The sequence below is a fragment of the Lepisosteus oculatus genome, chromosome 25, assembly GCF_040954835.1.
Source record: "Lepisosteus oculatus isolate fLepOcu1 chromosome 25, fLepOcu1.hap2, whole genome shotgun sequence".
Lineage (NCBI taxonomy): Eukaryota > Metazoa > Chordata > Actinopteri > Semionotiformes > Lepisosteidae > Lepisosteus > Lepisosteus oculatus.
Genome location: NC_090720.1, coordinates 15,547,631 through 15,619,719, shown reverse-complemented (window position 1 = coordinate 15,619,719; position 72,089 = coordinate 15,547,631). Strand labels below are relative to the sequence as shown.

Below are 72,089 nucleotides of genomic sequence, written 5' to 3'. Positions count from 1 at the left end.
CTTTTTTTAAAAAAAGTCCTGACTCTCTCTGACCGATTGGGAAATCTCTGCTCCCTGCGAGAATCGCCCGAGATGACGGAGTAAACGTGAGTTTCTGAATTCCTCTGGCCCGGGGAAGACACCGGTGTATGTAATGGGTTGTTTGCTGTAAGCCCAGAATTTGGTCTGGCAGGGATTCCGCGGTATTGTGTACAGGCGTTCGAAGCTGGTGTATGCCTTAATTGCGCGTGGAGTTTCTGAACGGGTTTTGGACCCTTACCGTGAAGTTCAGGACTGGTGTGGGCCTTAATTCCGCCCGGAGTTCTGAAGGTCAGAACTGGTTTGGGCCTTAATTGCGCCCGGAGTTCTGAGGCTCAGGATCGGTGTGGGCCTTAATTGCGCCTGGGGTTCTAGAGCAAGAGGTGCATTAAATGCACGTAGTTCAGGACTGGTGTGGGCCTTAATTCCGCCCGGAGTTCTGAAGGTCAGAACTGGTTTGGGCCTTAATTGCGCCCGGAGTTCTGAGGCTCAGGATCGGTGTGGGCCTTAATTGCGCCTGGGGTTCTAGAGCAAGAGGTGCATTAAATGCACGTAGTTCAGGACTGGTGTGGGCCTTAATTGCGCCCGGAATTCTGAAGGTCAGAACTGGTTTGGGCCTTAATTGCGCCCGGGGTTCTGTGGCTCAGGATCGGTGTGGGCCTTAATTGCGCCCGGGGCTCTGGAGCTGAGTGATGCATTAAATGCACGTAATTCAGGACTGGTGTGGGCCTTAATTGCGCCCGGAGTTCTGAAGGTCAGAACTGGTTTGGGCCTTAATTGCGCCCAGAGTTCTGTGGCTCGGGATCGGTGTGGGCCTTATTTGCGCTCGGGGTTCTGGAGCTGAGTGGTACATTAAATGCACGTATAATCCAGGATTGGTGTGGGCCTTAATTTCGAGGTCTCGTTTCTTACCTGTGAACAGTGTGGTGTAAGTCCTCTAAAGTCTCTGAGAGGCATTTAGATCTGGAGGTAACAGACGCCCTTGGCTGAATGAGTGCAGGAATGCACAGGTTTTTCAAGTGAACGCATCCCCTTACTGTAAGAGACCGAACATGTGTGCTAACTGATGTGAAAATCAGTGGTGGAAGGGTCCGTTTATATATCGTAAAAGTGTAAGTTGACGAAAAAAAGGAGAAAAATATGCGAAAAGTTGAGTTTGTCAGGGGGAGTCTGGGGCGAAGACGCCTGTAAAGAAAGCATATGAGTATTGATTGGCAAAAGCACAAGCATGTAGCTCCCACCCTGGTGCACGGCCGGCACCAGTGGTGGCAGATACATGAAAAAAAAAGAAAGAAATTGGGATGTGACTTATAAGTGTGCTTGCAGGGAAAACAAAAACCCGGAAGAAAAGATACTTTACTCGCTACGAAAGAGTATAGAAAAAAAGCTAAAAGAGGCAGTACAGGAGAATGAGAAACTAAAGAAGGAATTAACTCCTGGTCACGCTGCACTGGTTAATGTGCTACAGCCGGCGATTAAGTTATATCCTGCTCTCCCACAGGGGAACAAACAGGCAGGAAACGAAAATAATTGGGATCAATTCCCACAGTGGCCATATGGAGAAGGGGGGTCTGATTGGGATAACACTTGGTATGAGTGTGATAAAGACGGATCAGGGTCTCCCCTGTTAGAGGGAGGGCGCCCGCAGATCTGTACTCTCACTCGAAGTGGGAAAGGACTTGATATAGCAGGGGCTGGCGCCGTTGATGACAGCGCCACTCTAACATTGTCTCGCACCCCGTCGAGGGGGTCTGCACTCGCAGCTACCTTCCCTGATTCCCCCATACGATCAAATCCAAAACCGGAAGATATTGACCGGTGGGCTAAAGTACCACACCCGAAATTAGAAATGCAGCGAACGTGTAGTGCGCTTCAGGAATTAAAAGGATTAATGTAGAAGTAAAACAAGAATACAGCACATTGTAGTACGAAGAGAAAAATATATTCTCGATGTGTATGTGTGTTTTATGAATTTGTGTGCCGGCATGTATGTGTGTAACTGTGAGTTTTGGTATACTAAATGACGGTGTGAGTCTGTTTAGCCAGCGGGACTGGCTAGAGACGTAACTAAAGAGACTTGACGAAAATCAACTTAAGGAGATTGGAAAATATAAGAGCGTCTGAAACGTATAAGTACAGTACAGGTGGACGTAAAAGTAGTTAAACAGTTTTTGTATTTTTATACAATTAGTTGCAATAGTGGAAACAATGTGGTTTTATTCGAATGTCTCGAAACCAGACATGCTGAAACGCTGTAGGTTTAGAATCGAGACTGGGGAGAATAACGTCTTGTGAGAAAATCTGTTTACCTAACGATTAGATCCTGTAAATCCCTTGTAGCCTCCCTAAGTCTGTCCCAGTCCAGTGGATAAAAATGTACTGTTAATGGAGTGTTGGTTTCTCTGTTAGGGGATACTGGAGCACTACTGTCCTGCTTGTTTCACTCCTCTGTTCAACAGTGTACTATAGATTAATGTATATGGGAAGACGGCAGGAGGCCACAGGAGTATTGGGGCAGCAAGTTTTACTTGCTGAGTACCAGATTTTAATGGGTGGTTTTATCCCAGATCTATTGGGTTGGATTATTATGCATTACAAAGAATGACTATCCAGAACAGGGTATCACGTGGCTTCAACTGACTGTGATCACTCAGTATGTTGATGGTATTCTGAGTGCTTCCCCTGACGAGGAAACCCATAAGTCTGAGTTGCTTCAGCTTTAGAGTGTCTAATAGAAGCAGTTATGATAAGGCCCTTTTGTGTCTAGCATTGTGAAATTTTAACAGGGCCTGGGTGCAATGTTTTTACGGGGTGCACAACTCTTAACAGATCTGCTTAAGGGGGGAGTGCAGTACAAGGACAAGATTGCCTTGGTTCCAGCAGCAAAAGCCGCCTGTAATAATTTGAAACAAGCTCTCTTACAGGTGCTGAGACTGGGGTTTCCTCAGAGGGATCAACCATTCTTTGTATGTAAGTGTGGAAAAAGGGTTCTGGGCAGCTGTGCTGACGCAGGAGCATGGAGGTAGGCACTATTATACCATTAGATGCTGTAGCCAAAAAGTGGGGGACTGTGAAAATTTAAGGAAATGTAATACTGTTTACTGATGGGTCCTCTCTGATGCATGAGGGAGACCAGAGAACAGGCTGAGCTGTTGCAACAGAATTCAAGGTGCTAACAATTGGAAAAATGCCCCTCCACTGCCTCAGCGCAGCAAGCCAGTTAAGAGCACTGATGGGAGATTGTAAAAAGAAAGATGTTAAAGGGTTACTGTATATGTATATAATGTATGTATTTGTTGCATGTAGGCCACAATTCTGGATGGCTATGGAGAAATAGGATTCTCTCACAATGGCAGGGACTCCAGTTGAGAATACTGGGCTTGTCTCTGAACTGATTTGTAGTTTTACAGCTGCTGACAGAAGCAGCTTGAGTAAGGTGTAAATAACACAATAAATAAAGAATTCCAGTAACTCAAGGTAACAACCATGCAGATGCAGATACCAGACGAGCGGCACTGGGAAAGCGGGAGTCTGAGACCCCTGTGAAACCTCTATTGGGGAAAAGGGAGAATTCAGGTTGAGGCCTTTAATAGATGTTTAATAGTGGTTAGAACAAATGTGTAAAGAATGTGGGGTTGTATGATGATGGGATGTGGGCTGGCACATACCCAAGTGTATGACAAAGATGATCCCGTGGTAAGGACTGTCCTGCCCCTTGGATACTGATCTAGGGGCAAACTACACTGGGAAGGTGTGCCAGCCTCACTAGGGGTAAGTTGGAAGTCACATTGCCCCCATCACCCACAGTCTGAAAGACCAACTAAGGAAATATCAACTGAAGGAACACTGTGGGTAGATGCTCTACCTGCAGTCCTGTGCGGTTTGCGGGCTGGAGGAAACAGAACTGTGAGACTGATCCCATTTGAGATCATCACGGGCAGCCAAAGAAACTCCCTGGAGGCCAAGTTTGGCTAACGCAGTGATGAATTAACTAACTCTCTATTAAAGTATTGTAGGTTTGTTAACTGAAGCGGTGCACAGGGGTCGTGAAAAGGTGCCGGATGCTTGGGGACCTCCAGCAGAGGGGAGACACGACCGGATACCTGGCGAGTTGGTGTAGGTGAAGACGAGATACCCTGCCAGACGTTGCAATCCTGCTGGGAGGGACCATATCAAGTGCCACCAACTACTGACTGTGCCATCTGAGTGACAGGATGAGATCGCTGGATCCGCGCATCGCACTTTCACCGACCCACAGCACCAGAGACTGAGTGAACAGAAAGAAGGATGTTGTTACCGTTTCTGTGTCTGATGCTTCCTAAGACCAACAGTGTGCTTGTTAGGCCTGTAATCGGAGTTGGGTCAATATTGCTGTTCCAAGATCCTGACGATAGATCTCCACATGGCTGAGGTCTGCGTTTGGGTCCTGGGGTAGGACTTTATGTATTTGTAGGATTAGGATTGTTTTATGTGTATAATTGTAACTATCACTTGTACAAAACATGTATCACATCTTGCTATAACCGTGGAACGTACAATGTCATGGCAATACATACCTGTTCGCCAAGAAAGGAAAGATCTGCCCTGACATTGTATGTATAAAAATAGGCTACACTGACGTATGCCATATTTTATAAAGGGGGAATGAAGAAAGATGTGAAGACGGGGGTTTGAATTTAATCCTTTCTGTAGGGGGTTTAGACTTCTAAGTCACAAGCTGGGGTTTATGGCAGGAAAGTGGGTTAACTGATAAGGATTGCAGATGCAAGCTAGGAACACCCCTGGGTGTAATCTTAAACTGACCATTTGTCCAGAACATCGTAAACTGGCCAAATACCATGAACCCCCCTCTTTACCATCAGACCGAGTGACGTCAGAAACGGAGAAGAAAACACTATATAACCCAAAAGTTTGTACCAGTACGTTGAACAATACTTCGGTTTTGTTGTTTCTTGCAGGAAACAAGACTTCGGCTTTATTGTTCCTTGCATGCAATAAACTCATCTGTTTTACTTCATCTCGGGATCAAGAACCTTATTTCTTCTGTTACAACAGCAACCTACAGCAAACGTTCTGTTTTTGCTACTTAAAGGGATTTTTAACAGTATAGAAAATGGTGCGTGCAATGGCAACAAAGAAATTAAGTTAAAAAACAAAATATGTGCTTGACTGTTCTGTAATTCTTTACTGCATGTTTTCTAATGAAATTTCTTTGCTGCAGAAAGAAATGATTCACCTGGTTTATTAACTGCAATATTTTTAGCCTACTGTTTTCACAGAAAAGCTCGCAATCCATGCTGCTGATAACATCAAACTTAAGAGTAGACCCAAGCATTTCGCACAAAATGGTGGTTGCCAAGAAGAAAGCAACGTTACAGTAGATGTTCACTCATTTCAGCCCTTTTGGAGTGATAATTATAAATTTGTTGAACATAAAGACTGCACTGTTTTCTCTCTAAGTTTTTTGAGAGAGTCTTTTCTTGCACAATCCGTGTCCACTGACATTTTCAGAAAAAACACTTCAAAGATGGGATGGACAAGGCTGAGTCTATCAAAGCAGCATCTTGAGCTGTGCTGCCCAAAACACATATATGGCACAAAAACAGGGCAAGATGTAGCGAAGATGCTTATTAATCATTTTGAGAAAAGCGTAAAAATTACACGAAGGAAATATTTTGTGTGACGACTGATAATGGCCCTGCTATGGTAGGAAAACTGGAGGCAATTTAAAATGTATTGATTATAAATGTTTCTATTTTTTCAAAGCACTGGGTTTTAAGCCTTTAGGTAGATACACATTTGCTGTCTTCCAGGGACAGTCCTGCATGTTTGATAGATACTTTGATAGTCTGATAGATTCTTTGGATCTAAGGTACTTTTTGGAAGATCTTCCTGAAATTTAACCTCAGTTGTTTAAAATGTTAATATTGGGTTTAACTTAAAGCTTTAACAACCTGGACGAGCAACAGCTTCTCCACAATTTGATGAAGAAGTATGCATCTGACTTAAACATTACCTTTTGTAGTTATTTTAACTTTTATTATTAGGAAAATAAATAACTTCTACAATGTTAATAAATTAAACACATAGAAAATAATTTGTAATGTGAAAAAAGGGAATAGTCATTTGGGTTTGAGACCAATAGAATGGAACCCTGACTTTAACCCCCATAGATTAGGAATGGTTATTGAGGGCCTTAAGTTTATACTGTCAGCTAGCAAATTTTTATTCTATATTAATAAAATATTAGAAAATATAGAGGAATATAAGAGGTAACGGTAAGATCCAAAAGGAAAAGAGAGGTTGGCATTCCCATGGCATTCATGTTCCTGGAGAGAGTCACCAAACACTGGTTAAAGCTGGACAGACTTAGTGTTCAAATGTGGAAGGACTCTATGAATGAAATTTCAAGGAGAAAATTACCCACATAAAAATCAACAACACATACAGTATATATTTATGAGGCAAAATGAGAAAGGCTGTTTTTTAAGTCTCTCAGTAATTATATATTTACAAAGAAGCCACAGATAAGAACTTGTATAAAATTCAATCAAAACAGTTTTCGAAACAGTATTACTTTTTTGATGCATGTGAAAAAGGGAATGGTGTGTGTCTCAACATATCTACATTAAATCACCTGTATTTACTTACTCCAGTTTTGTTAATTTACAGTTAGGATTCCTCAGAGATGCAGACAGCAGTTTCACTCCTGAATCTCCCAGTTTATTGCATCTCAGGCCCACTTCTCTGACTGAGTGTTGAGACTGAAGAGCAGATGCCAGATCTTCACAACAGCTCCCTGTTAGTCCAGAGTCCTTCATCCTGCAGACAAAAAGACACGAGCACAGCAAAGCATCCTCATCTTTCTTTCCAAGTCTTCTCTATAACACGCGGATCTCAATAATATACAACATCATGTTATTAACCATCTCAGAGTGTCCATAGATGAGGATGATGAAGATAACAGCTGTGAAGAAAGATATGAGATGTAAAAATGGGTTAACTGATTTCTTGCTGCACAAACACTTCTTTTGGTACAAACCATTCCATGCTTAAGCACTTTTGAGTTATAGCAGGGATGGGAGTTAACTGATAAGAGATTCCAAGTGCGAGATAGAGACTCCTTAACTATGGGAAGATAAGACCGGCCATTCAAACTGTTCAAGGTCTTGAGAATGTCTAACACAGGTAACCATGGTACCATGGTAACAATTTGCGTCAGATACGGCTGAAGTTTTCTATATAAACTGAGCTTTGTGTAATTTTGAACAATTTCCGATTGTTCCTTGCATGCAATAAAACTCACTTGTTCAGGTCATCTTGGAGTCAAGAACTTATTTGTTTGTTACAACAGCTGCTTCAAAATTTTGGGTTCCAGAAGGAAGAAGAAAGATTAGAAAAAACTGTCAAGAAGTGGAAAAGAGGGAGAGAGATGGAGCTACAATGATTAGAAAAGGGAAACAGAACAATAGAAACTGACTTTTAAAAATTGCTTCACATTTTATTGTGTCTTGTTATAGTTATAAATTTGGTTGATTTTCTTAAAATTGTTTAATTAATACAAAATGTAAATTACCAACACTGGAGTAAGTGAACTGGAGATTTATTGTAGATATGCTGAGGAAAACAACATTCCCTTTTGAAGAAACTAAACATTTGAATAAAATGAACAATTTCATTTATTAAGATTATTTACATATTTACAGAAACATTTAGATTTTTTTAAATTCTTCGACAGACTATCTTTAAAATAAAATGCTTGTTTTTGTTTCTCAGTTGCCTATACATCTCCCAGTTAGTGGGATCCTTAGTTTGGTGAAACACAGCCTAGTCCTCATGTTTTCCAAACTGTGTCTGTCATTTGTAAATTTCATACATATAGTCCCATGCCCCTTGGACTTTTGGTATTAACTGAAAACTTTCCTGGTTAACATTAAGTGTATATCAAATGAAAGCCTCAACATTAATATTTTTGTACTGTCAAATTATTATTTTTGAGGTGCTTTAGGGGTCTTAACTTTCCGGAAACAATTACAGATAGATTGTAATTATAAATGATGAGTTTCTTCTTTCAAAATTTGAAAGTTGTTGAAGTGATGCAGGAAATGCTCATTAAAGCATGTGTCAGCATTGACGCAGTAATTAATGTATCACTCGAATAAGTCAGGGACAAAACCAGTATTAGAAGCAAAGAAGCATTCTTCTACCCAGCTGACAAAGCTATTTGCATATTTCACCATTACCATATGGTACCCATGGTTACTCCACTAACATGCTCAGCTGACAAAGCTATTTGCATATTTCACCATTACCATATGGTGCCCATGGTTACTCCACTAACATGCTCGTAATTGAAAGAGAAGGCACTTATCCTGCAAGACGTACAAGAGTATGGCGGGTTGGCTCAAGCACTATGCGTTTGCTCACTGTGCACTTAAGGGTTAAAACCGGCTTTTTGGGTGGGGGAATGATGTGACTACCATGGTGAAAAGAAAACACTCCAGGTCCTGAAAATGAAAATCGTCAAAAAGTTGAGCGTGGTTAGTGTCCTTAATATAAGAAGAAAGCTATTTAACTGTTGGTCTTACAAGGCTGTCAAGAAAGGCTGAGATGTGAGTTGCATGCTGATCTCAGCATGCAACTGATTTGGCGTTCCGGAGTGTCGGGTTTGTGGATTTTCAAAAAAAGGCAAAAACCTTACCTATAACTTTGTTACAATCTATGGTAGAGTCATAAAATCTATAACAATTGCCATTTCCCTTGTACTGCACTTCTCAAGGCTTCATTCAGACAATGGGTTTCATTTCAGGTGTTTGCTGAAAGTAGAATGAGAGATATGTTTCAATGAAGAAACAGAGCATGAAAAGACAAAGTGAAATAGGGAATGGGAGATAAAGAAACTAAAAAAGTTCATGGTGAAACCATGAAAACCATTACCTTTCTCTTCCACCAAGTTTGTACAATGCCATAGGACCTTGTTTGGATACGTTTTGGAGACTGAAGTAATTTGAACTTTGTTACAGAGAGCTTGCTGTCCTACTTTCATCCATCTATTTTCTAACTTCTTTATACAATATTTCCATATTGCAGGGGCGCCAGAACCTATCCCAGCAAGCTTTGGGCACAAAGCAGGTGACACCGTGGACACCGTGGACACCAGTCCATCACTGAGCACATGCAAACCCAAGAAAATCTACAAACTCTATGCAGATACCTCCCAGGGACTACTAAAGTAGTAGTAGATTCAACTGTTTCTATTACAGAGGCACTAGTAAAGGGTACTAGTAAAGGTTATGATCCATGGCCAAACAGGATCAAGAGGTTATAACTGCCCTATCCACTTACCCTAAACGTACTGTTTAAGGGGAATTCTGATTTACAGGCATTCTGTCATAAAACCAGGGATTTTGACAAGTAAATTGGATATTTTTGGTCAAATGTAGCTTCTACTTAATTTATGACATTAAAAAAGAGGGAGATGGATGGATAGTTTTCTCTTCCCTGATAGGAGACTCATTTATTGGTTACATATCCTGAAGAAGATTTGAAGTTTAGTTTTGAGGGTATAGCTACAGATGCAAACTCCATAGGGATTAGAATTTGGGGTGACTGAAAGAGACAAAAATACTCTTTTGTCATAAAACCATAATATGTAGTGAGTTGTTAGGGATCCCATAAGCTTGACTTCCATGAGCAAAGTTTGGGTGATTATCCAGTGGGAGAAAAAGCCATTGAAAATACTGAAGAATTTCAGAAATTGAGAGCATCTTCCTTTGTTGATTATAAATGGTAATGTTATCTGAATGGATAAGGACCTGTAGTTTCCAACTGTGCCCCCCCCCCAAAAAAAAAAAAGTAGCAATGAAAATTGGAAATTGTTTAAATCAAGTGGAAGAACGATCAGAAAAAAGGGTGAAAATAAACATAGAAGGCCAAGATGTTGCTAATCACTGATTTTGATAATAGCTTCCTAGGCAAGGAGAAGGGCTGTGTCTGTAAAAACTTTGTAAAGAACAAGACTCAGCATAAAAAACAATCCTTTCCATTTTGTTAAAATAAGTGCCAAAACCAAAGTTTAACTTAAATTGCAAATTTGGAGTGGTGCTAGTATCACATTGATGAAGCAAGTTTGAGAAGATGTAAAATAAAAGACCACTTTTGTAACCTGTATGGCATAGTTGAGGTGACCCAGCAGAGACAGAAATTCCTTATGTGCAAAACATAACTGACAAAAAGATGCAATGGGATGCAGTCATGGGGCAGAGAGTGCAAGATCAGTGGAAATGAGAATGCTTTGAGAATGTGGGAGAGCCGCCAATAATAGGGACTATTTTTGTGGATTGAGCGTGTCACTTTTTGGGCTTAAATGAAAGAAAGTAGCCGTAGTCAAGGATCAGAGAGGCCGGCCAAAGTAGAAGCTGTGACATGTTAATCTGTTGACTGTAACTCCTCATATGGCACAGAATTAAGTGTTGAGGACTAGTCTGCTGGGTTTCCCACAGACTGAAATAGGACTGAACGCATCATGAAGTACTGTACTGAGTGGTTGCCAGTGTAGAAATATGGCCATGTGGGCACTGTGGAGAGGAAAACAAAAACTCCTGTGAGATGAAAATAAACCTCTAGGGTCCTGCCCCCCTCCAGGGAGCTGCAAAAGCTCCAGCTCTGGACTCAAGCTGTAATGCTGTAACAGAGAAGGTTACTGACCCAGAAGCAGCAGTGGCTTGGAGCTGCCTGCATGAAATTAAGAAGAGCCAAAACGGAACGGGGGCCAAAGAGATGGCATTAAGGCAGAAGGAGACAAGAAGAATGGACAAGAAGCATCCGAAATGGATGCTGGGGATAGACACATAAACAAGGCTGGATTAAGAGCTGTGGGACAGCTACTGCCTGAGCTGGAGGTAGAATGACAGACAGACCTGGGACCGAGGAGATGGCATCAGTAACAGGAGAGGAATGAACCCAGGGCAGAATTGGACTCGGGAGATAGAGACACAAGAAACCAGAGGAGAAAAGGCAAAAAAGAAAGAATACAGTGAGAGGCCTGAGATTCAGAGGACAGGGTAATCAACAAAACAAGAAGCAGAATCAAGAAAAACAGATACAGACTGAGAAAGAATGCTGAAAGATGAAACAAGCACGGAAGAAGGTAGAACAGAAAGTCTTGAAATTTGATTTGCAGCAATGGTGGCTCAGAGGTCCTTCTGCCTTGTTGTGTGCTGAGTGACTTCATCACCAGATGCAGAAGTATGCTGAATAACCAGTTTATGAACCGGAGAGTTAAAAAAAAAAACCTTTAAGTGCATTTCAATTAACAGGTTTGTGAGAAGCCAGAGAAATGTCTTTCACTTTTTCTGTACATTGCTCGTTGTTCAAAGCAGAAGTCCACACGTAGAAAATGGATGTGAGAATAATGTGGGAGGTGAATGTAAAAAAAAACATTTTTTTTTTACTTTCCTGGATGTTATTTGGAGCATGTTCCAATGAATGCAGAGAGGCTCAGCAGGTCAGTTGTTTTGCACTGGACTGAAGTGTAATGATAATGATATCAGGAGATGTGTTTATTGGAAGCCCAAGAGCCAAGAGTTCATAGGGGAAAAAAGCAATGTCCTTCATGCATATTGTTACAGCTTTATGTGACTGACATGTGTCTCTTAGATTTTAGATAAACATTTGTGACACTTGGAAGGGTAAACACTTCTAACTTCATCCTACCAATGTTTCTGAATTGAAGCAGTTCTGCGAGTCCTCCGTAACAATCTGAAAGACTGATATTGAATCATAGGAAGCGTTTGGGTGCAGTCATTGCAGCTAAAGGTAGTGCAACTAGTTATTAAATGTAAGTGAGCAACTACATTTTCACAAATGGGATATGGGTGTTGGATAACTTTGTTTATTAAATAAATGAAATAATCATAATAAAAAAGTGTTATTTGTTCACTCAGGTTCCCTTTATCTAATATTAAATTTTGTCTAAAGATCTGAAAATATCCAGTGTGACATGTGCAATAATAGAGGAAATCAGGGGGCAAATTATTTTTCACGGCACTGTACCTCAGTTATAAACATTTTAATTGCTTAGGGTGCATTTTTTATGGATGGGTATATAGGAACCCATTTATTTGGTGGCATCCAGGGTGCAAAAAATGTTAATGCTTAGAATGTTAGGCTTCTGAAATGCCTTGTTTGTAAACTGTACATAAATACTGTACATAAAGTAACTTGTGTGTTGTATGTTGTGTAGTGATAACCAAGTGTGCCTAGATTATTACCCATATCCACAAATCTGTGCCAAAGAAATAATTCACATTCCTCTAATTATACCAGCCGCTCGAATATATTGCTAAAATCAATTTCAAGTTGGGGGTTATGAATAATTATTCCACTGATTGACTAAACCGCTAGGTAAATTCTTGATTTTCACCATTTTCATTTTCATTTTTGTGCCAATATCATGAATGGTACTTTGTTAATGGAGATTTGTAATGTTTTGCTACAGTGCAGATGATAATGGGCCGAAAGCTTTCAGAATGGACGAATTGCAAGTTGCAAACTTAACCACAAGTTAGTGTTTGTACAGAGCAACCTGGTTTCAAAGGAGAAATACCAGGCTGTTTAAAAAATACCAGAATGATAACGACAGATCTCAGTCTTCGGAAAGCCATGGTATCTTGAAAAAGACCTGTAAGGGTGGGTGAGGTTGAAAAGCAGGTAATTGAAACGTCAAAGCAGCAGATGGAGCACATGAAGAGTTGAACATGAGGAGAAGCTGATTTCTGGACAAGATTTTAAAAAAAAACTTAACTGAAACAGAAAACAGGAATATCCATTGCAAAGTTGGGGGGAGGAAATAGGTAAAGCAGGGTCATACAATAGTCAATGCAAAAAGATGCAAGGGAGAGAAACGGCTCACATATAGTATTTATAGTGTGTAGGAGAAGAAATGACACCAGGTGTGATTGCTTATTACTGACAGCTGATTGAACTTGGTTGCTATCATCTCTCCTGAACTTTTGTTATAAACTCCATTGAAGCACTTGAAATGAGGAATAAGTGATCCCTTTGGGATAATTAAGTGCTTGAAAAATATCTTTGTTGTGTAAATTATTCAATATTACTTCTCAGTATACACTATACCTACACAGGATCAGAGCTTCACATTTTAAACTATAAGAAATCAGTAGTTTTCAACAAGTATGACAGCAACATATTCACAGGAATTAAAGGCAGCACAATAAGAAATATTTTTTATTTTGTGGCACAGAAGAGTAATGAAGACATCGAAAACATGATAGCACATCTTCAGACTAATTCAACTTAATGAAGCTCAAGTGTATTTGAAAAACCGTTCATATAAAAAAATCATTTTGCAGATTTAAGTAATCTAGTTTACTATGATACTATGCTGTACCACCATTCACCTGAGGATTAACTTGTATATCAATATTTGGAGAGGAAAGGAGTGTGATGAGCCATCTGAATAGTTGCTTCAGTAGCTGTTCTTTGAAGCCCAGGTTGATGAATGCCAGCTGTAATTTTAGTCCTTTAGAATTAATGTAGCTTTATTTGGGAATTTGCTACTACAAACTTGTAGTTCTATTAAGAGATAATTAATCATCTTACAAATAATAGTGACATCATCACCTTGTACAGATTTAATTTGCATTAACCCAGGTTTTATCATGTCTTATGGGATTGCACCCCTACTCAAATATATCAGTATGCCATTTTCAACCATGAAACACAAAGTCAACATTGCAGAAAATAGATGCTTTAGATATTGATTTTCTTGAAATCAAACAAGGTGCCAGCAGTGTGCCAACTGGATGTAATCCCATTTGCCTGTCTCAAAAATCCAACAGTGACAACAGCAGAATGCAGCATTGCTGTGCCTCCTCCCCCCACCAGCTCATAAGAGAAACGAAACGGGTGCCCTGTATACTATATCCACTGGGGTACCCTGCCACAAACTCCTGGTAAACAAGGCATGCCATGGAAAAGCACACACCCCAACAGCAGCCTTTCCCCAAGGGACAACAGACATCCTCACATATCAGGCACTTTGTCCTCATACTGGGGAGGGGGTGTGAGGGGTTCAATGGTGACCAGGCCTCCCTGGGCAGGGCTGCGTATGTTGAGCCGGATGTCCTTGAGGTGTAACTTCTCAGATTTAATTCGCCTCACTTTGAGAGGTTTCATTTTCCAGCTAGAATGGGAGTTCCGGCTAGAAGGTTGAATTGTTGTTGTGGTCACATGTGGGGGCTGTGGCTCAGGGGGTGGCAGGGTTGCATCTGGGATTGACAGAGTTTGGGAAGGCTCTTCCCTGGTGTTGACTGGCAGTGGGTTGGTCTCATTGTCCAGGGCATCAGCCAGTGACTCATAGGATGGCAGGGAGGTGCTGTTGCGCAGGTTGCTTTGTCGAACTGGGTATTCTTGGCTGCCAATGACCTCTTCATAGCTCGGCACATCATACCTTGAAACAGGGACCTCTGGCCTGCACTCAAACACACACAAGCCCAGTTGTCAGAATCTACACCAGCACAACCCTGAAACAAGTCAATCAACATCACTTACAGCAATGAGCTGTCTTTGAATGCCTGTTACTCTTGAATGCAGTCTATGACATCTGAAATGTTGCAATAGGATTATAAGTTAGTCAACAATGGGCAAGGAAAATAAGAGCAAGAAATAATTTTCTGCAAAATACAGATCCAACCATCCAAAATGAGCGAGGTGAGCTGCCTTAAAACGCAGTGGACGTTTCGCAACATACCACATGTTTTTTTAAATAGGATAATAGTATCAGGAAGTACCTTGTAAAACCGCCAGGTAGAGCAAATAAAGCTGTCACCAGAAAATGCCCGGTGTTGAATACCAGTTACTGCCGAGGATCAATCTTTTTCCAATTCAGAATTTAAGTTGTATATTGTATAGATTTTTAATAATTTTAAACTGTGTATTACAGCGTGTTAAACATAAAACATTAAAAAGTCTATTATTTTATAAAAGCAAGATTGCTCAGTTGAACAAAAGTACACAACCTGCCACCTTCTTCATAAACAATTTAATGATCAATATTTTCTGCATCAAAGTCTTTAACTTGGTAACTTACAGTGGGTTCTAGTTTTAATGTGCTTTTTCTAACATTATTAAGCTTACATACTGTACTTCATAAAAAGTTATAATGTTTTATCCTTTTCTAAGAATACGTACTGTAGTAAGAACACCACTTGCTGTTTAGGTAAAAAGATAAATGTTGTAGTGATTTAACACCACTTGATAGTTACACAATTCCATATTAATATACCTAAGCAGCTAAAGTATAAAAGTGGACATTTTGAAAACATTTTGACATTCATTTCATTTTTTTTTTAAATCCTTGTAGTGGCAATGAGCACCCAAGCGGTTCAAAACGCGATCAGAGCATTACTTTCAGTTTGTTTATATATAAATACATAAATGTATTCCACTATTATAGAACATGATGCGTCTCTTTCAGGTTTACATCCGAATTGAGAAAATCTATATTTTTTCTTAATCCAAATAACAGCAGCCAGTAATCAGCAAACAATTTAACTTGGAATTTAAAATAAAAAACTTTAAACCATAGTAGAGTGCCTGAGATTGAACCCGGTCCGACAGCATCAGTCAACAGGGAACCAGCTGGCTGAGCTAAAGGAGACCTCAGCCCGGACACCCGATTTGCTCTGAGAGCTTGTTTTTGGCAAAATCTTAAAATTAAACAAGGGAGGGGGGAATGGTTATTTTTTACAATTGCCAGTGAATCAGAGAACAGCCTATCAACACGATGAGCAAACGATTGTTTTTTATGTTTAAAAACAAAATAAATAATTAGATAGATAGATGCTTTATTGATCCCGTGAGGGAAATTGCAGATACAATGGTAAGATACAATGGTATATCCCTGCCTAACATTGCATGACTTTAAAAAGCTGTAAAAAGCTGGTTTAGATAGTTAAAAAATACTTTTTATGCATAAAAACCGGGTGATTTTTCTTCTTACGATCAGCGTAGAATCTTTGTGTATGCTGTAAGTATGCTGTAAGATTTTTACTTTAATTAAATGTTTAAAATACTTCAATTTTATAAATGCAACACATTTCATACAGAAAAAAATCACGTTCTCTTCTCTTCCTGTTGTGTAGGACAGGGGTGAGTTTCCCAAAAACGATGAATCTTAGAGACTTACAAGCAACTTTACGATGTACGTACGTAACGTACGTGCTACTTTTTCGTGCATTTCCCAAAATCCCTCTTCATCGATCATTTAACGAGCGAGTATAAAGTACTTCTTTGTTTACCCCGCCCATGAAGTCGCTTAGCAAAAAGCATCAAAAGTCGATTGACAAACAATCGATTAACAATACTTTCATTATATGGTGTCGGTTTTGGTCCTTCAGTGGGATGAAATAAAGTTGTGAAAAAGGAATATGAAGTAAACATGACATTATAATTTAACAACCATTTAAGCAAAAGCGTATAGATAGGCACAAAATGGGACACTTATTGTTTCTAAGAGAAAATAAAATAAATGACTGACATGCCGTAAAAGCAAACCAAGTTTAACTGCGTGGACAGTCTATGCATCCTGTACGTCTTTGATTTAAAGCAATATTTTTGTCACGCTGCCATCGTTAAGAATCACAGTGTTTCATTAGAAAATACTGTTATTGAAAGTTGTTGGGTGTGTTGGAACGCCATTTTATTTGGTCTTATTAACATGACATCTGGAAAAAATAACTACTAAGCTTGGCACATGTTACTCAACAAATACAAGACCTATAATCAAACTTAAAAACAAGTAGGTCTAAGCTTTACCATAAACAACCAAGAGAGAACATAAACGGTATTCGAACTTTAAATATTGTATCGACCGCGGGTTTCAGTACGGAATGGAGCAGGCCTGGGACTCAGGGAATGGGGTTGAACAACACATTTATTAACTCGAATCAGGAAAGGTACACACACAGGGACAGGGGTTACAGCACTGCACCTACACTAACATACACACACGAAGGGAAGAGACTGTATCTCAGCCTCCGTCTCACTATATACAGTCCGGTAGTCCCCAGGTGCTGTTCTCAGCCCGCCCTGCGTGGCGCTACATTGTAATACATGTTACATGTTTCATGTTCTTTATGGAATTTAAATACAATTTAAACCCCACCCCAAAAGTACTAAAAGAGGGAGTATTATTAAAACATTTGACTTATGAATATGAAATTTACCCAAGATGGCTAATAAATTCATTACTGTATAAATAAATGTTCTTTTTTCGAATTTCCTCTTACATAGTACAACAAAATATCAAAATCCTTAATATAAAATCTTAATATTCTATATTTCCAGAGAATTCCCATGACGTGAATTGAATGTGCTCTGTCTGGCGATCTCTGTCGCTAAGGTTAGCGCTAGCAGCACAGCCTGAGCTTTCTATAGGGAATGGCACCAATCACATCTGCATTTATCACTTAGTTTTTAAAATTCAACAACGTAAATCATTATCTGTGTCTTCTTAGTCCCTTAATTAACTTTAAGAATAGCTTTCTCACTATTAAACAAAGCAGGAGCGTATTGTACTTCCTAATGGCATCACACATGGAAAGATTAGATTGTAATCGTTTTTACTTTTTAATAAATTTTAGGAAAGTGTCATCTATACAAAAAAGTTGTATTTATTTAATACCACTTGATAGTTATATTAATATGGAATTGTGTAACTAAGCAGCTAAAATATCACAGGTGGACATTTCAGAAACATTTTGATATCTGTTTCATTTTAAAAAAACCTTTATTGTCCTTGTAGTGGTAACGGACAAAGCACTGCAACCAATGGTTAAAAGCACGATCAGCGTATCACTTTCGGTTTGTTTCTTATATAGTGAATACATAAAAATAGTCCACTATTATAGCTTGTTGTTGGCTCTGGTGTGAATTTGCATATCTGGATAAATTAAGTGATGGTCTTCTGATTAAGGATTTCTTCACGAAATTCTTTAAGTTAAACAAAGGAGAAGGGTTATTTTTACAATTGCCACTCCAAGATTCTGACTGATTTAATTCCCCTTCATTGAGCTGAAACAGATAAAGAAATCATGCAGTAGTTATATGTATTGGAAGGTGCTCTGTTTTATTAACAGACACTCCCACTTAAACCTGTGTCATACAGTGATATAGACATCTGTAATGTCATCCCCATTAAACAATGTGTCTCGAAAATCCTGCTAAATTAGAAGCATTGCAGAAGGTGATAAACTGTACATTATTTACTGGAGCGCAGTTGAGTTCAAAGAAGAAAGTCTGTGAAGCCCCCGTTTATTGGTACCAAACACTGAAGAGACGACACAGTTCTGTACAGATTACAGAAAAGTGAATTCTGACACTCCACCAGACGTCGTATGTACTGTTTAACCATAGTCAAGGACTGATGCGCTGTTCCCTTTTGTAACAGGGTAACTCCTGAAAATTAGACACAAGAGTATTATTGGACAATGTTGTGCAGCCCTGGCAGAATTTCTCTGTAAACTGAAGAATTATAGAGGAGACACATTGTGCATCTCCTCTTTTTACACTTGTACGAACATTCCAATGTTAATGCAAGACATGGAAGACATTATTAATAACCTTTTAAATCTGAAGCTGTTAACTCTACTTCACACCTGCATCTCAAGATCATGGTTTCAAAATAAAAATAACATCAAATCTTTAATTGGATGTGAACGTCATGATTGTTACGCAAGGATGTGAAACGTAACAATTTGTTACAGTTACCACCAGGAGAAAAAAAAGTTTATTTATTTGTGGCTGCTGCAGTTGAACCCTTTGCAATGGCTGGATAGTTAACACTTCCCAATTGCTTTGTCAGTCTGTCTGTGGGGGGAAGGGGGGAGCTCTCCTTGACAGCCAACACTCCTCCATACACTTAAGTGAAAAATTCATAAAAATGCCAATGTAAACGTCATATTTACAATTTTTTTAAATAAAAATGGTTGTAAAAGTTCTCTAAAGCTTTCTCAGTCAAGAACAAGAATTCACATAGGGAGCATACAGATGCAGCCATTCAAAATGCGCAGGTGATACCGCATTATTTTCCAGTACGCTGTATGCAGTCTACCGCAAGTTACCGGTAAATACCGCGAGTTACCGTAAATTCTCCTATAATACGACAAGCAAAATAATAGTATCCGGAATTTCCGCAAGGTGGAGCTAATAAAGCTCAACCTCTCATGTTTGAGCTGTCGCCATCAAAGTCTTTAAGGAAGATATTACTAATAGTATTAATAATGAATGACCTTGGACTAGCTGTAAGTGTAAACTCAAAGTGTTGCCCTGGTCAACATTCTTTTTTTCATTGACTGTCTGTGTAAAAGTAACACCACAGCATTTCGCAATCACGCATTTGTTTCCAGTCATGCAAAGTACAGTAATTTTTGAGAATCGATTCACCATGCCTTTCAGATGCTCATAAAAGAGATTGATTTAGGAACATAAACATATTACCGTATGAAAACTGTACTGTATACAGTATGTATATGTATATCTATATTTAATGTCTTAACTGTGCCCATTTAAGTATTGAATATTCATATGGAATTTTACCACTGAAGGGAAATATTAGTAGCTGAACATAAAAAGGATAGGAGCATACTGCAACACGTGTGAAGGCCATAAATGATATTAATTTTGGAACATAAACATACAGTATATGGCTGGTCTCGGTACTTTAAAGAAAACATACACGAAACATGGTTTCATTATGACCAGAATCGGTCTTGAGATATTTTTAACTTGATTTACAGTATTTGAGAGGTATGTCTTAACACCGATACTACGTAAATACTGCTCATGTATATGTTTCTAGGTTTATATTATGCATTTCATACGGTCAAATAACTTTTGAGCAACTAATAAGAAGCGCGAAATGGTATGCCCAGGGCGTTTTAGTTTCGTTTTGTGCTGGGACTCTGCTTTAACAATGTCACCGTGGATTGATTAGTATCTATAGTATCTATCAAGTACATACAAGTCATTTTTTAAATGTTGTAGTTCGTCTTGTAAAAATGTTACGAGTACATCTATCAACAATTACACAGGTTCTGTTTCCATATTGCGGATTTTGGTTACGTAATTTTATTTTCTAAATTTCACGTTGTGAATATATGATTTGGGCAAACAGAGCCGCAAAGAAGTACATTATGGGTTGTTGTTTTTTTTTTTTGCAGTTTTATCTAGAACAAGCGATGCTTATACCTTTGTCTGATTCTTGTGAAACTATCCACACGACAGTTACAGTACCTAGGAGTTGACTTCAGTGATGTCACTGATGGGATGTTTCTAAAAATCCATCCTCTGTAAAACGTCTTCTCTAGTTGTCCCGCATATGTATTCGCTAATGAAGCTGTGTGTTCTGAGCCTGGATCTCTACATTTCTGTACGAACCAGCTTAGAGGGCTAAAGACAGCTTGTGTTTAAATTGAGTGTAAGGTAATTTATGCTTCTAAAGTCATGGTCAGCATTTATTATTGTACTGTGCTGTAAACTTGTTCTGTGCCTAGTCACATTATTTTATAGCGTTTTTATAGCGTTATCAAATCTGGTGGCGCTGTGTGTTAGTTTCCTGACTCCCATGTCACATGGTCTGTGATTGAATCCCATGGAACTATGACTATTTTTTAACAAACATTTCTTTGAAAAAATGAAACGTTTCCCTTGGTCAGAGATTAAATAAAACCTCACTCGCACCAAACAAATTTATATTTCTAAATATCACGACATGATCGAATTTAAGTCTTTTTAATAACAATGAATAGTCACCTATTATAAAATAATAAAATATACATTTATATTGATTTGAATCGCGTTTTGATTTAAATCGTAAACGCGTGTTTAAATATATGTGTTTAAAGGCGATATACTGTATAAAAGCTCCGATTCCTATGGAGTGTGTTCTGCCGGGGATTCAAAAAAATTATTTTAAATAGGCTGATAAAGCTTAGACTACTGTAACTGTATTCTAGCCTGTATTACAACAGAACATTGGACAATGCAACGTAAATTGCAAAAATGCACTTGGAATCTGTCCAAGCCCTCCTACGAATATTATTTAAACTGCGACACTGATCATTCATCACTAAATAAACTTTATTTTATATAGCGTTTTAAGCGAATAGGTAATTAGATTGCTCATAAACCTAATCGCTTTTTCTACATAAACACAGCGTGATTGCTCTCTGAAAATGCTTTTCCTTTATATTTAGGCTCAGATTTCAACTATAGATCGTATTATTATAAACTTTCTTGGAAAAATGTATTTTATGTAAACCATGTTTGCTATTAATTCATTAGTGCTAAAATACGTTCATTGCCTTCCAATCGAGTCGAGTTGACATTGGAAGCTTGCCACTCCCGGACTGTTACACCAACGCATTAGCATGTTAAAGCGATTTCATTGAGGAGCCCAGCTACCAGTTAACACTGTACTTCCTGCTTTGAAAACACCTGTGAAACCGGTTTAATTCGTCACAGCCAGCACTCTGGCAGAGAGGGGGTTGTACTCGTAAAGTAGAAGCAGCCGAGATTTCCAGCGAAAGACACCTCCCCCTGTAATGCTTTCTGTTGAAAATTGAGGTGGATTTTGTTTATGATAAAGAGGATAAACTGGGATGGGAGGAGGGTTTGGTTTTGCATAAGGGGCGGGATTATGATAATTGGATGAATTTGCGAGAGTATAATGGTTTGATATATTTGATTTTGTATTGTGGTCGTTATCTATGTTTTTGGTTGGTATTATGTTTATATGGTTGTTTTTGTTGGTTGGTTGTTATTATGGTTATTAATAATACGATCTATAGTTGAAATCTGAGCCTAAATAAAAAGAAAAAGCAAGTGATTAGGTTTATGAGCAATCTAATTACTTATTCGTTTAAAACGCTATATAAAATAAAGTTTATTATTAATTTGCTGGACAGAGCGGTGAACATTATTATGCATAAGAAAGAAAACGATCCTGATCAGTTTAGAAATCTGTGTTCGCTGTAAGGTTTTTACTTCTTAAACTTTTAAAATACACGTTTCGAATGGAAAGAAATTCTCTTCCTGGTAGTCGCATGAAGAGAGAGGCGAAACAGCCCTACAAAGCCCTGTCGCAGTACACGAATATAATCATATCGTTATTAAATTCTTTAGATACGCGATTCCATATTATATTAGCAGAAAAGCTTAAAACTACCACTTTTTCAGGTTAGTTAAATTTAATTTATTTATATATTATATATTTATATCTCTGACCAAGGGAAATGTTCAAAGAAATGTTTGTTTGTTGACTGTTATCAAAAATGACTTAGAATTGATCATGTTATGATATTTTGAAATATAAAAGTCAATTGATTGTCCATAATATCGCTATTCTATTTTTTCGAAGAAATGTTTGTTAAAAGAAAAGTCCAGCACTAGCTGGATTTGAACACACAACCCATGAGTTGGTAGTCGGGCACGTAGACCAGTAGGCTACAAGGGAAGTCGCATGAAGCGAAACAGCCCTACACAGCCCTGTCGCAGTACATGAATATAATCATATCGTTATTAATTTCTTTAGATACCCGATTCCATATTATATTCCCTGTTAATCAAATTCTAAAAGTATGCTTGTTGACTCTGGTATCTCTTTAGTTAAAGACTTCGATGCTTAAAATGTTTAGGGAGAAATGGAATACGGGTGTGTATTTTTTACTTTAAAGTAACAAGACCAGCCATATACTGTATGTTTAAGTTCCAAAATTAATATCGTTTATGGCCTTCACACGCGTAGCAGTATGCTCCTAGTCTTTTTATGCTCAGGCACTAAGATTTCCCTTCAGTGGTAAAATTCCATATAAATATTAAATACTACAACGGGCACAGTAAAGACGTTTACTGTAAATCTTTCTACGACAGACCAACGGACCACAAGTGCCCCTGTCGGTCCACCAATCACGTACCGCGGTACCCCGCGTCATCTTGCGTCACGATGCGCGACGCCGTCACCAATAACCTCCGGTACGTGTCTGTACCGCGCACTTTGAATGGCTGCATCTGTATGCATATGCATGCGTAGGCTGGTAAGGATCAGCTAAAAAGGGAAGAAAACGCTTTCAGAGAAAACAATGTTTCAGGTGTGAAGAATACATAGCCGCAATTCAATTGCAGCATAAATGTTTCCCCACACACCCTGCCCCTGCTACGATTGGAATTTACAGAAACAAAGCACTGAAAGCTTTACAGTAGATAGTCAGGTGTTTCGAAGATGTAGGGATAGTTTGTAATTTCGACTTTATGAACACACCTGGGATTCGATTAATTCAAAAAGAGGTTTTGAAAATTGAACCAGGTACTAAATCTTGTTCATATAAAAGGTATATCACTGGGCAGAGTGATGGAGACTAAAATAAATGACAAGCACTACCAGCTTTCTTCCCTTCCCTCTGGTGCGAGGTGATAATGGCTAGTTTTGGCTGGCACAAAACATTCTCTCCCATTTTTAATCATTGTGTCTGAATCAAAGTGGGTGAGGATAGGAAGAGACAAAGAAAAAAAGTATATTCTGTCTTACTTTCAAATTCTATTTTACCTTCATTTTGTTACTTTATAAATTTGTATTTTACTTATTTTCTGATTGTCAGAGTCAACATATATTTGAACAAATCCTTGTAAATTAGTATTTTTGCAAGATGTGGAAGAAGTGCAACAAATTATTACATTGCGAATTTTAATAGTATTGATTACTAATAGTTTATGCTAACACCTGACTTTTCTTATTTATATGCAAGTAAAATATTGAACTAAGTGTGACATTCAGAAAAATCAATCGAGAATAGGCTGTGGTATTTGTATAGAAGAAACTTTTCTAAATATTTTTAAAAAAATAGAAGCTGAAGAACGGTCTTAACGGTTAGTGGACAGTATGCTATTTTGTCAGCAACCTGCTGATCTGCTTAACACCTGTAGAAAACATGATTTTATTTCTGTATGGAATGTGTTTTACTTTTACAAAACTAAAGTGTTTAAAATGTTTAAGAAATAAAAAGAACAGCTTACTCAAAGACTCTAAGGTGATCGCGTGGAAGAAAAACCACCCGTTTTTCGTGCATAAAAAGTGTTTTTAACTGATTCATATATATAAAGTATTTTTCTGCATTCAGTTGTATTGCATGATTAACATGAAACAACTCTGGGTTATCATTATGATTTCTCTATTATTACCGAATCCCTCAACTTGTTCACTAGTGATTATTTTGGAAATATTTTGACATGTTCCTTTTAACCACATTGCTGTCAACACTGTTGTAATAAACAATGAAATGCTCAGAGTTTGAATTTAGTTTCATTATCTTGCTGCATTATGAAGCACCAACCAATGAATCTGGAGGCATTTTCTTGTACACAGGCAGACAAGATGTTTCTGTACACCTTTAAAATAATTTTGCTGCTATAATCATTAGTTACATCATCAATAAAGATGAATGTGTCATTTTCTGAGGTGTCCATGCATACCCAAGCCATGACACCAGCTCTCCCATGTTTCACAGATGCATTGTCTGCAGTTTGTTCCTTTCTTCACAATTTTACCGTATTGCTTTAGTAGAGGTTTGTCTTTGTCTCATATTTCTGTAACCTTTTGTTCTATACGCTTACTGGATATTATTTGTACTTTTTTAGCAAATTGTAATCAGCCCTTTTTATTTTTAGTGTTTGTGACAGGTTTACATCTTGTGATGTATCCTTTATAATTTTGCTGTCAGTCTTCTGTGAACAGTAGATTTTGATACCTTCACACCTGCACTGCAGAGGTTGGTGATATTGCACATATTGCACTTTTTACATGTTTTTTTCCAATACTTCAGTTGTGAGAAAAAGTTTGTAAACCCTTAGGAATTATATGGATTTCGTCATGAATGGCTCCTAAAATGTGATCTGATCTTCATCTAAGTCATAATAACAAAAATAAATAGTCTTAGAGAAAGATCACTTTATTGGCCATATACTGCAATTTCTTGCCTTAGGAATTTGTCTTTTCACATACCCCCAACTTCCTCTCTATGAGACACACAGACAGGGAGAGAACCTGGGGGTCAGAGCGCAGGGTCTGCCATTTATACAGCACCCCTGGAGCAGTTGGGGTTAAGGGCCTTGCTCAGGGGCCCAACGGAGTAGGATTCCTCTGCCAGCCACAGGATTTGAACTGGGAACCTTCTAGCCATAGGCACAGATCCTTAGCCACAGTGCCACCTACACACACATTCACACACAACATTTTACATTGCCATGTCTTTATTGAACAAATGGTTTAAACAATCAAGGTCACTGATAGAAAAAGTATGTGAACCTCTAGGATAATGACATATTGAAAAGAGGGGAATAGGAGTCCGGTACACCCATCAATGAGTCAGGTGTTGGTTTGACCTGCCTTCAGTACAAAACTATCACACAATTTTGGTTACCTGCTCTTTACAGCAGAATTCTGTTGAAGTGCAATATGGCCTGATTAAAACAGATTTCAGAGGACCACAGAAGAAGAGTTTTTGAAGCTCATAAGACTAGAAAGGGTTATAAAAGGATTTATAAAGACTTGGGGCTCCATCAGTCCACAGTCAGAGAGTGGGCGTCCTACAAAGATCAGTGCAAGGGCACGCCATGCAATCCTCAAACAAGTGACAAAGAACCCTAGGGTGACAGCTAAGAATCTGAAGACATCTCTTGCACTTGATAACGTCTGTGCTCATGAGTTTACCATAAGAAAAACACTGAACATGAGTGGTGTTCATGGGAGGTTACCACGGAGGAAACCAGTGCTCTCAAAAAAAAACATTGCTGACCATCTCAAGTTTGCTAAAGACCACCTGGATGTTTCACAGCACTACTGGAACAAAGTTCTATGGACAGATGAGACAAAAGTTGAACTTTCCGGTATACAGTGCCTTGCGAAAGTATTCGGCCCCCTTGAACTTTTCAACCTTTTGCCACATTTCAGGCTTCAAACATAAAGATATAAATTTTTTATTTTATGTGAAGAATCACCAACAAGTGGGACACAATTGTGAAGTGGAACGAAATCTATTGGATTTTTGAAACTTTTTTAACTAATAAAAAAATGAAAAGTGGGGCGTGCAAAATTATTCGGCCCCCTTGCGTTAATACTTTGTAGAGCCACCTTTTGCTGCGATTACAGCTGCAAGTCGCTTGGGGTATGTCTCTATCAGTTTTGCACATCGAGAGACTGAAATTCTTGCCCATTCTTCCTTGCAAAACAGCTCGAGCTCAGTGAGGTTGGATGGAGAGCGTTTGTGAACAGCAGTTTTCAGCTCTTTCCACAGATTCTCGATTGGATTCAGGTCTGGACTTTGACTTGGCCATTCAAACACCTGGATACGTTTATTTGTGAACCATTCCTTTGTAGATTTTGCTGTATGTTTGGGATCATTGTCTTGTTGGAAGATAAATCTCCGTCCCAGTTTCAGGTCTTTTGCAGACTCCAACAGGTTTTCATCCAGAATGGTCCTGTATTTGGCTGCATCCATCTTCCCCTCAATTTTAACCATCTTCCCTGTCCCTGCTGAAGAAAAGCAGGCCCAAACCATGATGCTGCCACCACCATGTTTGACAGTGGGGATGGTGTGTTGAGGGTGATGAGCTGTGTTGTTTTTACGCCAAACATATCGTTTTGCATTGTGGCCAAAAAGTTCGATTTTGGTTTCATCTGACCAGAGCACCTTCTTCCACATGTTTGGGGTGTCTCCCAGGTGGCTTGTGGCAAACTTTAGACGAGACTTTTTATGGATATCTTTGAGAAATGGCTTTCTTCTTGCCACTCTTCCATAAAGGCCAGATTTGTGCAGTGTAAGACTGATTGTTGTCCTATGGACAGACTCTCCCACCTCAGCTGTAGTTCTCTGCAGTTCATCCAGAGTGATCATGGGCCTCTTGGCTGCATCTCTGATCAGTCTTCTCCTTGTCTGAGCTGAAAGTTTAGAGGGACGGCCAGGTCTTGGTAGATTTGCAGTGGTCTGATACTCCTTCCATTTCAAGATGATCGCTTGCACAGTGCTCCTTGGGATGTTTGAAGCTTGGGAAATCTTTTTGTATCCAAATCCGGCTTTAAACTTCTCCACAACAGTATTACGGACCTGTGTGGTGTGTTCCTTGGTCTTCATGATGCTCTCTGCGCTTTCAACAGAACCTTGAGACTATCACAGAGCAGGTGCATTTATACAGAGACTTGATTACACACAGGTGGATTCTATTTATCACCATCAGTCATTTAGGACAACATTGGATCATTCAGAGATCCTCGCTGAACTTCTGGAGTGAGTTTGCTGCACTGAAAGTAAAGGGGCCGAATAATTTTGCACGCCCCACTTTTCATTTTTTTATTAGTTAAAAAAGTTTCAAAAATCCAATAGATTTCGTTCCACTTCACAATTGTGTCCCACTTGTTGGTGATTCTTCACATAAAATAAAAAATTTATATCTTTATGTTTGAAGCCTGAAATGTGGCAAAAGGTTGAAAAGTTCAAGGGGGCCGAATACTTTCGCAAGGCACTGTATATACACAGCATTATGTCTGGAGAAAACAAAACACTGCATACCAACACCAAAACCCTATCCCAACTGTGAAGCATGGTGGAGGGAATATAATGGTGCAGGGCTGCTTTGCTGCCTCAGGGCCTGGACGGCTTGAAATTGAGGAACCAATGAATTCCAAGTTGTATCTGTAAATTCTACAGCAAAATTTCAGGGCCTCGGTCTGTGATCGAAAACTCAAAAGAAGTTGGGTCATGCAACATGACAATGATCCAAAACACAGGTAAATCAACAAAAGAGTGGCTGAAACATAAGAAATTCCATATTTTAGAATGGCCAAGGCAGAGTCCTGACCTCAATCGCATTGAAATGCAAAATGCGTTTGGTTGAGCTTATTTGTCAATAAAGGAGGTTCCACTAGTTACAAAATATATGGGTTCATACAGGTTTTCCATCAATGACCTTGATTGTTTAAACCATTTTGCTCAATAAAGATATGGCAATGTATAATGGTGTTTATAATGTTTGTTAAATACAAATATAATCTTTATTTATTATTATGACTTACATGAAGATCAGATCACATTTTAGGACCCATTCATGCAGAAATCCATATAAATCGTAAAGGTTCACAAACGTTTTCTCACAACTGTATATATTTATTGCTTTGGTTGTATTATTTATTATGTCGTAATGTACTGTCTACATTGTGTAGTGTTGTCTGTTGTACTGTGAATGTTCCGAGATCAATGCGAATACAAAATTCCAGTGTATATGTACGCATGGCAATAAACTCCGCTACTCTAATGTATTTCAGTCGCAGTTCTAGAGTTTTTCTTTACAAGTCTGATGATTAATCACCAACTGCAGTTGTTTTTCTCAGCCAATCTGGTTGTTGCTGATTGTTAAGTACATCAGTAGTTGTTGCCGATTGTTAAGGATTCCCCCTCACCAAATATTCCAAATTATTCATTTTTCTACACCCATTTTCTGTGCTGTGGTTCCGATTATATTCCTTTGTTCTTTCAGAATCCAAATTGCTCATTTTTTTCCGCATTCAATTTTAACAGGAACAGATAAAGGCTTATTCCATGCTGTAAGGAAAAGAAGAGAGACAACGTTTCTGTCACGCCCTCTGCAGCCAGCTCCTACCCTGTCCTGTCCCTAGTTTCCTGTTCTTTGCTGTCCTTCTGGTGTCTCTCTCTCTCTGGGGCAATATATTTCCATCCATGGTTTCTATACGGCAATTCCTGAACCCTTGCGCTGCTGAGCTTGGGCTAACTCCCCATTCCGCTGCTGAGCACAGGTCTTTTCCGCTCTCCTGCTATTCCACAGTTCATCACTTCTGACATCTGTGACAGAATGCTGAGCCATCTCCGACCCCGCAAGCGGTGCTTTTGTCTTTCCGCGGCTTTTTCCTTTTTCGCTGGGCTTTTTTTTTCAGCTCTTCTATACTAATCACGGGATGCTACTCCTGACTTCCGTGCCTGTGAATGGGTCATTTAGTGGTATGCCGTTCCGAAATCCGTTTACGAATACCTAGCTTTCCTCGAGTTGTCTCTCCCGGTATCTGCGATTGAATGTTGAGCTGGGTCTCCTATCCTCATTGGTGGATATCAATCTGGTCTTCTGTGCCTGTGAGTGGGCCGTGTGCTTGGCTTTCCTCAGGTTGATCACTCCGATATCAGTGATAGGGTGTTGAGTTTTTTTCCCCGCTTTCCTATTCTTATTATGGGATTTCACTCCTGACATCCGTGCCTGTGAGCGGGTCTAGCACCTGGCTTTCCTCGTGTTGTCTATTCCGATATCAGTGATAGAATGTTGAACGTGTTTTGCCCAGTCTGTGGTATTTTTCCTGGGTTTTTGTGTTTTTGTTTGGTTTTGATTTTTCACTTCCTGGTTTCCCGTTCTCTCTGGTCCCCCTAAACTCTGTGTAATGGAACTTTTGGTTCCTATCTGTTTTTTGTAGTTTGTCACCCTGGTCTCCCAGGTTTACTTTTGTGGTTTATGTTTGTATACTTGCATTTTTTGTTTTAAGCCTCCGGCGCCTCTACTTGACCCCCTCTTCCTCTACCCAATAAAGGTTTTTACCCTGGAGGAGGAGGCACTTCTCAGCCATGACCTTCCAGAGGTTTCCTTTTAGTTAAATGAGGTTCCCCCCCCCCCCCAGTGCTGTGCAGCTCATTTATTTGTTGGGCTTCAGGAGCCACCCATGAAGGGGGGGGGTACTGCCTCCAGAGGGGGCTCCTACCCTGTCCTGTCTCTAGTTTCCTGTTCTTTGCTGACCTTCCGGTGTCTCTGTCTGGGGCTATATCTGTCCGGGTCATCATTCCCCTTCGCTCAGCATTGACGTTCGGATGTCCTGAGACCCGCCTAGCACCAGGCCGCTGTTCCATCCGTGGCCTTAGGGCATAGGTTTCTATTCGGCAATTCCTGAACTCTTGCACTGCTGAGCCCGGGCTAACTCCCCATTCCGCCGCTTTGCATAGGGTCTTTCCACTCTACAGCTATTCCACGGTTCGTCCCTTCTGACATCTGTGCCAGTTTCAGCTGTGGAACCTTCTACAGGTGTCAGCCAAAATGTTGCGTCTCTTTTTGTTACAGCATGGAATAAACCTGCATGGAGTTTGCATGTTTTTTCCATGTTCACATGGCTTTCCTCCCATAGTCCAAAAAAACATTCCAGTAGGTTACAGAATGAATGGGTGTTGTACTGGATAAAGTTGTTGAAAATGGATGAACCAGTGCATTTATAATTGTTAAAACATTCCAATTTAAATACAAAAAAGAAGATTGAATATCTTCAAAATGTGTTTACTTAACATATACAAACATTTTAAAATATTACTGATGTTTGTATGTGTGATCCTGTAGTTTTTCCAAAGTTGTTTAACAGATGTGTGGCTTGACAGACACATTGAAAGTTTAAACATTGCTTGAATTGCCTAGTTTTTCTTAAAAGAAAAGGATTCAGTGAAAAACTTATTAGAAACATTTTTGGCTTAAAAAAATAATCAGCTACAAAGTCAGAAGGCAATTGATAGTTAAAGCCTTTTTAAGAAAATGTAATTGTTTGCTAATGTTTTTTAGGCTGAAACAGCAACTCTTGTGGTTTTTGGAGAATTTTTTCAACCTTTTACACAAATACATAAAAAACTTACTGAAGTTATCCATTTGACTTATATCTGTTGTAACTTAATACAATGGCAAATACAACTGCGATTCTAATGTTTATCACCTAATATTGCGAGTCATGCATGGGTATTGTTGGTTGGGTGTACACTATTGCTCACAGGTTGAGTCTAAGCACAATGAAAGAAATATGCATGTGATGTGCTGATGTTAGTAGTTTTATTACATTATTTCTCAATAGCATTCCTATTTTTTCTTTGGCCCTAAAAACAATTTCTTCACACAATGTACTGTAGTTTTAAAATGTCAGCCATGTGAATTGAATACACAAATGACTACAATTCCCGATGTCATACATGAAAATCATGTAAAGTAAAGCTGAATCAATAGCCAACAAGTCAATGAACTGCGGTATGATTAGTATACTGTACAAATATACTGTATAGACAGTATGATACCGTTTGGTTTTCAAGACACTACAGTACGTGTTTCTAATTACTTGCTGATTAAATTAACATTAAGGAAATAGATTTTAATGTGGATGTGCCTGAAAAAGCAGATCATGTTCATGAGTTATAATATTAAACTATTTTTCATATATCTAGTGGAGTAATTTTGCTTTGTAAAACACCCCTACTTTCTTTAATGTGAATCTAATATGTAACATTCTATAATATATAGTATGAAATCAATAAAAGTAAAAACACTATACAAATTAAATTATATAACTGAAAATGATTGTCTCTACAGAGCTGAACATTGACCGGGAATTGAAACCAGGCATTTCACACAACAACACAGAATACTTCCACACATTAAATTCAACACAGAATTACTTCCACATTAAGCAATCACTGTGCCACTTGGTGGTTTTACGAAGAAGTGCAATCATGCATCAGATTAATTAAAAAAAACATATGTATGATGGATTCTAGCACATTATTTGTAGTGTATTATGAATAGATTGATCTTTATGTGCATCATCAATGCAACAGGAAACACCTGACCAACAAGAAACACCTAGTGGTCAATTGTCCCAATACTTACTGTATACTCACCTGAAATCAGCTCATTTAACACAAAAAGTGCTAGTATTCTAAAACAGTACAACATATAAGCTGAGAAATACCCAGAAATAAAAGGTGACATGCTCTTTTGCCTCCCAATTCTTGTCCCAATTCTCTCAATACTTATGGAGGGCACTATATATTTCTTAGAACTGTGTCTACAAGGCTCTAAGAATGACCTAATTATGAAAAAGGCCTAACCCCACAAAGGTCTTTTTACACAAAGTGTTGTGGGTGTCTGCGACAAGTTACCCAGCCATATTGCCAAAGCCAATTCTAAAAAAGAATTATATCAAATTAGCTACTGGCAGCAACATTAGCCAGATGGAGTTTTTAATTGTAACTGTCTTATATACTTATGACTTTGTGTTACAGCTTTTGTACGTTCTAAGTGTTCTAGGATTTTTTTCCCCTAATTAAATTAAAGAGACAAAACTCACATCTCCCTGTGCTGCTCGGCCAGGTTGTCACCAAAGTGTCTGTCGACGTCCTGGGTTTCATGGCGTTGTTGACGGTGTTTATTCCTCACGCTCAGGCAGATGGAGAGCAGCAGCATGGCTACACCCGCGCCCACCAGCACAAATGCCACTGAAGAGGTCTTGCCTTTAGTGTCCATCGAATCATCTACAGGCTTCCCACTGCTGCTATTACTACTAGCAGCACTGGAAGGCACGACACTCCACACAATCATCACAATGCCCAGGGCAATGAGGCCCACACCCAGTGCACACAGGGCATACTGAGATCCACTGGAACTGCCCCCATTGCTTGAGCTCCGTGACACTCTCCCACTCGGGCCACACAGGCGCCCACTGGAACACATCGCTCATGCGTCAAGCCTCCCTCTGCCAAGCTGCAGCCTGTGGGCACAAGATGTAGAAAAATTACAGAAATGCACTGTAGAAAAAACCCTTTAGCAGCTAACAGTTTTCCTTAAACAGACAAAGGTTTTTGAATCCTAATTTAAAGATGAACATCCTTGACAAGTTATCATTTTGCTACAGGAATCAATTATTTCTGTACCCCTTCTAAGAAACTGCTCCAAGTGGCTCAATGCTATCATTTGCCAGAACAGGAGGGAAACATTTTGAGGTAGCCCCAAATGAAGAACAAAAGTATGATGGTGAAAGCTCTCAGGAGTCCATCAAGTCACAGTGAGCACAAGAGATGTGCAGTTCAGGTCTTTTTAGTTTACCAGTTCATGTCAATATTTTCATAAAACACCTAAAAATATAGAATACAGACAATTTAGTAGAGGAGAATACAACCACTTCGTCTTATACAGTTGTATACAGTATAAACTGTATTATACAGTTGAGCAGTGCCAGACACACTTATCATGGGAGGCACTGATGCTTGTTTAGGTTATGCAGGCAGAGGCAGTTGAGAAACATTCTTCATTAGTGGACAGCAACTAAGTCTGAACAGGGAATCAGGAAGTGCCTGTTGCTCATTGTCCAGGCACCTGACTTGTGTAAGTCATAGCTGTCAGTGGGCTACCGTTACGAGTTAAAAAAAACATCTACCTAGTTGGAGAACTTATTCAACTTTAAGATCCTACTCAAAGGAGTCTCTAAAGTTATGAGTTAAAAATTGTTAAAAATAATAAAATCAATTATTCATTTTATAAAACATTTCTTTTTTATGGGGGCACATAACTGTTATTCTATCATTACCCACAAGCTAAGACCTCTCACTGACTGAGTATATATAGAACTATAGGTCAACAGGTTTCACTAATGCTCTCTTCATTGTGCTTTCATCTGTAATTATTCCATGACACTATTCAAATAAATCCATGGGGTGCACGTCAACTTACACGTCAACTCTCCTTTGCAACTTTTCTGTGTTCACATCATGTATCACACTGGATTCTCACTTCAGATTACTAGAATTAAGTCCCTCGATCCAAACTAGGATGTTTATTTTCCAACAAAGGATATACAAAAGAAATGGGAATGCTCAAAGTGCTTAATTTGTCAAAAATATAATCTCATGAAAAACAATAAAAAACAAAAATGTAGTGGGATAGGAATATTCAGAAACTAGAAAAGTAAATTTTCATGGTTAATGGCCGAGTGTTACAATGAGTGATGGCTCAAGTGGTCTATTAGAGCAACTTAAATGAAGAGAATCAACATTACTTCTAATCTGTCCTTTCTTTACACTATTCTCATTTGATGAGTTGAGTGCATCAGCAACCATAGCACGACATAGAACGTTGCAATTTCCTAATTCACACTCGAGGGAGGATTCAGGTGGGAACATGGTGATGGATGCCTGCCACAGTCTGTTGGGGAACGTTTTGCTCTAACTTCTCCTTTTTCCCCTCACAGTTTACACAAGGGAAGTGATCCTTTTGAGCATTTACATGCATACAGAGAATTACTATTCATAATATTGCATTGATACTTCCTTATTTTCCCTAGTTGACTATGAGTTAACAAAGAATGAAAGTAGTGCAGAATTTCAGGCTCACCAGGGTCTATTAGAGCAAACCTTTGTTTTAATGGACTTTACAAAATCTGGTAAATTGTGGCTTTACCTGCAAATCGGACACTACTCTGTCTCTTTAAACGTGTCATTTATCATTTGCATTCTTTTAACAAACATCTAAATAATATTCAGTACATTTTATTATCCTCCACCATCATGTTCAGTAATTACATGGGAGGTGTGCAATAAATAAAATAAAAATTACTTGGGTGCTTCCTTGACATGATTGAAATATGGGTTACTCACAATTGTCAGTGAAAAAGCACTGTGTAACAAAAGTGTAACTCAAAGTAAAATTGAGTGCATATTGTGGGCTGATAAACCATGGACCAGCACTACTTGCTCTTTATGCAAATGATGACACACAGGGAGGCAACCACTGAAGGGTGTGATCCACCAATGCCCACTGCAGCCTACTGGGGAACAGTCATACTATAACTCCCCCTTTTACACATATTCTCCTCTAAGAGGAGTGTTGACGTGTGCCCCCTCATCAAGGAACTTTAGAAATTCAAGGTGTTCAATATCATTTTCTTTCCCCACACTGAAGACCTCCGATTCCTTCACTTGCAGTATCCTAGGCTGGAATCCTGTACTCCTGATACACCACTTTCAGTATGATCACACAAGGCCTTTATCTTCTTACACCTTGGTCCTTTCCATGACCCTCAAGGCCCTAGTAACACTACTAAGCCCTTTGGTTGCAGTAACCAAGGCTCAGCAGTCCTCATAGCACTCAATCTTATCATAAGTCCCTTTCAGAAAGTAGCTGTGGAATGTCCCTCAACTTATTCATTGCCAATTAGTACTCTACTGCTCACCATGCACATAAATCTAATGCACTCTTTACCTTACCTGTTGCCTGACATGACCAAGGTTGCTACTTTCAGGGAGCCTTCCCTTGATCATGATTCTCTCTCTAGGAGGCTTCCTGCTCTACAACACCACCGTCCTGTTGACAACACTCACAGGGCTCATTCGTGTCCTTCTGTGGATTCTCATTTCATGGAAACTCCTTTACAGTGGATATAAAAAATCTACACACCCTTATTGAAATTGCAGGTTTTTGTGATGTAAAGCCAAAAATCAAGATAAATCATGTCAGACATTTTTCCATCTTTAATGTTACCTTGCAACCAACACAATTCAAGAGAAAAACAAATAGATTATTATTAGGAAAAATGATTAAAATTAAAAAACCTACAACACCTTAGTTGCATAAGTGTGCACACCCTTTTATAATGGGGGCTGTAGCTATGTTCAGAGTTAACCAATCACATTCAAAATCATGTCCAAAAGGTAAGTAGCATACACCTGCCATCAATGAAAGTGATTCTGATTAACCACAAATAAAAATCAGCTGTTCCTGTAGGATTTCCTTGAAACGTTTGTGGTTGCATCCTACTGGGATAGCCATGGTCCGCAAGGAGCTGACAAAACACCTACGGGATCTTATTGTTGAAAGGTACCGATCAAGAGAGGGGTATAAAAGAATATCAATGGCATTGGATGTACCATGGAGCACTGTGAAGACCATCATCAATAAGTGGATAAAATGCGGCACCACAGGGACATTGACAAGAACAGGACAGCCTTCCAAAGGAGAAAACGTATCAGAGAGGCTACCAAGAGGCCTACAGCAACATTAAAGGAGCTGCAGGAATTTCTGGCAGGTATTGGTCACTCCTTGCATTTGACAACAATCTCCCATATTCTGCAAATGTCTGGGTTATGGGGTAGGGTGGCAAGATGGAAGCCAGAACATCCAAACCTGTCTAAATTTTGCAAAAAAAGATACATTCAGTCACCCTTATATGTGGGAAAATGTCTAATAAGACAAAGGGTGATTTTTTTTTTTGGGTGTTGTAGGTTTTTTTAATTTCCATTATTTTTCTTAATAATGATCTATTTGTTTTTTTCTTGAATTTTGTTGGTTGCAACATCACATTAAAGATGGAAAAATGTCTGACATGACTTATCTTGATTGCTGGCTTTACATCACAAATACCTGCAATTTCAATAAGGGTGTGTAGACTTTTTATGTTTTATACTTTATGTATGACTCTTATACCTAATGGAGTTGCCATGGGCAACAGGATAGGACCTAGCTATGCCAATATTTTTGTCGGCTGGGTAGAAGAATGCTTCTTTGGTTCCTATACTGGCTTTGTCCCTGACCTCCACAAGCGATACATCGATGACTGCGTTGGTGCTGCTACATGCTCTGATGACCAGCTAGAGCACTTCCTGCATCAATTCACTAACTGTCACCCATCCCTCAAATATACAGTTAACATCTTCCACAACTTTTCCGTTTCTAGACAAATATTTATCCATTAACCATCCATGACTCTCTACCTCGGTCTATTACAAACCCACAGATTCACACAGCTCTTTTATCCCACTCATCTCCCCTTGTCACAGTTCCTCAGGCTATGTCAACTCTACAGTGATGACATGGATTTCCAGAACTAAGCACTCAAAATGCATTCTTTTTTCCCCATCAACAGAGGATACCCTATCCAGGTTATCGATAGGGCCCTCACCCAGGCCAAAAACAGCCCTAGGATTATCAATTCGGTCAGGAACTCCTGGTCTCACAACTACATTCCCTTGGTGCTTCCCTACCACCCTAACACTTTCTATCCCCAGGACCATCATTAACAACTACTCCATTTTACAGGACGATCCATCGGTACCCTTTTTCCGACTGCCCAATCATTTCTTACAGCTTCCTTGACCGCACTCGGCAATCATCCCCACCAGGCACTTTCCCCTGCAACAGAACTCACTGCATCACCTGCAAATATATATGTAGCAACACGCTCATTCAGGGCCCCTCAGGTCAATTCCGGATCACCCCGATGACATCCTGTACCTCCAGCAACCTCATTTACTGTATCTCTTGCCAAGCTATCTACGTTAGGGAAACTGGAAGGAGACTAGGAGACCGCTTCAGAGAACATGTTAGGGCTATGAAGATGAAAGATTTCTCCAAGCCCATAGTTTCTCATTTCACCTCAGACGGCCATGATCACACTGATCTCTTTTCTCCATTCTTAAAGAAGGGTTTCTCAACTTCCACAGCAGAAACAAAACTCATCCTGAAATTAGGTTCACACCTTCCCCCTTCTCTCAATGATAGACTTATTTTTGTGTGATCTTCTCTGTTCTAATGCAGGTTTTGACTTCACACCCCTCTCCACTTTGCACTTCCTGAGTGGCCTCTCTGCCTCTCCCACCTCCTCCACTTTTCCAGCTTTTGTTCTCCTGTGCTATTTATCTTATCGTCTCCCCTTTCTTTTTCACACCTGAAGAAGGCTCCATGGCCGAAACATTGTTTCCTTTCTTTACAGCATGGAATAAACCCGTAACCTGTTCCTTTGCAGCCTACACATGCTGATGCAACTACCTACTTGAACTACTCTTATACCTATGGCTACTAACTCACTCAGACTCCACCAGGCAGCCCCTGGGCCTTGTACTTGTCCACAACTCTAGCACCTCCACCCTTGTGCTACAAGGCTGTGTTTGAAGAAGTGTTCACACCCATAACTCACAGCAACTCACATTACACACAGCCACCAACGCCTCAACATTGCTTCTCCCAGGCTGTCCATTCACAGCTCTTGACACACCCTTGTGCCTATCTTGCTTTCCTTGCTTTCTTAACACTCACACATTGGTGGTGACCCTCACCTATATTACAAACAAAGTTTGGCATCATCAAGACACCAGCTCATCAATCATAATAATAATTGCTTACACTTATATAGCGCTTTTCTGGACACTCCACTCAAAGCGCTTAACAAGTAATGGGGACTGCCCTCCACCACCACCAGTGTGCAGCCCCACCTGGATGATGCGACGGCAGCTATAGCGCACCAGAATGCTCACCACACATCAGCTATCAGTGGGGAGGAGAGCAAAGTAATGTAGCCAATTCATAGAGGGGGATTATTAGGAAGCCATGATTGGTAGGGGCCAATGGGAAATTTGGCCAGGACGCCAGGGTTACACCCCTACTCTTTTCGAGAAACGCCCTGGGATTTTTTAATGACCACAGAGAGTCAGGACCACGGTTTTATGTCTCATCCAAAGGAAGGCGCCTGTTTACAGTATAGTGTCCCCGTCACTATAGTGGGGCATTAGGACCCACATGGACTGCAGGGTGAGCGCCCCCTGCTGGCCCCACTAACACCTCTTCCAGCAGCAACCTTAGTTTTTTCCAGGTGGTCTCCCATCCAGGTACTGACCAGGCTCACACATGCTGAGCTTCAGTGGGTCGCCAGTTGTGAGTTGCAGGGTGATATGGCTGCTGGCTAACAACAACAACAACCACCACCACCACCACCTAGTAGACCTGAAGCTGGCTCATACTATTCAACACCCTAGCCCACTGTGTTTCAGAAACAAAGGCCATCTTACGTAAGAACTCAGACATCAGCACTTTCTAGAAAACCCTAAGGTTTTCAGAGCCATGTGTACACAAACGGAAGGGGTGGACAGATAATCGAAAAGATATGTGGGACAAGTTGAGAACAAAAAGTTAGCGAATGCATACAGTGACAATGAAGTCTAACCTGGCATTTTTTTCTAAAACTTTCTTGGGAACAATGTCAAATAAGAACAATTCCAAGCATTTTATTTTTAATAAGGTCAATTAAATTCTAACCTGCCCTTCTACATCTAACAAATTTATAGTTTTTAATTTAAAAAGTATTGAGACAATGGCTGACAGGTGTATCTTGTTGGTCAAGTGTGTCTTATCGGAAGCGTAGAGATGTAATATCTTATTAACCTGCCTATTCAGAGTCCGCAGTCAAGCTACATAATTAAAACCAAACAAAAGCAAGAAATTTGGTGCATAAGCACTCTGAACTAGTAGAATTTACAGATCTGTTTTAGGGCTATTCATTTAAATGTAACAGGGCCCTGTGTATTAGCTATATTTTTATTGTGGGTATTCTTACCACAAGCAAAATGTAAGACAGGCACCACTTCTAATTTTTGCACTAGACAAAGCAACCACCAGATGGCCCTAAAACCTATGAGAATGTAAAACTGCAAAAGAAAACCCTTCCAGACTAATATGTCATACAGGTGTACTCCTGTACTGCTGAATAAAGTACTACATAATTTTTCTTATGGACTAGTGTTCCTCATAGAAATGCCTTCTTAATTTGCCAGAAGAGTCTCTGGACTCTATATCCATGGAAGTGTTTCTGGCTGTTAGGAAAGGCTTATTAACCCAGGCAGCAGGCGAGGGACAGACTTAAAGTTATACCGACCTCTGACACCGCATTGTCCTACACGGTATTCCAGGTTCTCTGAACTGCAGAAACTCAGACAGGTGAGTTTGGATATTTCAATCTCTTATACCTGATTTTGCATACAGGTGTATAAATGTGTCTATTTAAACACAATCATTTGTTTTAGATCAGAACTTTAACAGGGCTGTCTCTAGAAGAGCTTAAATCTGGTTAAACCTGCTTCCCTACACTGACTAATAGTACCCCAGAGGGTAAACATCTTTCATTTATTTTGTTTCCTAATGTAAAAAAACATTTTCTGTTTCTGTTTATATGTTCTGTTTCTTACACAAGGCAAGCTTAGCAATTTTCAGTGCTTCTAATCTCCCATTTACATTAATTTGACTTTCTAAGTCACCTTGGCGACGACTATCAGGGATTCATGCCACAAGAAACAATTGAAAAAGGGTGTGTTAGATTTTTTTATAGTCCTCGTACATCCAGTAGCATCTGACATGCCTAACTGAAGCATTTGTATGTATAGTAACGTGAAGAAAATATTTTTTTAAACAATTTTAAAATGCCATCTCCATTTATCTCAAAAGCAAAAAACAATTCAAGCAGCTACATTCTGTTTTCTCATGCCTTTTACAGAAAAATTACAAAGGTTCTAAACTGGCAGATATAAAAATATTTTCCTTCATAAAGAAGGATGTGAAACAACAAAGTGGGATAGTTTGTTAATTTAGTAATTAAAATTATAATTGTATTTCTATAGTGAATTTTTATTTCAATGGATGTCAAAGTATTTTACATATAGATTGGGACCATCTTCACCCACCACATAAGTGCAGTACCCCCCGGGTGACTCTGCAACAGCAGCTCTTCTACTGTTGGAGATGCTAGAAAGGGTAGAATTTTAGGAAGGCTGTTTTTTTCAGGTCATAGAGTGAAAAATCAAAATACAATGACCAACAATCAAAACATTTGCCCAGCAATAAAATTGGTTACATCTTCAGTTATTTTAATCACTTCCAATTTAGTTAAGATAAGATCACTTTATTAGCCATATACAATATCTTGCATGAGGAATTTGTCTCTTTGCATACCCCAGCTCGGTCTCGATGAGACACACAGAGAGGGACAGAAGCTTGGGGTCAGAGCACAGAGTCAGCCATTGTACAGCACCCCTGGTGCAGTTGGGGTTAAGGGCCTTGCTCAGGAGCCCAACAGAGTAGGATTCTTCTGGCAGCCGCGGGATTTGAACTGGCAACCTTTCAGCCACAGGTGCAGATCCTTAGCCACCGAGCCACCACTCCACCCTAGTTGGTACTCTTATCGATTTCCTTGCATCAATTCAAGAAACATTTCACTTTTTTGGCCCACAATAATCACACATAAGGTAGATATTTAACAATTAATATCACACAGCAATCACATGAACAAAGAGGGAGCACTACGAAACAAAGAGCTTTGTTTTACTCGGAGCATTTGGTACTTCCCAATACCAGGATGTTGGTATTCTCTGATGAAGAAAATTCTTTGGGGTGAAAATGTGTCTGTATACTGTTTTGGGAAACTGGGTATTTACAGATTTAAAATAAAGGAATAGTGTATACTCACCATCTTAATAAGAGTTAAAGTTTGTAGTTTACAGGCTAATATCATTTAACAGTAACATTGTGTAAGAGGCTAAATAGCTCAGTGCACATATTTATGATCTCTTCTTCCACCTGCCAGAAAAAAATAAAAGCTTTCACAATCTCACAATGCTCTTGACAACTAAGTACTCTTCTCCAATCATTCCCATTGTAAATACCAACCCCACCTTCTAGTTCTGGGGTTCTTAACCCAGGAGAGTCACACAATAGGCAACAAAAACAGAATCAACCAAAGGTTAACACACACTAGGGTGGTAAATGGGACACATACACCCCGTTCAGGGTGTTTACACATCAAAGGACAATAATGGAGATAAACAATTAACTATTATACACCTGCACTGTAAAGACCGTGCAGTGATTTCCTAATGTGAGCCCACAGACCATCCCCCGGACACAACTCCCAGCCTGCTTCGCGGTGCACCCGGCGAAGGTGCTACATTTCTGTTGGATGGGCCACGTTTGCATTTACTGTATATTTGTAGCAGTTTTTTGTGCAATGTAGTCATGATTAGCCTAGCAATGGAGGTTTTTTTTTTTTTAATAGGTGACACTGGAAGAGTGAGAGCTAAAGATAATGTGGAGAAACACACAGCAGCAAATTCCAAACAGAAAATGAGAAAATACAACGAAAGGTACCTCAAGTGATGGAGAGGATGCATGACCGCTATGTGTGGTTTGTGGCTAAGTGTTGGCTAAGGAAAGCCTCAAGCCCTCCAAACTGCTATGCCACCTGCAGACCAGAAACTCGATCTTGCAGTATAAACCTGTTGAGTTTTTTTTAATGAAAGCTAAAGGAGCCAAGAGGTCAACAATCTATCCTCCAAAGAGCCACCACAGTGAACCAGAAGGCGTTCAGAAGGGAGCGCTACAGGAGGTCATTCTTGCCTTCTGCCATAAGACTGTACAACGCATCCACCTTGCGTCTTGGCAGAGGCAACATCGACAGTGACCTGTTTCTGGACTAAACGCATCTACTGCTACATTTGTTCTCTTTCTTTTTCCCATTTACAACCATTTTTGTGTAATATGCCAGGGACCTGTGCAATACATTTATATTTATATCTATAGTTACATCTATATATTCATATGTGCGATATGATTTTTCTGTGTACTGTTCTGTTCTAGTTTGTTCTTGTGTGTCCGGACTGTGAGTAACTCTTGTATTGTATTGTACTATTATTATATAATTCGTTACACTGTGGCTGTGTTGTGTGTGTTAAGCTGCTGTTGCACTGCAATTTCCCTCACGGGATCAATAAAGTATCTATCTAAGCCACTTCAGGCATCTTGTGTTATAGCTAACTGGATTGTCAAAATGGGGAAAAAAATGGTTTCAATCATGTGTGTGAAAAGCCCTGCAGAGCAGCTAGCATTGATACCATATTTCCTGTGCCACTGGTTGCCACATTACCGGAGAGCATAATATATCCATCCCATGCTTAACATTGGGAAGGTGTTCTTTTCTTCAAATGCTTCACCTGTTTTTCTCCAAATGTACAGTTCTATGGTTGTTGCTAAAAGGTTCAATATTCATTCCATCAGTTTGGCACTTTGTTGGAAAAGGTTTCCGGTTTCAAAGTTTTATTTTGCATACTTTAGCCATTGACTTTTGTGATGACGTTGTAGGAAAGGTTTCATTCTGACAGCTCTCTCATTAAGATAATTTTTGTGTAAGAAAAGCTGGACCAGTGGACAACTGCTCCAATGTCACCTAAACATTTCTGCACGTACTTTACAAAGGATCTATGGGTTCTAATTTGCAGATCTGACCAGTTTTCAAGCAGTTCTATCAGAGATTTTTCTGGGTCTTCCAGATCTGGCCTTGACTTCAACAGTTCCCTATAACTTACATTTCATAATTATGTTTCTGCACTGAGACCCAATGACTGGCCTGGCTCTTTGTGTTTGTGGAGTAATTCACATAATGTGTTATGAATTCATATAAACCACAGGAACCCATCACAATGAAAGATAAGGGCATGATATTGGCAGGTACAATAGGAAATCCCTGTTAGAGATTAAACCTCAGATCTGGCAGATGGCAACCTACACATTGCCAAAACTGCATCACATCAATAGAAAAAAAAGTTATATAATTAAGTTCCCACCTGAGGATTAACAGGGGTTACAGTCACAATCAAGAGAAAATGTCACTCTTAACTGTGGGCTGAGTAACTTAAAATATTTCCTGAACTGTGTAAGTGTGCTTTTCAAACTACTATGTACCTATGACCTACCCAAGATGAAAAAAAATGATGTAAGGGCTTTGGATAATAATCATTTTCCAACTATCCAAAATATTATTATCATCATCATCATCGTCATTTTTACCATATTATATCTTATACTTACTTCTGCTTTTCTGAACACTCCACTCAAAGCACTTTACAGGTAATGGGACTCCCATCCACCACCACCACCAATGTGAAACCCAACCTGGATGATGTGATGGCAGCCATAGTGCTACATAGATGCTACACATCAGCTGTCTGTGGAGAGAACAGAGTAATGAAGCCAGTTCCTAGGAGGCCATGTCTGGTAAAGACTTGGGGGAAATTTGTCCAGGATACTGGGGTAACATTCCTGCTCTTCCCTGCTCTTAACACCTCTTCCAGCAGCAACCTTAGCTTGCCAAGGAGAGCTCTCATCCAGGTACTGACCAGGCTCACACCTCTTAGCTTCAGTGGGTTTACAGTTGTGAGTTGTAGGGCGATATAACTGATGTCTTTGAAATTAATTGAAGTCCTGATTACCCGGCCTTTAAAGATTCCATGACTCCATTGATTAGTGCAAGCGTGTGTTGCTCAAAGTACATTTTCTGGGAAGGGCGTACACACCACAGAGGGGCAGCCTGTCCAGAGACTGCTGTGTCTAGCTGCTTCCAGGACTTACTGCAGACAGAGCTGGGCATTGCAAGCCTGGAGGAAATTTGGAAGACTGTGAGGCCATGAGGGGATGGAAATCATTTGCATATGCTCGGTCAATGTAGGGGATTCTGATACTGTGTTGTCTGCCTTGTGTCCCAGAGTGAGGCTCCTCTTAGGTTATTATCTATTAGGAGAACTTGCAACTAGCAGCTTTTGCTTATACCACTGGGAGCAAATGAAGCTTCTGCTATCCAGAAATTAGCACCGAAAATTACTGATGTAGATAATTCACATAATTCCCCCCATCATTGTTTTGGGGGATTTTTACCATGACAACCTAAGGAAGATTCTTTCTAAATATAAACAGTGTTCGTGAATGAATTCTACCGCAGGTTCAAAACACAAAACAACATGCAGTGGACTGCACCTAGATAGTCAATGGAGCCCCTCCAGCCACCCTTTATCTTTCAGGAGCAAGTAAGATGGTATCTCCACATACAGAAAAGCAGGAAAGCATTGTTTTGCTCCAGTTTTCACAGATATTTTTAATTTATCCCTTAAAAAGGCTAGGCAATGTTTTTATTACATTTCAAGATTATAGTGAATCAGCAATGACGACTGCATTTCTAATGAAATGAAACTACCAAGTAAACCACCAATTTACATCACAAAAGAGAAAGTTTCAATGTATGCATGGCACCATATTACTGTTAATTGTCTGTGATTCAAAACAAGGCACCAAAACTTCCAGTGAGGCAAAACTGGCCCTATTGCATTGCAAACATGCTTTAGACCCAGCAAATTTAGCTACTATATTAATTTTAAATATTTTCATGAGTATAGCAAAAGTGCTCTATCATTTGCATCTGTGGTTATTTTATTGTAAATCACACCTAAAGGACACCTAAAGGAGACATTCTAGCAGGACCTATTTCGGAGGACTTGCTGCACCATAGTCTGTACCATTGACTAAACAGCTAATTTGAAAGAGCACAATTGAACTGAATTCAACTGAATTCATCGACTTAGAGACAGTTTTGCCAACCAATACATTATATTGAATTTCATCGAGAAATGTGTCAAAGGTACCAAGATTGGTGCCCACGTTTATTACCCATTTCTTGCCTGGATGTACATCCCCTGGAAAAGGATAGTTTGAATTTCTGCCGATTCGATCCTCTGCTTTGTGTATGACCACTATGTCCTGAACTGCCAAATTCTCGACAGTGAGGCATTGTTTAAAATATATACGAGAGTTCAAAAAGACAAAAAAGGATTAATATTGTTAGAAGACCATGTTCCCATTCCTCGTTCGCTTACAGCAGGAAGAGCCACTTTTACATCACTATTTGCACGATTTACAGTTTCTGCATTATTGGCTACTGGACTTCCTTTCTGATAGGAAGCAGGTGGTGAAGCTCAAGCCTAAGCCTCTTACCCTGAGCACAGAAGCTCCTCAGAGTTGGGTACTATAACCTCTCCTTTACTTAAATTATTGTATTTCACATTTCTGCGATTTCCCTCACGGGATCAATAAAGTATCTATCTATTCTGATTCAGTCAAATGTTCGAGTGTTTGAGTTCACTAATGATGATGATGAACTCATAGCACTCATCACAAACAGTGATGAGTCTGTACAAAGGAATGAAGTAGCTGAATTAGTTGAAAGGTGTAGCCTAAACAGCCTGGAACTAAATGTCAGTAAAACACAACAACTTGCAATAGGATTTAGGCAAAACAAGAAAGCACTGTCACCACTATAAATCAATGATCAGATTGTACAGGTGGTAGAAATTGTTAAGTTTCTCAGTACCACCATCCCCAGCTCTCTAAAATGGAAGGTCAACACATCTATTAAGTGTCACAGGAAGCAATGACCCTCTTCTTGACAGACTTTTACAAAGGGGTTGTTTTTGAACCAGACAGGTAACAGTGTATTAGATAAGCTGTAGAGCAGGGAGATCACAACAGGCCTAATCAAGTGTGATCAATAAAGCCAAACAAAACATCAAAAACAAACTAAAGTCCATTCAGGAAAAACTGAAACATGAATGGAGAGATGGCTATGATGTTTATCAGAAGAAAGGCAAGATAGGTATAATGGGGCAGATCTATTTATCACAAATAACCTGCAAACTAGAGAATTAAAGCAAACGGCAACACTAGAAATCAAAGCCTTAACCTGTGGTTACAACTCCCCTAATTTAGGCACAGTTGTATTACCAGATTAAAGGTCACCCATTTTGACCTATGCGATTTATGGTTTAATGAAGAAATTAAAGAAATGAATATGAACTCTGATATAGTATAGTATACAGAGAGAAGACAGTACACAGAGCTACAGGCACAACTGAAAACAACACCAAGAGACAAAAGTATTGTAGTACATCCACTTTTTCTATAACAGAAACAATTTAAACTGTTTACCAAATAATAAAGGATTAATACTAGATTATGAAAAATTAATAGGGAATGTGTTATGTAAATTATATAACCATTTCACACAGGTTTTTGCAAAATACAATATCCCAGGAGGCTCTGTAGTGAGTAATTTCAACTGACACTGAGATATTGGAGGACCTAGGACTAACAAATCACTGGAGTCTGGCAATATTTTCTCAGTTGTACTTAAGGAAATGAGAGATATTATTCTTAGCTAAAATATCCTGATAAAGACCTATCACTATGGGTAGGAGTAATACTTCAATTTAGAAAACTGAAAATGTAACATCAATTAAAAAGGGGACAAAACTGAATCACTAAACTCTACATCAGTCAGTTTTACCTAAGTTACTGGTTAAGTTATGGAAACAATAGTTAGAACTGAACTTGAAGAATTCTTTAAAGAAAAATAACATTTTAAAACAACATGGATTTAAGCATGGAATACCTCGTTTAAGTAGCTCACTATAATTCCATGAACAAGCAAAAGGAACAGCTGATACGATTTCAGGATATTTTTCATGAGATCCCTCATGAGCTATTTTCAAGCTAAAAGCTGTAGGAATGAAAGGCATATGCATTGATCATCAAACAGGAAGCACTGTAATCTTTAGAGACAATTTCTAATTAGGCAGCTAAGGTTCGCTCAGCTCTCAGTGACCCCTGTGGCCTCCCAGGTCTGATCCTCAGGTATGAGGCTGATGTGTTAAAAGACAAGGGGGTCAAAGGTGATCAGGAGGAGTCACATTCCACATATCAAGTGGGTATCAAGAAAAAACATTCTAATTTTAAAAATATAGTATTTTAAATTAGGTTTTACAAGTGCATTGTCTCTGTACAATTTTAATCAACACATTACAAAAAAAGATATTTCTGCTTTGGAATCAATCCAAGGAAGAGAGGCTAGAAATATTCCCAGGCATAAAGGAATGTCTTAGACTGACAGGCTAAGAACTAAATCCTTTTAATCTTTGAACAGGAAAGACTAAGTCAAAGCAATGAAGTTCTCCAGAATCAGCAGTGAAACAAAACCTAGTGGAAACTACATGTCAGTAGTTTCCCCATCAAGAGCGTCCTCACCAACGGGATCACCGTGTGGTATGGCAACACCTCTTCGCGAGAAAGAAAGGCACTGCAGAGAATGGTCAATATGGCCCAGAAGATCATCCTGCGGTCTCACCGAGATTAAACAGCTCTATGAGGACTGCTGCCGTGGTAGAATTCTGGCCATCACAGAGGACAGTCACCACCCCCGGGCATGAGCTCTTCACCCCACTGCCCTCAGGCAAGAGATATAAGAGCATACGGACACTTACCGCTAGATTCTTCAATAGCTTCTATCCACAAGCAGTGAGACTGGTGAACACATTTAGCCATCCCCCTCGGACCACACCTACACCATCACCATCTACCTTATGATTTCTGATCTATTGCACATCTCCAGTCATTGTTTACACGTCTGTATTGTTTACATTCAAACTGTCTACATGTTTACTTGCACATTGTCTATTGTTTGTTTGTACATTGTCTTGATGCACTGTTTGCACTTTGTCTTGTTTTTTACACTTGTTTTACAATCGAGAGACTTTCTGTAAGTAAGAATTCCATTGTACCAGTTACATATGGCAATAAAGTTCAAGTTCAAGTTCAGTGCATTTATAACTTAGAACACCAGGCACGTTTTTACACAAAGGATTGTGGGGGTTTGGAAAAAGATATCCAAGATCTATGAGGAAGTCAATACCCTGGCTATTTTCAGGAAATGATTAATTGAGACCCTTAGATCAATTAGCTACCAAATGGCCATCTTTTGTTGGTAGCCTCTCTTATATTCTCCTAAATCCAGAACACAAAGACTGATTTGTTCTAATTCAGACTAGACTACAAGCATTGACTTCAGGGTGGAGAACTGCATGGGTGGCTCTTCTTCCTCTAAGAGAGGGAACCAGCTTGAGTGCACAGATAATTAAATTTGCTTAACAGGAATCTTTGCCAAAAGAAAAGTTTTGCGTGGTTGTATTTACAAGATACTGACATGAACTCTGTAAGCTACAGTTTTGCACAACACTATCTAACAACAATTAAATCTGTGCTTAGCCTCATCATGACACACAAGAAGGAATTACAGTTTAATATTTCCTAGTCAAAATGCTGCTTTTAGAGCATTATCAGCCAAGACACAAATTCAAAAAACACACAGTACAATTATACTTAATGTTATGCCAGCAGCCATATCACTCTGCAACTCACAACTGGAAACCCACTGAAGCTAAGCAGGGGTGAGCCTGGCCAGTACCTGGATGAGAGACCTCCTGGGAAAAACTAAGGTTGCTGCTGACGAGGTGTTAGTGGGGCAAGCAGGGGGCACTAACCCTGTGGTCCATGTGGGTCCTAATGCTCCAGTATAGTGATGGGGACACTATACTGTAAAAAGGTGCTGTCCTTCGGATGAGATGTAAAACCGAGGTCCTGACTCTTTGTGGTCATTAAAAATCCCAGGGTGTTTCTCAAAAAGAGAAGGGGTGTAACCCTGGCGTCATGGCCAAATTTCCCATTGGCCCTTACCAATCATGGCCTCCTAATAATCCCCATCTCTGAATTGGCTTCATTACTCTGCTCTCCTCCCCAGGAGATGTGTGATGAGCGTTCCGGCTCACTATGGCTGCCGTCGCATCATCCAGGTGGATCCTGCACATTGGTGGTGGAGAGGTGCTTTGAGTGAAGTGTCCAGAAAAGTGCTATATAAGTGTAAGCAATTATTAATTATAATTATTATTAATTCAAGGAAAGCCATTACTACGAACCAAGGATTCTCAAATGAAGGTTACATGGCTAAGAAAAGCTACAAATGTTCTAGCTAAATGAAAAAGCAAAGGATACCATGCAGCAGTGTGGTACAAGGCTTAGGGTTCTAGAAGGTTGCAAGTTAAAATCCCAAGTGAGATTTGAACCCCCAAAACCTGGCTTCATTCAAGAATTGGCTGAATGAGATCACTGGATAGTCACCAATTAGCAGATGGGTTAAATGATTCCTTGCATTTGTAACCTTTTTTATGTTCTAATGACACTTTCCTTGTACCCTACAACAAGATACTTCACCCAAACTGTTTTAGTGAAACACCCAGCTGTATAAATGAGTGCTAATGTAAGTTGCTTTGTAATTAATAAAGCTTTATTCCTCTGTTCAGAGTGACTGCTGTGTAAATGACCCTTGACAAAGGGCTCACAGATCTTAATTTCTTCACAGAAATGCAAAGAACCAACATCTAGCAGCCCATACCATTATACCGACATCACAAGAAATGACAAGTTAAAGGTGAAAGGTTCTAGTTATCAGCATAACAATTAATTAGCCGAACTATCCAAACCTCTATCCAAGAAAAACTATCCTAAAACTAGTTTTAGAAGCCAACTATTCAAGAAAAACATCATTTTTATTTGGATGTTAATATCTTAATTATCCAGCATCTCCTGTCAGTGGCCCCTCTAATCCACTCCTTTAGAAAGTCTGATGCAATCAGCTTCTTAACATGACTGATTAAGCAATTAATACAAGTTAAACAATGTCCAACAACATGGTTTTCTTCCAGACACTCACAGCTCTTAAAAGACGAGGCTCCCGTTTTCAGCAAACTGCAGCAGCCAGTGGGACTATCAGATGCTGTACAAATGCTATGATAAAGTCCAGGAGTATTTACAGAACTATTTTCAGCTAATAAAACTACAACAAAATATATAAATTAACAGTGATAATAAGAGTCCCCCCCCTCCCAAGTCTTATAAACAATAAGCTAATATACAATACCATACAAAATAAAAAAATTGCTTGAAACAGCAAATGATTATATGGATTAATGAAAACCTGTATAACACAGAAGCCCCACAATTCTGACAATTTTGTTTGTTGTGCTGGTTGGTTTTCCAAAGGATGTTTAGCTGGCACAACCACAATCTCTCCATTTCCTGTAAAAGAGATTTGTGTAGGTGCTGCTTCCAGAAAACAGTTTTCCTCCCACCTTAATCTATACTCCTTCAGTGTTACCAAAAGCCAATATCCTTTATCTAATTTCATCAGGCAGTTGAGAACAATGTCCATATTTAGACAGGTAAAACCTACAGCGGGAAAGTGATTTTTATCTACGTTTATGAGACCAGTTCATGTTTGCAAGCAAGCAGTCCTAACCCAGATACAGTAAAAAGAGCCTTCCATGCAGGGTGAAGCATAGGAATTAAGCAGTTCATCATTTAAGCTTATTAAGCCCAGAACACATTTCTGGGTTTGTGGAAGAATCTCACTTCTGAAAACAAAAAGGCTCTTCCCCTCCCACAGCCCAGGTGAGAATAGCTGTATTAAATAAACATTTCCTAGACACCATCTACTCAGCCAATAACAGGAATTTTTATTCTCGAGGTCTTGGCAAAAAGATTCTTCTGCTATGCTGTGGAAACACAGACATCATTATTTTTTATTAAGGAGTTATGCAGTAATTCATATTTAAGTGACTTTTTATCTCTGCTCTACAGATACAAAAACGTTCTTCCCAAAAGAAAAGGAGAGTAAAAACATGAAACTATTTAAAAGAATAATGCCCATCTATCATATTTTATTTCAAAAGAATCAACACAAGAAAGGTTACAAACAAAAGGAAGCTATTATATAGAAGCCATCTAGTCTGTTTGCGTATTAGTAGTAATCAGCCATTTCTTGAACAAAGCAAGGGTATTGGCATTGACAACATGGCTGAGCAGTCTGTTCCACATTCCCGTAGGTGTAACGAAAACTTAAGACAAGTGGTTACTAGACAGGCACAATGATGAAAGAGAGAGGGAGGATATTAACAGAGGCTAATGTGTCATATAGGAAAGGGGACAGGTCCATCAAGGCAGAACACAGGAGGGGCAAAAGGTGAAATACACAACAATATTGAAACAATGGACTCCAAGCTTGTTTTCCAGCTTGTGTAAGCCAATTACAACATACAAACACAACAGAGGTAGTACTTGAGGAGGCCATTTTGTCCATTTTAAATATCTGCTAATTTAATAGCTAAATGAGACTAAGAAAATACATTTTAATCCTATCTTTCCTTAAATTGCCCAGATTTAAACCATATGGCTGGAAAGCCTGTTCCAGATAGCCTGCAATTCCTAGAAAGAATTGTAGAAGGACAGGAAACAAATCTTTCCTGTTTTCTGTCCCTAAATGAGTTCCTTGTATTTCGTGACCCTATTTTAGTTCCCTGGGTTAATTTTATCAATGATTTGAATATGTTTCTGAATTGATATTTGAATCAAATATCCCCTTTATTCTAAACCAAAAAACAGTGTTATTAACATATCTATATATGAGAATGTCCTGCAATCAGGAAACATTTCTTGTGCTAGTCTTTGAACCGTGTGAGCAAGTAGTGATTCCATGTTTGTAAAAACCAGTTACGACATTCTGATGCAGTGTTTTTATGACCTGGATAATGACACCAGATTTTACTAGTGTGGTAACACTATAGGCTTGGATGAATAAACCCTTACTGTATATGTTTTAGGTTTCCTTGGCTCCCCAGCCAATTTCCTCTAAGAGACTGCCTGGAGCCCCATGGCACCACTCCACATGACCATGACACCAGCAGGCACCATCATAAACACTGTGGCCAGCTTCTTCTCCCAGACTCTCCACTTCCATAACTGCTTAGGTGATGATGGCTTCTGGAGGGATCCAGAAGCTCCACCATCTTTCTCCCTCAGTAAATTCTTCACTTATCTACTGCTTTATGAGAACTAACTGCATACTGAAAAGTGCTTCACAAGGAGTTCTAGCAGGTCTAGATGGCCAAGTACCTTAGAAAAGTTTCATCTGTCCTGGGATTGTAAATGGAGTTATGGTTAAATCCAAGGATGAAGACTGATTCTACAAATAACATTTCAAGAAGCAGGATAAAGACTTCAGCTGTTTTCCCAATTAAAAGGAAGATCCCCACAGTTTTCCAATTCTCCAGTTATACTATACTCACATCTACAAACAGCTGCCAGCTCTGAGGGAAAACAAAATACAGGACGATGCCAAATCACTGTATGACCCCTTACCCTTCCTGTACTGATCACACACTTGATTACGCTGACTTTTCACTGATATGTCTCTCCTGGATAAAAAAAAAGTAGCAACACAAATCTTTCCATATCAGAGAAGCTAGAGGGCCATACTGTTCAACAAGTGATCAGTGCTCTTTATAATTCATGCACCCAGAGAAAGTACTCTATATAAACAAGTAATTTAGGCATTTGTGGCATGCTGTTGCAAATTTCTAAGAGAGGCCCATTAATTTTCAGGAACATATTAAAATATCAAGCCTCATATGAAGTCATATATATAGTATAAAAGTGAAAAGGGGGCATGTATTCTCATTAGCAGGGATACAGTGGAGATATCAAACAGAATCGAAGAAAACTATTACTGTGCAGGATCTACCATTTCCCTGTTGGCAGCACAAAGGTCAACTCTAACAGTAACAACCAAAGTGAATACAGCGGGCCTTCCTCCTGCACAGGGGTTATGTTTCTGCAACACACCATGCTGGAGGATACTGCACTGGAGGAAGCTACAGGAAAACTGTGGATATAGGAATGAAACCATGAAAAAGCCCCCTTAACATGATTAACCAGACTTTTACACAGTATTAGAATACAATATACTATACTAATAGCTAGCATACCTAATACAAAGATTTCATAATAAACCTTAATAAAGCAATCACAGTGTGTTATGTTATTTACCTGCTGATTAAGAAAAATAAAGAGAATGTCTGTAATAATACCTACACCCATTCAACCATTTTCTAACTGCAGGTTTCAGTGGAGCTAGAGCCTATTCCAGGTGCGAGGTGGGATACACCCTGGATGTGATGCCAGACCATCCAGGGGCACACACAGACATGCACACACTCATACCTGGGCCAGTCTTCCCAGAAGCCAATTAACCTACCAGTATGTCTTTGGACTGTAAGAGGATACCAGAGACCCTGTAGGACACCCATGTGAACATGTTGAGAACAAACTCCACACATAGCACCCAAGGTCTGGAATTGAATGCAAGGCAGCAAAACTAACCACAATGCATAAAACATACATATGAGAAAATAAAGCATTCTTTGTGTTAATTTAAGCTAAACAATAAATCAATAAGAAATGCATTCATTTACTTAGCCATCCACTTACTCACAAATATTATAATAACCATACAACAAAATGAGCATCCTTTATTATTGTAAATCAATACTCAATGCACTCACTCAATTTCAACTAGATTTTTTTAAAACTAGCTACAAGGAAGAAGCTATTTAAGTGATCAGTTGCACTGTGGTGAAACTTGTGCGCTCAGGAAAGTTTTGAATGCATATTTTACATATGGCAAAACTGTGCTGGGGCAGAGGATTACTGTGTGGGGTCATCACAGATTAGAAATACCCTTTATGGTTCTTCTCCTTTTAACCCCTTTGATAATGACCAACAAACATTTCAGTATGTTGCATAAAAAGAAAAAAACTAAGCCTGATTCTGGCATAATGACAACTCAGCTGTTTCCAAAATTCAGCACATCCAAATGTAGAGAAAACATTTAAGGCAAATTCCCCATTTACATCTATATTTTTTTTTATTATCTGGTCACATAATGTGACTATTTTCTCCATACCCAGATTAATGTTTGTTTGTTTGTTTGTTTTATTCATTATGATGTTCATTGGATGCCAGTGACCTTATTATTCTCTTTCATTTTGTTTTCCCAAATAAAGATGGGTACCTTGAAGTCCAGTCACCTCGCAAGCCTCCCCACAAAGGCAGAGAATTGCACAGGAATGGCCTAAGCATGTTTTACTGCAGCTCTCTCTGTACTTCTATAATGATCATTTTAAATTCAGCTAATGATAATTTCACAAAATTAAATTGTCTTCATCACGTCGGAACCCATTATTGCTTTACACATAGCAGTGATGCAAAGGAAATAACATGGCTGTTTCATGGAATTCCAATGACTTTCAGGTCTTTTATCCTATCGCCCAGAGAGCTGTTTCACTGAAGCAACTTAAGCGAATAGGTTTTATTTACCACAGATCTGCTCAGAGGCAAGGAATATGAGAGAAATATTAGCTCGGAACTATCATTTAAGTTATAAATTAAAGATCAGTTAATTGTCTTTCAGAAACCTGCATAAGATTTTAAAAAAGAAATAATTACTTTCTTTCTGATGCTGAGAAAAATGCACACCTTAATTCAACTAGATTAAAATTACTCTAATGCCTTATTTTCTGGTCTTTGATGAAATTTAATATCTGGACTGCAGCTTGTGCAGAACACAAAAACTAGAAAACTAAATAAAAAACATAGATCAGGGTTGGCATCATTACACTGGCTGCCAGTGCAATGGAGAATTAATTTGTCCTTATCTCACACCTATTTTTAAATCATAGTGTAGAAATTATGGTTCTTTTTATTTAAACATGTTTTCTGTAAAGCTCTTTGAAAAGAAAAAAAGTTTACAGCAACTAACAAAAATTATTTATTCCAAAATAAACACCTCCTGAAGTCCTGGAATGAGTCTCTAGCCATGTTTTTCAACCAGTGTTTATTAGCACTGTGGTGTGCCATCAGATATTAATGAATGTGCCACAGAATTTTCATAAAGTCGCATATGTGAAATGTAAAAACGTTAATGTATCTGTTTCACACCTTGGACTTCTACATGAAGACAAAGGAACTTTCAGTGTAAATCTGGGATAAGGTTATTGAAAAGCACCAATCACTGAAAAGGTATAAGAAAATTCCCAAGGTATTACAAATCCCCAAAGCACAGTTAAGTCCAATATAAACAAATTTAGAAAATAATGGCACAACTGTGAAACTCTGAAAAACAGGGTGTCCTCAAAAACAGTATCCAGGTGAGAAATGCACAGGGAGGCCACCAATGACCCAAAACACATAGCCAAAGTCACTGGAGTGTCTTAAAAAGAAAAAAGTCAATGTTCTGGCGTGACCCTGTCAAAGACCAGATGGAAAACCAATCAAGAACCTGTAGCAGGAGTTGAAAATGTTCCTATCCAACCTGAGGGAGGTCAAGCAATTTTGTAAAGAAGAATTGGCAAAAAATGCAGTATTCAAATGTGCAGAGCTAGTAGAAACTTATCCAAGAACTATAAAGCCTATCCAGTTACTTCAGAGGCACTTTGCAATTAATGGGCCAATCACTGTACAGCTGTGTTAAAGGAAAACCACTTAATGAAAGCATCATTCACCACCATGCTATCCCACATTATAAATGATTTAAAAATTACATTGGAATACATGACATGTTAGTAGTTCAGGTGGGTAGCTGCGTCAGCATGCGTAGACTGCAAAGGAACAAGTAATAGGTTTATTCCATGCTGAAAAAAAGAAGAAAGAGAACACAACGTTTCGGCCATGGAGCCTTCTTCAGGTGTTATAACAAGGGTAACCATCTTAATATGAGAAAAATGCTAACTACTTTATTAACAGGACACTTCTGTAGAATATAGAGCAAATTGTTATTATTGCTACTTATTTATTTCGTTACTTGCAAGATGCAGTTATAGCCCCATGATAAATATAAAAGATAGAAACGTGACCCTTGAAGGGTCTTCTTGAAGAATGCCCTGAATATCTCTAATTTTGGAGAAACTGACCATCCGATCCATACTAGTGTGTTTTATTTAGGAGAGCAACAATAACTTTAAAATAACTGTTTTGCAAAAACTGTAACAGCAAGCAGACAGTTATTTGGTATGGGCTATGTTGGTGTTTGATAAAACAAATGTAAAAAGTCAAAGCCGAGGTGGTCAAACAACATAACAGATTGACAGATTACCCAGGGAATGTCCTGCATCATTGTCACTCATTTAAAGAGAGTGTTTAAAAGCTGCTTTTCCTGTTCTCTGTCCTAAATGAAGTACACTACAGAAAGTGAAACAGCCCATAGGTGGAATCTATCTGTACCCATTAGAAGTTTGTGTACTTGGACCACAGTTTTAACGACAATCTACTGAAACTAAGATTTTTTTGTCATTCTTCTTTGAGAATTGAATAATAAAAACAATGCTCGAGTATTACAGATGAGTGCATTTGTTTGAACATAACTTTCTTGGACTCAAATTCTGCTTTCTGTATGCTTTTTTTTTTTTGCCTTTCCATGTCTCCACAAGAACAATCATCAAGCCAAAGAGGCAATGTAGCTCCCACGATGGGACACAACAGACAATCATTGACATTGTTAAAAAGATCTGTAAAGTTACAGCTGCTTTGAAGGTGAAGTAACAACAGATCACCTTCCATATAGCATGTAATTTCAAAATTGGGGAACATTTGAATGCAAACTATTTATTCAGCTTTTCTTTAATTCAACACATGATGATGTTTATTCATCACCCTGCAACTCACAACTGGCAAAGCACTGAAGCCAAACATGTGTGAGCCTGGTCAATACCTGGATGGGAGACCTCCTAGGAAAAACGAAGGTTGCTGCTGAAAGAGGTGTTAGTGAGGCCAGTAGGGGGCACTCACCCAGTGGTTTATGTGGGTCCTAATGCTCCTGTATAGTGACGGGGACACTATACTGTAAAAAATTACTTCATTACTCTGCTCTCCTCCCCACTAATAACTGATGTGTGGTGAGTGTTCTGGCACACTATGGCTGCCGTCGCATCATCCAGGTGGGGCTGCACACTGGTGATGGTGGAGGGGAGTCCCCATTACCTGTAAAGTGCTTTGTGTGGAGTGTGCAGAAAGGTGCTAGATTAGTGTAAGCAATTATTACTATTATAATTATTAGTTTCCAGTCTTTGACAGTCTTGCTGTGTATCAGAAATCATAGCAGCATACAAATGCCCTTACATCCCCAGCTGTTACTGATAATTTAAATAGCACTTAAGAGGGGCAAACCATTCGCAGAAAGCAGAGCAGACCAAAAGTGTTTCACAATTCAGAAAGAATCTGAAGCTGTGCCTGCTTGTACACTTTATCTCAGTGTTACAGCACCAAGCCATATAAGCAGCTATATCCATTTTCATCTGTGGGTTTACTGACACTTATCACTTTGTCATTAACCAAGGTTTTCTTTAATTGACAAAAATAATCAATAGATTTATGTTGAGTGACATTTATTTCAATATAAGTAGTCTACAGTAATCATTTAAGAACTTGAAAAAAGCAGCAGGCTCCTCTAGCCCGTGCAATAGTTAGGTAATTGATCCAATGCTTTCAGCCAGTCTAAAAATAAGCCAGTGTACTGTTTTCTGCTGTTTCTGACATGGCTTATTCCACCCTCCCACAACCCTTTGGGTAAATAAGCATCTTCTTTTCTGAGTTTTAACTTGTTGCACTTCCACAGTTTCACTTGTGACCTATAGTTCATGTTTCACTTTTCAAATGTGAAGAAGCCCATTGATCTGACTTTATCAATGCCTTTAACTTGACTCAGGCCATCTTGCAGTCTTCGCTGTTCAAGACTAAAAAAAGGTTCAGTTCATTCAGCCTGTCAGTGTAAAATAATGTCTTAATCACCCGAATTGATCAATTTGTTATTCTCTCAGTTTATTCTAGAACAGCAAAATATTTTCGATTATTTGGTGACCGCATTATACACAATAAACCAAATGTATAGCCTGGTTGTAGTAACAAGATATACCGGGTATATTTCACCGCACAGTTCGATAGGAGAAACGCAAAATAAAGGATAAAATTCATCAGGTCAAAGCAATTCGTTGGCGAGTTAAGATTGTCACCAACTGCATCCCGTAGCCTGGTGCCTTTCCCTCCCTGTAAATGGAAATCCGGTTCAAGGTGTACAGGTGAGAAAGATTTCCCTCCTTTATGCACAGAGCATGGAACCAGGGAAGAGATCAAGAACTTGAAACAGAAGATTTGGATTTGAAAACAACGCAATCCGAGAAGAAGAAAAACATTTTAAAACGATAACTTGTCGAGATTATGTTTTACTGAAAAACGTTTTCCTTGGGTTTTGACTAAAGAATCCATATGACCATAGGCTATAGTAACCGTTATCGCTGCAAATCCACTGTACTGTAGTAAATGTTTACAAAAGGCAATGTGTGTTTACTGAACGATAGTATGAATACAGCCTTAAAATGCAAGTTATACAGTTCATAGAATAACTTCCCCTTAATTAACTAGTTCTTCAGTCTGAATTAGGTCTTTTCTCCGTAGCTAGATGTTCACAGAGTGAGCAACGAAGTATTTTAAATAAAGTAAATCGACATTTTTAATACCTCTCGGGAATTAAAACTACCTGAAAGACCTCCTCACTAGCTTCGTTTAATAGTTTACCTGGGAGCAATAAAGCAGTACTATAGTCAAAACTCCTTCATGTTCGCTTAAAAGTATAGGACAAATGTTTACGTAGTTCTGTGTGATTTTCCAAATTACGTTTATCATTACACTAAAGTATTGTGGTATCCACCGGTACTATGTCCGTAAAACATTTAGAATCGTTGTATATAAGAGCAATTCATATTTAGCCACGCTACACGTCTAAGGACTATCATGATATGCTGACTATACTAAAATTTATACTATAAATTCATTTTTTTACGGGGGAAAATCCGCTTTATTTTATAGTATATATATATATTTTAGCCTTTAAGCAAAACAGACTCGGGAAAGGATATTTGTACCCAAACAGATTGGTGGATTTTGTGTTATTACTGTATGCAGTAAACTATGAGAGTTACTACCTAAAATATGCAAACTGGCTTCGGTGATCTGGAGTGTTTTTATGTATACTGTATATGTGCCTTTTTAGGAAAACTGGTTTTTGAGGTAAAACTGAAGTTTTATAATTGGATTAATCAGTCTTATGTTAATAAAGTTTAACAGAATAGACTGATCAAATTAAAATATTTAGTTTTAAATTTTACGAAAAAAGATAAAACACCGTTTGGTAAAACCATACAATTCTTGAGCGCAGTCAACTGTTCTTTCAATCGCTCCTTTTTTAAATAACTGGTTGGTGCCTCAGGGCCCGACGAGTTACTCGTCAACTCGATAAGAACGAGTTAGGCGGCTTGTGCACAGACCTGGAACAACCTTGCGAGTCTTGATGAATCTCTTTTTACAGCAGGAATGACTCGGATAGGGTGCCTTTCCAGGGGGTTCATAACATGGATGGGTCAGTAATATGACCCGGCATAGCCACATCGGCTAAAACATTACATTTTAGTGATGTGAAATTACATTTCACAGGAAAGAAGCAACGATTGTAATAAGTAATATATATTTTAAATATCGCATTATCCACAGTTTTTCATGTGTTTTAATTCTAACAGAGCTACCATTTAAAAGAAACATTAATAATAACGTTAAATCCGATACTGATCTCCCTGGTACTAAATTATACGGAAACGGTTCTCTCACTGGCGCCGGACTTACCTGCATTAAGCACTACGCCCATTCACCATGACAGAACCCCCTTGTCCTTATCCGCCACATAATGCATGGTGAACAGCATACGAACATGAAGACTCTGTATTACACCTGAGGTTAAAACCTCAGCCCAGAGGGAAAACACATAGAAGTGCTGCTATCACCTGCCCAGGACGAAGTGTTCAGGTGATCTGCAGTACCGTAACACACACCGCCTTACCTCGGAGCAGTCGGATAGCGTTGATCAAAGTTTCTCTGCTATCGTTTCTCGTTTCGTCAAGCATAGCATCCAAACGGATGAATTTGTCGAATATGCCCCCCCAACTATCACTTATTTTACGTTAGTAATCTTTGCCGTAAGATCCGCTGGAGCTTAATCAAAGTTGAAAAGGCCTTCTCCCCCGCCAATCCCTCCCCTCTGTCTCGGTTAGCTGGATACTAAAGACAGGAACTTTGTACAAATTCCGCCCAAACCGCAAGAAGGGAACTCTTTTAACACACCCGTTGAAGTGCAGGCCGCCTTCCCCCGGGTCTTAGAGCTCACCTTCAGCAGTGGAATTTCTTTTTATCTTTGCAGTTGTATTGAAAGTTAATTACACTGTGCTTAGTTTGAGAACTAATTTTGATTAAAATGATTTTTACTTGTTTTGTATTACAACAAAATGGAACATGATTGGAAGGAGGTTAATACTTTTGAAAGGCACAATTATTGTCCCTGCTGTATTGTTGGGTTAAATAAAGTCTAACCAGCTTCAACAACGTGACTGAGCAGCATGCTCCAAACTCTCACAAACATTTGTGTAAAGAAGTGTCTTCTATTCTCAGATGCACTTCCCACTAATTTCCACTCAGTTTGTTTCACTGTTGATTCTGAAGAAATGTGCAGAAATGCGCTCTGTCAGTGCCTTTGAGGATTCTGAATCCTTGAATCAGGTCCCCTAGTAGCTTATCAAGACTAAAAAGATTGTGTTGTTTTATCCTGTCAGTATAGCATATTTATTGGAGCCTAGCTGCTGTTCTGTAGACTGCATTATTATTATTATTATTATTATTATTATCTTTTTTGTTTGTGGTGATCAACATTGAACACAGTTTTCTAAAACAGGTCTTTATATCAATATGAACATCTGTCTTTTTCTTAAGTAAAATCTTCAAAAACATTTTATATTTATATTTTGTTTTCACTGCTTGCGTGCAATACTCAGCACTGGTCTACATTACATATCATCAGGTGGGTAGCTGCGTCAGCATGCGTAGGCTGCAAAGGAACAAGTAATAGGTTTATTCCATGCTGAAAAAAAGAAGAAAGAGAACACAACATTTCGGCCGTGGAGCCTTCTTCAGGTGTGAGAGAGACAGGGCAGTAGGCAAAGGTAAAGTAGCGGGAGAACAAAGGTTGGGAGGGAGGAGGAGTGAGAGGCGGGAGCAGGGGACAGAAAGAGAAGCCAATCAAGAGGTGTGAAGTCAGAATGGGTGCAGAGAGGTGTGAAATGAAACTTCCAATGAATGGGGAAAATTTAAAAGAACAGTAATCTGTCGTTAAGGGAAGGGAGAATGTGTGATCCTAACTGCAGAATAATTTTAGTTTCGGTGGTCTTTCTGATGTATGAGTTCGGAAAACCGTCTTTGAGAACACAGACGGAGAGATTAGTGTGGTCGTGGCCGTCAGAGGTGAAATGAGAAACAATGGGCTTGGAGAGATCTTTAATCTTCACAGCCCTGACGTGTTCTCTGAAGCGGTCTCCGAGTCTCCTTCCTGTTTCTCCAATGTAGATGGCTGGGCATTTACTGCAAGAGATACAGTAAATAAGGTTGTTGGAGGTACAAGATGCTGTCTGGGTGATCCGGAATTGTCCTGAGGGGCCTTGAATGAGTGTGGTGGTGGCTGTGTACTTGCAGGTGATACAGCGAGCTCTGTTGCAAGGGAAAGTGCCTGGTGTGGATGGTTGTTGAGGGCGGTCAAGGGAGCTGTGAACAAGGAGGTTACGCAGATTAGGTGGTCGGCGATATGAGATGATAGGGCGATCAGAAAAGAGGGCCCCAATGGAGGGATCATCCTGTAGGATGGAAAAATTCTGGTTAATGGTCCTGGGGATAGGAAGTGTGTTAGGGTGGTAAGGAAGCACCAAGGGAATGCGGTTGTTACGGCGGGAGTTCCTGATCGGGTTGATGGTCCGGGGGGTGTTTTTGGCTCGGGCAAGGGCCCTGTCAATCACACTGCTGGGATATCCTCTGTTGATAAAAAATTAGTACATTTCGAGGGCTTGGTTCTCGAAGTCGATGTCGTCGCTGCATAGTCGTCGTAACCTAAGGAACTGTGAAAAAGGAAGAGAGTTTTTAGTGTGGTTGGGGTAAAATGAGCTGTACAGGAGGTAGCTGTGTGAATCCGTGGGTTTGTAATAAACTGAAGTGGACAGTCGGGGGTAGTTGATAGACAAGTGGATGTCTAGAAACGGAAGAGTGGTGGAAGATATGTGAACTGTATATTTGAGGGACGGGTGGAAGTTGGTGAAATGGTGCAGGAAGAACTCGAGCTGATCGTTGGAGCATGTGGCGGCACCGACGCAGTCATCAATATATCGTTTGTAGAGGTCAGGGACATAGCCAGTGTAGGAGGCGAAGAAGCGTTCTTCTACCCAGCCGACAAAAATGTTGGCATAACTGGGTCCCATTCTGGTGCCCATGGCAACTCCACTGACCTGTTGGTAAAAAAGATTATTGAAAGAGAATGCGTTCAGTGTGAGGACCAATTCTGCAAGGCGTACCAGGGTGTGGGTGGGTGGATCAAGCACTGTGCGTTTGTCCAGCGTGTGCTTGAGTGCTGTAAGGCCGTCATTATGGGGAATGACGGTGTACAGAGATGTGATGTCCATGGTAAAAATGTGGCATTCGGTACCCTGAAATTGGAAATCATTGAAAAGTTGGAGTGCGTGGTTGGTGTCTTTGATGTATGAGGGAAGATCTTCAACCAGCGGTCTCATGAGGCTGTCGAGAAAGGCTGAGATGTAAGTAGTTGGACAGTTACATGCTGATACGATGGGGCGTCCAGGGGTGTCCGGTTTGTGGATTTTGGGGAGGAGGTAAAATTGAGATACCTGTGGATGTTCCATGATGAGCCGGTTCGCCTCCTGGGGGAGCTCGTTACTGCTGATAAGAAGGGAAATGGTGGATACCACTTCCTTTTGGTAGTCAGTGGTAGGGTCCTGTTGGAGAGGGAGGTAGGCAGAAGTGTCAGTTAGTTGTCTAGAGGCTTCAAAGATATATAGATCCTTACGCCACACCACAACAGCACCTCCTTTGTCCGCTGGTTTGATGACGATATCATCCCTGTTGCGGAGAGACTGGAGCGCCTGATTTTCTCCTTGGGTGAGGTTAGACCTATGTTTACTGGGTATAGAGAGTGCCTTGGGAGCTTGATTAGTGCATTGGTTAATGAAATAATCAACTGGTGGAAAACGGCCAGAGGAGGGAGTCCAACAGCTCTGTTTGGGATTAATGTTGTTAATGACATCAATAACCGGGTTGTTTTCAGCTGCCTATCAGCTGGATCTCTGTACACCGTCATTCCCCATAATGACGGCCTTACAGCACTCAAGCACACGCTGGACAAACGCACAGTGCTTGATCCACCCACCCACACCCTGGTACGCCTTGCAGAATTGGTCCTCACACTGAACGCATTCTCTTTCAATAATCTTTTTTACCAACAGGTCAGTGGAGTTGCCATGGGCACCAGAATGGGACCCAGTTATGCCAACATTTTTGTCGGCTGGGTAGAAGAACGCTTCTTCGCCTCCTACACTGGCTATGTCCCTGACCTCTACAAACGATATATTGATGACTGCGTCGGTGCCGCCACATGCTCCAACGATCAGCTCGAGTTCTTCCTGCACCATTTCACCAACTTCCACCCGTCCCTCAAATATACAGTTCACATATCTTCCACCACTCTTCCGTTTCTAGACATCCACTTGTCTATCAACTACCCCCGACTGTCCACTTCAGTTTATTACAAACCCACGGATTCACACAGCTACCTCCTGTGCAGCTCATTTCACCCCAACCACACTAAAAACTCTCTTCCTTTTTCACAGTTCCTTAGGTTACGACGACTATGCAGCGACGACATCGACTTCGAGAACCAAGCCCTCGAAATGTACTCATTTTTTATCAACAGAGGATATCCCAGCAGTGTGATTGACAGGGCCCTTGCCCGAGCCAAAAACACCCCCCGGACCATCAACCCGATCAGGAACTCCCGCCGTAACAACCGCATTCCCTTGGTGCTTCCTTACCACCCTAACACACTTCTTATCCCCAGGACCATTAACCAGAATTTTTCCATCCTACAGGATGATCCCTCCATTGGGGCCCTCTTTTCTGATCGCCCTATCATCTCATATCGCCGACCACCTAATCTGCGTAACCTCCTTGTTCACAGCTCCCTTGACCGCCCTCAACAACCATCCACACCAGGCACTTTCCCTTGCAACTTTCACCTGCAAGTACACAGCCACCACCACACTCATTCAAGGCCCCTCAGGACAATTCCGGATCACCCAGACAGCATCTTGTACCTCCAACAACCTTATTTACTGTATCTCTTGCAGTAAATGCCCAGCCATCTACATTGGAGAAACAGGAAGGAGACTCGGAGACCGCTTCAGAGAACACGTCAGGGCTGTGAAGATTAAAGATCTCTCCAAGCCCATTGTTTCTCATTTCACCTCTGACGGCCACGACCACACTAATCTCTCCGTCTGTGTTCTCAAAGACGGTTTTCCGAACTCATACATCAGAAAGACCACCGAAACTAAAATTATTCTGCAGTTAGGATCACACATTTTCCCTTCCCTTAACGACAGATTACTGTTCTTTTAAATTTTCCCCATTCATTGGAAGTTTCATTTCACACCTCTCTGCACCCATTCTGACTTCACACCTCTTGATTGGCTTCTCTTTCTGTCCCCTGCTCCCGCCTCTCACTCCTCCTCCCTCCCAACCTTTGTTCTCCCGCTACTTTACCTTTGCCTACTGCCCTGTCTCTCTCACACCTGAAGAAGGCTCCACGGCCGAAACGTTGTGTTCTCTTTCTTCTTTTTTTCAGCATTACATATCATCTGCTGGGTGTTTACCCGTTGCTGAATTTTATCTAAAATATTATACATTTCTTAAGTAACAGTTTCTACAGTGTTAGGTAATCATTCCATTATTACCATGTGCAAACTTGATTACTTTACTTCATATTAGAATTTAAATTGTTGATATAAGTTAGGAAGATCAAAGTTCTTAGTGTACAGTACCTGATTGATTTTCTAAATATCTGATTTTATCCTATCCTAATCTCTGTTTCCATTATAGGATTTGCTTGTTGATAGAATTCTACAAGCAACAGTCATAATTTTAGGCAATAACTAGATTTATATATACAGTACATATATTTTTTTAAAGCATTGACTTTCTCCTAGAATTGACATGTAGGTGATTCCCACGTTTAGCTCTAATTATCTTTATAACCTTAATAGCAGTAGGTCTATAATTATTTGGTTCTGTTCTGTAACAGTTTAAGTCAAAATGGTTATTATCATTGACTTTAGTGACTGCTGGGGGAGTTTTGCTAATGTTCTGTGAATATGTGAATAGCATCTCTTTTTTTAAGGACTGAGTGGTCTAGAATACCATCAGACCTTGGAGATTTGTTATTTCTTAAGTGTGTTTACTACTTGAGACTTAACATTATCTTTTGCTGTTGTTGTAATGAAAAATCTTTTTTATTATTTATTTTAGGTTACATTGTATCATTCTTTTCAATCTTTCATCATGCAATAACATTATGAGGTTGCAATTATTTAATTTCTTTTTAATTGGATTCTGTCTTATTTTTAATCTGTTTAAAGGGTGCTTTCTTTTTCTTCATGATTTTAAAATTGTTTTATTAAACTATTTGGGTCACAACTTTCTATCCTTTGATTTACTTCTCGGGATGAATCTGTTCTGTGCTTCAGAAGGAATATCTTTAAACTGCTGTATCCATTCCCTACTCATCCTAACTCATTTTACTTCCTTTAAACTACACAATAATGCTTTAAAGAAATCAAGCTGTATCTAACCTACATAGGCAATAACCTATTGTACATAGTAGTTTTGGTGAGTAGCTGCATCAGCATGCGTAGGCTGCAAAGGAACAAGTAATAGGTTTATTCCATGCTGAAAAAAGCCTGAAGAGGGCTCCATGGACAAAATGTTGTGTTTTCTTTCTTCTTTTTTTCAGCATGGAATAAACCTATTACTTGTTACTTAATAACCTACATAGTCTGTCTTTTAGTTCACCAACACCATGCACTCAATGATAGTCATTCTCTTTAGGCAGAAGTGAATTCCCCACTGGTACAGTATATGCTGTTCTATGCACGTGAGCTTATGAATGAACAAGTGGTACTTCTATATACATCTGTAGTGACCTCCGAATACACACACACAAAAATCACACACACATTCACTCTTGCTCACACGTTCAACAGGATTCAGTCCATAATCCCAGTGGAGAGTAGGATTGTTATTAGTCATTGCCATACAAATTCACATCTGAAAACAAGGCTGTTTCCTGATTAAGTCATATATAACTCGTATAGTACTGAATGAGATAACATGTCATTATCATTGCATAGGCAGAGCACTGAGAATAATGAAAATAAAGTAACTCTTTATTTTCTGATAAGTTTCTTGTATCTGGTGCTATGCATTGTCTGTTAAAGCAAGGAATAAATGAGACCTTGAGCTCAAGAGGAAGTCATTTCACTCACTATTTCCCTCTCTCTGCCTGAGTTTAAACAGGCCTGTTTCTAATTTAACCTTTTCCCTACTGAAGTCCAGCAAGTCACTTTGCCGTTCTTCAACCACCATGTTTCTGTCCAGAGTGTCTTGCCAGATTATTCCTTCAATGCAGAAGTGAATCACAATCTTTTTCAAAATGATCAGCAAGAGTAAGATGTAAGAAGAGAATCTTGACTTATTATGTTTACTCTCTCCTCCAAAGAAAATAGCTCCAAACAATCACCTTTTGAAGGCAATATTGTCCAGTGCTGCTACAACATTCCTATGCTTATAAAAACACACAATAACATCATAAAGGTATCAAGTTTGAAAAACTATGCAGACAATCCCTAGTGTATACCATCAGGGTTGAGCGGTGGCATTGTGGCCAAGGATCTGCGCTGTGGCTGGAAGGTTGCCAGTTCAAATCCTGTGGCTGGCAGAGGAATCCTACTCTGTTGGACCCCTGAGTAAGGCTCTTAACCTCAACTGCTCAAGGGGTACCGTATAAATGGCTGTTGAGATTTTGTTGCTGCGGAATCCAGACGTGCTAACTGACACAGCTCTTAGCTGAGATTGAGATTGTTGAGATTTTGTCAAAATATTGTTTAAAGCTCAAACAAACGTGATCTGGGAACTTTGGAAACCCCACTGTAGCTGCTGAATCCAGAAGTGCATATTGACTCAGCTCTTAGGAGCAGCATTGAGATCTTGTCAAAACGTTGTTTTCAGCTCAAAAAACGCGTTTTGGCAACCTTGGGCACCCCACTGTAAATGCTGTGGCCAGAAGTGCATACTGACTCAGCTCTTAGGAGCAGCATTGAGATCTTGTCAAAACGTTGTTTTCAGCTCAAACAAATGTGTTTTGGCAACCTTGGGCATCCCACTGTAAATGCTGTGGCCAGAAGTGCGTACTGACTCAGTTCTTAGCAGCAGTGTTGAGATTTTGTCAAAACGTCGTTTTTAAGCTCAAACAAACGCGTTTTGGCAACCTTGAGCATCTCACTGTAAATGCTGTGGCCAGAAGTGCATACTGAACCAACTCTTAGGACCATTGTTGAGATCTTGTCAAAACGTAATTTTCAGCTCAAACAAATGCGTTTTGGCAATCTTGTGCACCTCACTGTAAATGCTTTGACCAGAAGTGCATACTGACTCAGCTCTTAGCACCAGTGTTGAGATCTTGTCAAAATGTTGTTTTAAGCTCAAACAAACGTGTTTTGACAACCTTGGGCATCCCTCTGTAACTACTGTTGCCAGTGCATACTGACTCAGCTCTTAGGAGCAGCATTGAGATTTTGTCAAAACATCATTTAATACTCAAACAAACGCGATCTGAGAACCCCACTGTAACTGCTGAGGCCAGAAGTGCATACTGAGTCAGGTCTTAGCAGCAGTGTTGAGATCTTGTTAAAATGTCGTTTTCAAATCAAACAAACACATTTTGGCAATCTTGGGCAACCCCCTATAAATGCTGTATACAGAAGTGTATACTGACTCAACTCTTAGCACCAGTGTTGAGGTTCTCTCAAAACATCGTTTTCAGCTCAAACAAATGGGTTGTAGCAACCTTGGGCAAGCAACTGTAACTGCTGTGGCCAGAAGTGCATACAAAATCAACTCTAAGCAGCAGTGTTGAGATTTAGTCAAAACGTTGTTTTTATTCAAACAAACGCATTGTGGCAACCTTGGGCATCCCTCTGTAACTGCTCTTGCCAGAAGTGCATACTTACTCAGCTCTTAGCAGCAGTGTTGAGATCTTGTCAAAATGTCATTTTCAGCTCAAACAAACACATTTTGTCAAACTTGGGCATCCCACTGTAAATGCTGTTGCCATAAGTGCATACTGACTCAGCTCTTAGCAGCAGTGTTGAGATTTTGTCAAAACGTCTTCAGCTCAAAGAATCCCTCGGGAGGGGGATCAGAATACCTCCTGGGTATCCCTGCCTGTCGTAAGAGGTGACTAAAAGGGTTGTGTCAGGAAGGGCATCCGACGTAAAACCATCTTGCCAAAACCATGGTTGCAAAGAACACAAAGCACATACCGGATCTGCTGGGGCCCGGGTTAACAACGTCCGCCATTAGTGCTGTGTCCCAACAGGGTACTAATGGAAATTATGCTACTGTGGGGAAAACTGTAGAGTGGGGGCTACAGAAAAGAAACAAGGTGAAGGGGCCTGGAAGGAATGTTAAGTCAATGAGAGTGGGGAGTTGGAATGTTGGTACCATGACAGGGAGAGGGAGAGAATTGGTTGAAACTATGGCAAGGAGAAAAGTGGAGATCTTGTGTGTGCAAGAAACCAAGTGGAAAGGAAACAGCTCAAGACACCTAGGAGAGGGATACAAGTTTCTATACGCTGGAAAGAGTACAAAAATGAATGGAGTGGGTGTGATAGTGTGCAAAGACCTATCAGACAAGATAGTGAGGGTGGTTAGACACTCAGACAGGATTATCAATGTACAGGTGGCTTTTGAGAGTGGGTTATGGAATATCATCTCTGTATATGCACCACAGGTAGGAAGACCACAGGAGGAAAAGGATAGCTTTTTAGAAGATCTCGAAGAAGTGGTTAGCAGAATCCCAGGAAATGAAATGGTGGTAATTGGAGGAGACGTCAATGCACATTTAGGAGAGAAATGCCCAGATTATCCAGATGAACATGGTCAGAGAGGGCTAGGAGAGAGAAATGAAGAAGGGGGAAGGCTACTAGAAACACTCCAAGCTCTTGAATTGTTTGCAGTGAACACAGGGTTCACGAAGAATTATGAGCAAAAGGTGACATACAAGAGTGGAGGCCATGATACCCAAATAGATTACATATTAGTGAGAAGAATTGATAGAGTGAAAGTCCAAGATGCTAAAGTCCTGCCCTATGAGGCTGTTACCAGACAACACAGGCTACTGGTGATGGACATCACAACATTGAAGGAGCGAAGAATAAGGCAGAGGAAACACCCAGCACGAACAAAAGTGTGGAAACTGAGAGAAAACAAAGTAGATTTCAACAGGCTGGTGAAAGAAATGAAAAACACAGAGGAAACAGAGGAGCCTTCAGTTGAAGAAGAGTGGACTGAGATGAGCCACATCCTAGAAGAGGCTGCTACCAGGGTTCGTGGAAAGACAAGAGGAGGCAGACCGAGAGAAAATGAAGAGTGGTGGTGGGATATGGAAGTTCAGGAAATACTGAAGGAAAAGAAAAAAGCATACAAGGCACTGAAAGATGGCACTGGAGAATTACAAGAATATAAGAGACTAAAGAAGGTAGCAAAAAGAAGTGTAGCAAGAGCAAAGGAAAGAGCCTGGAAAGAATGGTATGAGAAACTTGAAACAAAGGAAGGAGAGGACCAAATCTACAAGATTGCTAAACATAGAGCAAGACAGAAAAAAGATATTATCCGGGTGGCAGTACTCAAGGATGGAGAAGGCAGAGTCTTGATTAAAGAAGAACAGATCAAGCAAAGATGGCTGGAGTACTTCAAAAATCTGTTAAATGTAGAAAATGAGAGGGAGAACCTAGTGGAGGCAGACGTAGTGTGTGGACCAATCCAAGAAATTTCAGCAAAGAAAGTGACAGAAGCTATCAAAGAGATGAAAGTGGGCAAAGCAACTGGACCATCAGGAATAGCAGCAGAACACTATAAGAACCTCGATGAAGAGGGGATTCAGTGGCTGACGAGATTGCTAAACAATATTGCAAAGAAGGAGAGAATTCCAGAAGAATGGACAAAAAGCAGCATGGTTACCATCTACAAGGAGAAAGGAGACCCGATGGAGTGTAAAAACTATAGAGGAATAAAACTTCTGGAACATGGATTGAAAATCCTGGAAAAAATTCTGGACAAGAGACTCAGGAAGATAGTCAGGATTCACAACCCACAATTTGGATTCTCAGTGGAGAAAAGCACAACAGATGCCATTTTTGTGATGAGACAGTTACAGGAGAAGACACTAGAGGAAGGGAAAAAGCTGTATGTGGCCTTTCTGGACTTGGAGAAGGCATATGACAGTGTGCCCAGAGAGGTGGTGTATTGGTGCTTGAGGAAGAAAGGAGTACCAGAAAGCATGGTGAAGTTAGTACAAGCAACCTATAGAGATGCAACTACGAAGATGATAACACAACAGGGAGAGACAAAAGAGTTTGAAATCACAGTTGGAGTACACCAAGGATCAGCACTAAGTCCTTTCCTTTTCATAAACATTATTGACACACAGACAGAGGAGGTAAGAACAGAAGTGCCTTGGGAACTCATCTTTGCTGATGATGTGGCACTGATGGCAGATTCAGAAGTAGAACTACAGGAGAAAGTGTTCAAATGGCAGAGGAGTCTGGAAAAGGATGGACTGAAAATGAATGTAGAAAAATCTGAAATAATGGTAATGGAGAGAAGAGGAGATACTATGACCAATGTTGAGGAGACAAATGGTGGAAAACTGAAACAAGTTGATGGCTTTAAATACCTTGGATCAAAACTGGTAAAGGGAGGAGAAACACTGGAGGCAGTAAAACAAAGAGTGAAAGCTGGATGGAACAAGTGGAGAGAAATAACTGGAATAATCTGTGACAGGAAAATTCCTAGAAAGTTAAAGTGCAAAATGTACAAGACTGTGATTAGACCTGTACTACTATATGGAGCTGAATGCTTGGCAGTTGGAAAGAGGGAAGAGAACTTGATGAGAAGAACTGAAATGAGGATGTTGAGATGGATTCTGCAGATTTCAATGAAGGATAAGATCAGAAATGAAGAAATCTGTAGACGATGTACTGTAGGGTGGTGGATGTGGTTGAGAAGATGCGAGAGGCGAGGTTACGGTGGTATGGACATATCATGAGGAGGGACGTTGAGGAAGTAACAAAGAGGGTAATGGAATTTGAGGTGGAAGGTAACAGAGGAAGAGGCAGGCCTAGAAAGAGATGGATAGATTGTGTGAGAAAAGATATGGAGGTATGTGAAGTGAGTGAGGAAGATGTGCTCGACAGAGACAAGTGGAGAAGAGCAACCAAAGCAGCTGACCCCAGGACAGTCTGGGACTAAGGCTGTGAAAAAGAAGAAGAAGAAGTTTTCAGCTCAAAGAAACGTGTTTTGGCAACCTTGGGCACCCCACTGTAAATGTTGTGGCCAGAAGTGCATACTGACGCAGCTCTTAGCTGCAGTGTTGAGATTTTGTCAAAATGTCATTTAAAGCCCAAACAAATGTGATCTGGGAACTTTGGGAACCCCACTGTAGCTGCTGAATCCAGAAGTGCATATTGGGTCAGCTCTTAGAAGCAGTGTTGATATCTTTTTAAAACATAATTTTCAGCTCAAACACATGCGTTGTG

The 72,089-nt window shown here is 39.7% G+C and overlaps 1 protein-coding gene across 2 annotated transcripts; it reads right to left on the bottom strand.

Moving 5' to 3' along the window:
* Window positions 1-13,238: 13,238 nt before the first annotated feature.
* tmem51b (transmembrane protein 51b) lies at window positions 13,239-60,418 on the bottom strand. 2 transcript variants are annotated; one of them, XM_006643094.3, is made up of 3 exons: window positions 60,176-60,418; window positions 32,234-32,653; window positions 13,239-14,512 (listed from the first exon to the last, which is right to left on the bottom strand). In XM_006643094.3, exons 2-3 carry the CDS (start codon window positions 32,614-32,616, stop codon window positions 14,065-14,067), a joined length of 831 nt encoding a protein of 276 aa, XP_006643157.1. In that variant the 5' UTR covers window positions 32,617-32,653; window positions 60,176-60,418; the 3' UTR covers window positions 13,239-14,064. The 2 variants fall into 2 exon arrangements, with proteins under 2 accessions (XP_006643157.1, XP_015194800.1); XM_015339314.2 differs by lacking the exon at window positions 60,176-60,418 and adding an exon at window positions 59,962-60,049.
* Window positions 60,419-72,089: the final 11,671 nt, after the last annotated feature.

What these genes read in the sequence shown, in the direction of transcription:
- tmem51b (XM_006643094.3), bottom strand. Translation starts at nt 32,616, where the DNA reads ATGTGTTCCAGTGGGCGCCTGTGTGGCCCGAGTGGGAGAGTGTCACGG. An exon ending in GCCGAGCAGCACAGGGAGAT is followed by an intron (nt 14,513 to 32,233) that starts GTGAGTTTTGTC and finishes GTTTGAGTGCAG; the next exon opens with GCCAGAGGTCCCTGTTTCAA.